The sequence below is a fragment of the Lissotriton helveticus genome, chromosome 2_2 (genome assembly GCF_964261635.1).
Source record: "Lissotriton helveticus chromosome 2_2, aLisHel1.1, whole genome shotgun sequence".
Taxonomy (NCBI): domain Eukaryota; kingdom Metazoa; phylum Chordata; class Amphibia; order Caudata; family Salamandridae; genus Lissotriton; species Lissotriton helveticus.
The window spans coordinates 9624576-9696664 of NC_136060.1; positions in this window are offsets into that span (position 1 = coordinate 9624576).

A 72089-nucleotide genomic window follows, 5' to 3' on the forward strand; every position below is an offset into this window, starting at 1 on the left:
AGCGCTCTGATACCATCGGGTCTAGCCAGCGCAATAGAAAACTCTTTAAATAAATACAAATAAATAAATTGAGGTAGGCCCAAGATGGTGTTCTTGTGTTCTGAGGTGAATGGCAGTAGGCCGATTCTCAGGATTCTCCCAGTGAGGAATGAGGTGATCCATTTTGTGGTATCTCCTTGGATTCCGATTTGATGATGTATTTTGATGAAGGTGAGGTGGGATACTGCATTGAATGCTGCGGAGAGGTCAAGAAGGATCAGCGCCGCCATTTCTCCCCATTTGAGGAGGCTTCTGATGCCATTGGTGGCAGGGATCAAGGCATTTCAGTGCTGTGGTTCATGCTGCGGCCACGTGCTGTGTTCGCGCCGAAGGTGCGCCAAAGGTAAGCCCGTCTACGCCCGTCCGCGCCTGGACCGCGCCCAGCGCCAGACCCCCTGGTCCCTGCATTACATACGACGCCTCCACCCTCCTAGCACTTAACCCCGGCCGACTCCCTTACTGCGCCCAAGCAGCACCAGGACACACCCATGGACCCTTCACCTGCCACTCCTGCAAATTCACCTGCATCAAGACCCACACCAAAACCACAAACACCAAACAGAGATCCAACACCAACCACCTTAAATGCATCCTTCTCAACACCCGCTCGGTTCACAAACACGCCATCGACCTTTGGAATCTACTCGACACCATTTCTCCGGACATCGCCTTCCTAACAGAAACCTGGATGAATGCCTCTTCAGCCCCAGACGTCACCATAGCCATCCCGGACGGCTACAAGATCATCCGTAAGGACCGCGCCATCCAAACAGGAGGAGGCATTGCCATCGTCCACAAGAACACCATCCGCGTCTCAACCAGCTCAGAAGACAACCTCGCTATCGCCGAACACCTTCACTTCCAGATCCACACCGACCCCAAGACCACACTCAGAGGCACCCTCCTCTACAGGCCACCAGGACCCCGTACAAAATTCACCGAAGACATCACTGACTTCATCACCCCACACGCCCTCCCCTCGGATTAATACATTCTACTGGGAGACCTCAATTTCCATCTAGAAAAAAGCAACGACAGTAACACTACCACCCTTCTGGACAATCTCGACAATCTCGGACTCAAACAACTTGTCAACACCCCCACACACTATGCAGGACACACACTCAACCCTATCTTCACTTCCAGCAAGCATATCTCCTTCACTCACACCACACCCCTCCACTGGACGGACCACAGTTGCATCCACTTCATTTACAATAAGACCACGATCAACAACCACCCTCAACCAACTCTGCGAAGAAATTGGAACAAAATCACCATCGACCAGATCTCCACATCGCTTCTTCAAAAACCCCCTGCCTATTCAATGAACCCTAACCAAGCCGCCATCAACCTCACACAATGGCTAACCCAAACCGCCGACAAACTAGCACCATTGAAAAAACACCAAATCAAGCAAGGAAGCAAGAAGGCCCCCTGGTTCAACGATGACCTTAAGAAATCCAAGAAGCTCTGTCGCTCCCTTGAGAAAACTTGGAAAAAAGACCCAAACACTATCACCCAAGCCACCTTCAAAAACACCACCCGCAAACACCACCAACTAATCCGGACAGCCAAGACATCATCACTCAAAGACCGACTAGACAACAACGCACGCAACAGCAAGGAACTTTTCAACATCATCAAAGAATTCACCAACCCCACAGCCAGCTCAAACGACATCACCCCCTCTCAAGTCCTCTGCGACTCCCTCGCATCATTCTTCCATGACAAAATCGCCGACATTCATAACAGCTTTGACAGCAACCCGTAGACCAGTCCACCCCACTCACCTCCGAACCGGTACCTCCTCCGAATAACCTTTTCAAGTGGAACCCAATCACCACAGAAGACACCATTCGCCTGATGAACTCCATCCACTCAGGATCCCCTACAGACCCATGCCCCCATCACATCTTTAACAAAGCAAACTCCATTATCGCACCCCATCTCCGAGACGTCATCAACTGCTCCCTCAACTCCGCCACATTCCCAGAAAGCTGGAAACACGCCGAACTCAGCGCCCTTCTGAAGAAACCCACAGCCGACCCCACCGAGCTCAAAAACTACCGCCCCATCTCGCTCCTCCCATTCCCTGCCAAAGTCATTGAGAAAGCCATCAACAATCAGCTCGCCGCCTTCCTCGAAACCAACAAATCACTCGACTCCTCACAGTCTGGCTTCCGAGCCAAACACAGCACCGAGACCGCCCTCATCGCAGCAACAGACGACATTCGAACACTACTGGACAACGGAGACACAGTCGCCCTCATCCTCCTGGACCTCTCTGCAGCCTTCGACACAGTCTGCCATAGCACCCTGATACAACGCCTCAGAAACATCGGAATTCAAGGAAAAGCATTGGACTGGATCATCTCGTTCCTCACTGGAAGAACTCAGAGAGTCCGCCTCCCCCCTTTTAAGTCAGAGGCCACCGAAGTCATCTGCGGCGTCCCGCAAGGATCTTCACTCAGCCCCACCCTCTTCAACGTCTACATGAGCCCCCTCGCAACCATCGCACGCCAACACAACCTAAACATCATCTCCTACGCTGATGACACTCAGCTGATCCTCTCACTCACCAAAGACCCAATCACCGCCAAAACCAACCTACATGAAGGGATGAAAGAAGTAGCCGAGTGGATGAAGCACAGCCGTCTGAAACTGAACTCAGACAAAACGGAAGTCCTCATCTTAGGTACATCCCCCTCCGCCTGGGACGACTCTTGGTGGCCAACGGCCCTAGGAAAAGCACCCATACCAACGAACCACCCACGAAACCTGGGCATCATCCTGGACTCCTCACTCTCGATGACCAGACAAGTCAACGCCGTCTCATCATCATGCTTCAACATCCTACGTATGCTCAAAAAAACATTTCGCTGGATCCCCACCGTAACAAGAAAAACGGTCACCCACGCACTGATTACAAGCCGTCTGGACTACGGAAACACCCTTTACGCCGGCACCACCGCAAAACTGCAGAAAAAACTCCAACGCATCCAAAATGCTTCAGCCAGACTCATACTAGACATCCCCCGCACAGACCACATCTCCGTTCACCTGAAAGACCTTCACTGGCTCCCCGTCAACAAGAGGATAACGTCCGTCTCCTCACCCACGCACACAAAGCCCTATACGAACTTGGACCTGATTGTCTCAACACGCGCCTTTCCTTTTACACCCCCACCCGCCAGCTGCGTTCGTCCAACCAAGCCCTCGCCGCTGTTCAGCGCATCCACAAACCACCATGGGGGGAAGATCCTTCTCCTACTTAGCAGCCAAAACCTGGAATTCCCTTCCCATCCACCTCCGCCTTACTCAAAACCACCTAGCCTTCAGAAAACAGCTTAAAACCTGGATATTCGATAAGTAAACCTCCCCCCCCTTCCTCAAGCGCCTTGAGACCCTCTGGGTATGTAGTGCGCTATATAAATTCTGACTTGACTTGACTTGACTTGCTGAATCCAGATTGGGAAGTGCCCAAAAGTCTGTTGTTCTCCATGTGTTCTGTGAGTTGGCAGTTGGTGGCTTTTTCAAGAACTTTAGCAAGGAAGGGAAGCAGAGAGATGGGATGGTAGTTCTTGAGTTTGCTGGGCTCAACGGGCAGTTTCTTGAGATGGGCTTTGACTTCTGTGTGCTTTTATTCTCCAGGGAAGTTGGACGTGGTGATGTATGCATTGAAAATAATTGTGAGTTCGCTGCTGATGTTCTTGCTTACAAGGTTGAAGAGAAGGTGGGGACAGGGGTTTTGTGGGGGCTCCAGAGTGTATGGAGTTCACGATGGCTGTGGTGTCCTGTGTGGTAAGCTGGTCCCAGGAGGTGAGTAGGTGGTTGGGGCTCACACCTGCTAGAGCAAGGTGACTGAAAAGGCCAGAGTGAGTGGGTTGGGGTTGTGAGTGGGGCTGGTGACAGTGTACTGTTTTAAAGGTAAATCGTGTGGTGTAGTGGCGTACAGTGCACTGGTATACAGTGTGATGCCATACAGTGTGGTAAAGTGGAGTTGTGTCCTGTAATTATTGTACAGTATATCCACGAACGCTGTACTGACATACAATGGAGTGCTATACACTGGAGTGTGTACAGTGTAGAGGCGTATATTGGAATATCGTATGCTGAAATAGTGTACAGTCATGTGGCGTACAGTGGCGTATGGTACAGTAGAGTGCTGCAAAGAGGAATAGTATACATTGGAGTGGGATACAATAGATGGCTGTACTGTGGAGCAGAGTTGAATAGCGTGCACTACAGCGGGGTATGGTGTAGTAGAGTGTAATAGCATATACTGGAGTACCATAAATGGTAGTGCCATACAGTTGTGTAGTATAGAACTGGGTAGTGTTCAGTGTAATAATGTAGAGTTTAGTGGCATTAAGTATGCAGAAATCCATTGGTGTGGTATATAGTGGAGTAGCATAGATTACAGTTTACTGTATTGTGGATTTTTGTCGTTTGGGTCTTGTCTTAAGACTCGGTAGTGTCCATCTGTAGTGTTTTCACTGTATTACTGTTTGTGTTCACAAATGCTTTACACACTGCCTCTGAGATAAGCCTTCCTGCTTGTGTCAAGCAACCACAGGGTTGAGCAGGGGTTATTTTAGAAGTGTAGCCCCTTACCCTGACTAGAGGCAAGAGTCCCTATTTGGACAAAGGTGCAAACCATTGCCAACTAGAGACCCCCAGTTCTAACACTGCAGAATCATCAACTGGAGTGACCTACTCTAAATATCCTACAGTGAAGTGGTGTAAAGTCAACTGTTATCCAGTGGAGTGGAGTGTGTAAATTAAAGGAAACGTACAGTTAAAGTGTGTGAAAAGATGTCAATGCTATATCACTGAAATGTATATTATATTACGTGAATGTTCATTTTCTGGTTTTATATGTAAATTGTGTAAGTAATGTTAAAGTTATAATTTGTATAAAACATATATATTTTGTGATATGGTATACCTAGGAGAGCCTACCATGCAGACTGCTGCTCTCAGAGTGTCGCCTGCACCTACACTACATGTGCCCCCCTCATTCACTCGTTGGACCCTGAGGTGCAAGGTGGCCCATTAGGCCCCTTTAGCTGCCTCACTGCCATCCTTTTCAAGACAGGCTCACCGCCATGAAAAGAGTTGTGGTGAGGCAGGTGAGGCAACTCGAAATATGCTCAAAAGTGCCGCTGCGGCATTGTCAGGATATTAGGTCCACTGACTGCTGCGCGAACGTCGTGGGAACCTGGATCCCTTATTGTCAAGGCGGTCGTGTGGCTGTCCGACCGCTGCAGTCACTATACTGTGGGCGGTCCTGCAATGTGGCGGTTGTCAGACGGCCACCATGGGTTCGGCAGGCCTATGGACCACTGAACTCATAATCAGGCCCTTAGTCTTGTAGTACTCTTGAATTCCAAGAGTAAACCAGAAGTAATCCTGTCTTACTCCTGAGGGTTAGGAGTCAGCCATGAATACGACATGAACTCCTACTCCTACATCGATTTTTGTGAATCTAGCCTATTGTCTTTATCCTGCGGTGTCCACATTAGGCTGTCATTTTGTACTGGAAGCCAGGTAACGTGGCATTAAACACGTGGGACTCTACGTGCAACATTTTACATTTTGCACTGATAATTTGAGGCATTTAAACGTTCAGAGAGTACCCTTCACATTGCAATCCTTTTCAAAGTATTCAACTATTAATTCTTTTGGACTGCGCATTGTGAAGTATGTTTCCATGGGATTGGGTATTTCAATAAAAAAGACAGAGAAGGCATTTATTTAACATCCATAGAGAATATTGAATTATTCCATCCGTTTGCTCCAATACTTCATTTTGTCACTGGGTTGCTTTGTACGACTTTTTTGGCAATCTCCAGCGAATTACATCGAACACTGTTTGGCAAAGCTCCTTACATTAATCTTAACATTCAACAAATCTGAGCTAGCTAAAGTTCATCAAGATGACCTGGCACATGTTTCAGCTTTTACATTTTCTATTCAGTGAACACTGTTCGCCATTAATTCCCTGTTATCTAATTTCCATCTGAAATGTTCTTTGTTGCTAATGAATAAACGTCAGTGCACCCACACAATTTACCCTGGTCATCTTCCTATGTTTTATAGTTGTATAAAAAACAAACCCAGTACATTCCTCTGTTTCATACTGGCGCCCTAAGTGAAACATTTCTCAATGTTTATTAGTAAACTCTTCATAATATGTGGCTAAATAGGAAATTGTATGTTAAATTGGGCTCTCACGATTATGTTGCTCTAAACTCATTCTGTTAACTCGTGCTAATTGACCTGATTCCCAAGAAGGTGCGATTCTTTGGTTAATTCCTCTGATTTTTTTCATAAATTTGCTGAGGCTTTGATTACAAAAGTCCCAAGATGTATAGTCCTGCATATCACTCACTCCCGAACATTTTAGCCTTCTTGTGAAACGAATCAGTCTCACTCTGAGGAACATTTTTTTTTTTTAGAGTTCATCAGTTTAAAGTGATAATATTATTGACTTGACAGCTGCTGCGCAAATGTACAGTACTTATATGATGGACGTGCGAAAAAGTTCAACGGATTACTTGTTTCCGTATGTCAGTCGGCTCTTGTGAGACTCAAGAGCACACAGAATGCTTTCAAGCCAGTTTATCAGAAAACGTAACTTAGTAATTATATTAAAAATATCCATACTACGGTTAGCAGCAGATAACCAAGAAGTGTGAAAGACAAGCGTACAACTGGTGAAAATGAATGGAGCCGAGCACTGATATTGATACTTCATTGTGAACGTATGTGATCAATCCCTTTACAGAAGGGAGGCTCGTATCAGCGTCATCTGGCTTGGCTATCTCAGACAAGTCTTTATCACCTACAATTTTTGCGAATGTCATGAAATACATTCGAAGTTTGAAGCAGAGAACTTGGCATAGACAGGTGTGCTATAAATATTTATAGATGTATGTATTTACTAGCCTTGTTGAAAGCCGAAGTGAGGACGCTGTAGGAAGCTGGTAGGGAAACCCTTTCTAGGGCACTCATAAGCATCAGTGCTTATGAGTGCAAGGGAATATTCATCTATCAATCAGTCAGGGGAATTGTAAGCGCGCTACTCACCCATGAAGTTCTCAAGTCCCTGGGGGGTGGGGGGCAAGCAACTCCGTTCAGTCGAAAAGCCAGGTCTTGAGTGTCTTCCTGAAGATGTTCAGGGAGGGGGCGAGTCTGATGTCGATCAGGAGCTTCTTCCAGGTGATGCCCGCAATGTAGGAAAAGCCTCTTCCACCTGGTCTCTCTGCGGATGCACGGGGTTTTGGTGGAATCGAGGTTGGTGAATCGGAGGTTTTTCTTGGGTAAGTGGAAGGAGATTCTTTTGTTGAGGTGTTGGGTCCGGTGTTGTGGCAGCATTTGTGGGCGCGGGTGAGTATCTTGAAAGTGACTCACTTCTCAACGGGGAGCCAGTGGAGGTTCCAATCAATCAATCAATCAATCAAACATTTGTAAAGCGCGCTACCCACCCATGAGAGTCTCAAGGCACTGGGGGTGGAGGGGTGCTGCTACTGCTTGAACAGCCAGGTCTTGAGCAGCCTCCTGAAGGTTAGTAGGTCCTGGGTCTGCCGCAGGTGTATGGGGGGGTGTTCCAGGTCTTGGCGGCGAGGTGGGAGAAAGATCTGCCACCAGAGAATGCTCTTTGGATGGTGGGGATGGTGGCGAGGGCGTGGTTGGCGAAACCGGAGCTGGCGGTTCGGGGCGTAGAGGGTGAGTCCTCTATTGAGGTATGCTTGTCCGGTGTTGTGCAGTGCCTTGTGAGCATGGGTGAGGAGCTTGAAGGTGATACTCCTGTTAATGGGGAGCCAGTGCAGGTCTTTCAGGGGGGGTATGATGTGGCTTTGTCGAGGGATGTCGCGGATGAGGCGTGCAGAGGCATTCTGTATACGTTGTAGTCGTTTCAGTAGTTTGGCTGACGCTCCAGCGCAGAGGGCGTTTCCGTAGTACAACCTGCTGCTGACGAGGGCCTGGGTAACCGTTCTTCTGGTTTCAGTGGGGATCCATCTGTAGATCTTGCGGAGCATGCGGAGGGTGTTGAAGTAGGAGGATGAGATGACGTTGACTTGCTTGGTCGCGGCAGTGTCGGTGTCGATGGGGTCGGAAGGTGGGCTTCGGGCAAGGGTGGTGTTTAGTTGGTCTTCAGTGACTTTGCTCTAGCTGCGGCGGGGGTTCCGTTGAAGGCGGTGGTGCGTGGTGGGTTTCAGGAAGGTAAAGTAGATGCAGCGATGGTCGGTCCAGTGAACTTCGGTGGTGTGGCCGAAGGTGACATGGGGCTTGCGGAGAAGATTGGGTCGAGCGAGTGACCGGAGGAGTGGGTGGGTGTTGTGACGAACTGTCTGAGTCCGAGGTTGGGGAGGTTGTCGATCAGGGTGGTTGAGTTGCTGTTATTGTTGTTTTGAAGGTGGAAGTTCAGGTCTCCGAGGAGTATTTAGTCTGTGGAGGCCAGGGCGTGTGTGCTGACGAAGTCTGCGATGGAGTCGCTGAACTGAGGCTGTGGTCTGGGGGGTCTGTAGACAGGAGTTCCTCTGAGGGTGGTTTTAGGGTCGGTGTCATTCTGGAAGTGTAGGTGTTCAGCGGTGCTGAGGGTGTCGTCGATGCTGGTCAATACCTTGAGGGTGTTCCTGTAGATGATGGTGATTCCTCCTCCTACTCCGTTGGTGCGGTCCCTACGGGTGATCTTGTAGCCATCCGGGATGGCTATGGTGATGTCAGGTGCCGAGGAAGAGTTCATCCAGGTCTCTGTCAGGAGGGCGACGTCCGAAGAGGAAGTGTTAAGCAGGTCCCAGAGTTTGATGGCGTGTTTGCATGCGGAGCACGTGTTGAGAAGTATGCATCTGAGGTGGTTGTGCTCTGTCTTGGTGGGCGGGTTGGCGGCTTGGAGGCTGGTGAAGCTGCAGCTCTGGCAGGAGAAGGGTCCTTAGGTGCGCTTCGGGGTGGCCAGGTGTGTGATCGATATATCAATATAAACCTCGACAGAGCAGAACTGAAGAATGCTCACATGCAGATAGTGTTGAAATATGTTTCTTTCTTTAGAGGGTAATGTTTATAACATATACAGAACTAACTATGCATGACTGCTTTGGTCAGACCAGTGTGAGGCCAGAATAGGCAAGGGAGACACCATCAGTTCAGAACTTGGGGTAAATAAAGAAAGAACACAGTGGGTGGTATAGTGGATGCTGCTACTCCATTACTTTCTAACTTCAAAGTGATGCAGTTAAGGTGGAACAATTTGTGGTCTCATATTTTCTAATATGAGACAACGACATTAATTGATCATTACTATAGAGCATTGTATAGAAATGTTTATTTTGGGCAGGGGACTTATTTTGAAAAATCTGCAGATACAAAATAAAGTTGTTCTTCTTTGCAGTTCTGGTTCAAGTGATACTAACAGAGTGCAGATGTTGGGATATCATTATGAAAGCATCTGGTAATAAAACCACATGCGTCTGCATCGAAGCCTTCTAAGCCATCTTGAATTTAAGAACATTACATACCTTAACAGTAGAGACATAAATTCATCTCACTATTTCAAAAGATGTTAATACTGCACCCTTTCTTATAACCTTCACATTGAGGGGCACATTATGATGGCGGACGGACCTGAGTTCGTCCGCCACCATAGAGTAGGAGGGAACCTCCGCATGGGCTGCGGAGTTCCCTCTTGTGCAATTAGGATGTGACCGCCACCCTGGCGGTCACATCCTCTATTTTTAACATTGCGGCGGGTGCGGTTTCAAGCTGCACCCGCAGCAATGTTAAAAATGCACGCATTGCATTTGTATGTAGAAAGTGGCAGGCACCTGCCGCTTTCTGCATACAAATGCAGTGGGGTACCATAGGTACCCCCCATGTGCACCCCCCATGCCCCCTTCACCTAGGGGGCCCGCAACGGGCCCCCGCAGTGAAGTTACACATGCTTTTCCACGGCGGAAAAGCCGCCACGGAAAAGCATGTTTCCAAGTCCATCCTAATCTGGCTGACGGTGTCTGAGAGACACCGTCAACATATTAGTGCTTTTCCGCCGCGCTTGTAAGCCAACCGCGGCGGAAAAGCTGCGGACGGAAACCAGGACCCACCAGCCATCCTAATGTGGCGGTGGGTCTTTGGTGGGTCCGCAGAGGATTTTCCGCATCCTCCGGGCCGGCGGTGGGTTCCGCCGGCCCGGAGGATGCGGAAAATCCTCCATCGTAATAGGCCCCTTAGTGTGCTGGCCAATCTCCCTTATCATTCCCAGTTACTGACCAGCATCGAATGGTCAGAAGCACCTTCTTAAATATTGGTTGCCAGACCAAATTGAAGTGGTTTGAACTTGTTTTAACAGTCCATTTAACAGCTGCACCTTGGCATAGAAGGTTGAGTCCAGGGCAACTGGGGTCTAAGTGCCTGTTAGACCTGGGATCTTTGGAGCAGTTTCCCCCTGTCTTTTTTGCTTCTGACCTTCTGACCTCCTGTTTTTGACTGTGTGCTGCATTTAGTTTTTGCTGGTTTTAAAACTCTGGGCACTTTACCGCTGCTGATCAGTGCTACAGTGCAAGTGCTCACTGCGTAAATTGATTATGATTGGTTATCAATAATTGGCATATTTGATTTACTGGTAAGACCCTAGTAAAGTGCACTGTGTGTACCCAGGGTCTGTTTTCCAATGCTACCAGTGTGCCTTCATCACTGATTGTGGAACTTACATGATGAGCCCTGCAAAAACGTCTCAGGCCTGCCGCTGCAGTGTCTGTGAGTGCAATTTTAAACTGCCACGTTGTCCTGGCAAATGCTCCCTCTTCCCTTTTAACATGTAAGACATCCCTAAGGTAGGCCTAAGGTATCCCCATGTGCAGGGTGCAGTGTATTTAGAAGGAAGGACATGTACTGGTGTGCTAATTTCGCTTTTCACTATGGCAAGGAATATCTCTCCCACAGGTTATCAGTGGAGAAATCATGTAGCCTCTTACAAGTGTAATTTCCAATTGACAAGAGATAGAAATTTGGAGTTTGGGCTCCCTGAACTCACAGTTTAAGTATATACATTTAGGGAAGTTGTTTTTTAACATGCTTGATTTATAAATTCCACTTTTAGAAAGTGGACATTTTCTTGTTTCACCATTCTGTGTCTCTGCCTGCCTGTGGAATTCACTTCTGGTTTAGACTGACAGTTCGGCTGGTTGTGCATTCACTTAGACAGTCACACAAAGGGAGCTGAGGTGTGCCCTGCATATCCTGATGGCCCATCACCAGTCCTTTGGTGGAATCTGGAACACAGCATGTGTGATTCAGATTCCACAGAAGGACAGATGGCTCAGGCTTGTTCACACAACTTTATCGTGTTCCCCGAAGTTTATTAAAACAAGGGAACTTACTTTGGCATTCTGTATTCATTTAAAAGAGGATTCTTCACTGGCTACGATGGAAACTGAACCCTGAAGAGTTCAAGCCTGAAGCCCTGCATTGTATGCAGATCGGGAGGCGGTTGACATCGAAGAGTCATAAATCTGCTTGGTATTACTTTATCTTGCTGGCCTCGTGATTTCAAGAGGTAATGCTGAAAACCCCACCATCGTATCCGCTTGTGGTGAGACTTTAAACAATTTTAACTAAAATTGTATTTTCGTCTGTTTCCGCGCGTTGTGACTCGCGCTCCAGACGTAATCTGCCATTTCATGCACGCGCTGTGACTCGCGCTCTGGAACTCTGCTGCAGGTTAATCTCGTGCTGACTCACGAGCGTTCCTAGGCAACCAAACCTTTATGACGCTACACACTGGAAAGTAGTACATTTGCATATTGCTTAGCGCTAACGTCACAGTCAGTGTTGCCTAGCATCCGGCTTCCTGTCTGCTGCAGCTCCAATTTTCGCGGACACACTCAACTTAATGAAGTTAAAACGTATGTCTCCACGTATTCATTTCTACGCTGATACACACAGCTAAATCTTTCTAGCTGAATTGAATTTCCAAACATCATTGATACACACAACAAAAGTATTTAATTATTTGTGTGTCAAGATTATATAATGCTGACACACACAACACAAATATTTCATTTTATTCTGTTACATTTTCAAAATAGCATTTATCCTCAAGTCACAGTGCACACATGGAAGGCTTCCATGCTCCTCCTCCATTTTTAGCTTCGCCAGGAGAACCTCCATTGGAGTGGAAACAATGGAAAGAAGGATTAGAAGCTTAAGTAGAAGCAATTGGAGGAGATGATAACACTGGCAAACATAAATTCACCATTTTCAAAAATTGTTTAGGGGTTGAAGGGAGACAAGTAGTGGAGTTGACTGATGGTAATGTTTGGAGCTTTTCAAAAGTTGTGAAAGTTTCAAAAGGGTTTTCTTCTAATGATGTTAACAATGGAGTACGTCCATTGCGAGATCAAAAAGACTTCTGTGAAAATATGAACTGGCGGAAAGGTTATCAATATTCTTCCAACCATGGGAGAAGCCATTTTAATGTGAGACAGAGACATGCACCAGTATGGTGCAAAGACTATGATATGAGTCCATAAGTTTCATGTTACAATGTTTTCTTTTATGCTTTTTGCTCATATCTTTTGCTTTAATGTTATGTAATTTTAGCTACATGTGTAAGATCCTATTACATTATTCTGCATTTGTATTGATGAATCTCTTTTAATGTTTTGCAAAGATGGGAGATGTGTGGTAATCTATGGTTTTTTGGTGGAATATGGAACACAGCATGTGTGATCCAGATTCCACAGAAGGACAGTTGGCTCAGGCTTGTTCACACAACTTTATCTTGTTCCCCGAAGTTTAATAAAACAAGGGAACTTACTTCAGCATACTGTATTTATTTAAAAGAGGATTCTTCATCCTTCTTGAGCTGGAGAGGTAGGAGGAGTTGTCACTGAATAGGGCTGTGCCTGTCCTCACACAAAGCTGTCTCCACCCCCTGTAGTTTGTCTAGAGCAGGGTCAGGGAAAAGCAGGGTCTTGTGCACTTCAAAGACTTTTTTTTGAAGTGTTTCTGCTTCAAAGGCAGAAGCTGGTATAAGTACTGGAGCTGTGACACCATAACCTTCGTCACTTCTGGACTAAGAGTAGATTCTGCCAAAAAGGAGAGCTGGAGAAGCTGTAGGAAAGGGACTGCCACTCTGCTTGTTGCTGTGCTGGCCTGCTGCTTGCTGCTTCTGTTTTGGATAGTAAAAGGTTCTGCAGGGGCTTGTGTGTGCTTCCCTCCTGTTAAGAAGTCTCAGCTCTGCTGGGAGTTCTGAACTGCCAAGTGATGGCTATTCCAGTTCTGGGCCCGTGAAGCTTGCTATGCTGTGAAGAGAGAAGAAAATCAATGCATCAACTTTCAGCGTCTGTTTCCTGCTGCACCAATATGCAGTTGAAAAATGAAGTCATGGCCGTGGTGTGGCCGAAGATTCTATGCAGCGTCTGCCCTGTGGCTGAAACATCCCTACAGCCCAAGTCCTGAGCACCGGGTCTCCGATGTGCAAGGCACCAACACCGACTCCGATGCGGGCCCTGCTATGCGGCTGAAGAAATCGACGCACCACCTGCCACGCAGCTGCAAAATTGATGCAGCCCCTGTTTTGCTGCCGCATTGACACATTGCATCCAGATTTTTGACTAAAAGTGGAGATTTTGTGTTTGTTGGTGATATAATGATACACAACATTTCTTAAGGAAGGTACTGTATTACAGGTATGCACTGAAGCAGTGTACCTATTCTTTCCAGGAAGGAATGTTGAATACAAACTGTGTTATACAGTCCTAGCACCTTGTAGAGAGAACAAAGAGTGATTAAACATTAAGCCTATTTTACAAACAATAGAAACCTGATAAAAACAAAATTCTAAAATGCAATTATAAAAAAATCTACAACAATTATAAAAAAGATAAATTGACAACAAAAAAGGGAATACAAAATTGAATTCTACATCTCAGGTAATAAACATTAAAATGTGAATTAGATACAAACATGTACAATTCATTAAAATAAACTTTAAACCAACAACTTGAATAAAACAACAATAGGATTCCAGATTCACAAGAAATGCCAGAAAAATATTAAACTTTAGCCTAAGAGACAGTGGGGAAAGTTTAACGTGGTCAGATTTATTAGTATGATTCTAATTTAAGCAATAGTAGTGAAATCCTGGTCTTTGAAGGGGTGAGGCTTACTATTCCAAATCCAACCTAAGCAACAGTAGTGAAAGTGTTGGTCATTAGCTGGGTCAGATTTGCTATTCCCATTCCAATCTAAGCAAAATTGTTACATGTTTTGTATTTAGTGGGGTCAGATTTACTATTCCCCCTACCTCTAAGCATGAGTAGGGAAGGCGTTACACTTTGGAAGTGTTAGATTTAAAATTCCCCCACAAAACTATAGGGATAATGTTGAAAAAAGACTTGTAATAATTTTTATAACATATGTTAAAAAGAAAAGATTAACATAACATATTAAATAGAATATTAACAACAAGTACTCTAAAAACAATTTCTATAAGCAACAAAAAATAGTTTTCATTTATACACAACTAATAATCTAATTAAACAATTAATATGATCACACAACTATTTTGAATATTACATAAATATTACAATGTACATAATTAATAATCCAAATTAACAATTAAAATAAAAAATATGAAAATGTATGAGTATAGACAATAAATACATATTAAATATCTTCCTATCTGACTCCTTTACAAACCCAATCACTTGTCAATAACTAAACAAATAAAATCAAATAAAAAACAATACGTCAAACATATAGACAACTAGCAATAATATAATTTAAACCAACAAAATCATTAAAGCAATACAAAATTATAGTTAAGTATTTCAAATAGGAGACAGAACATCGCGAGGGACAATCTACTAGGAACATGCACATATTGATGAAAATTAAATTAAATATGATGTCTTACATAAAGGTTTTTTATCTGTGTAGACCATTGCTAAATCTCAGGCTTCGGACACCATTTCCAACATCATTGTCTATTAATATATAACGCTTTAACAATGTAATTGAGAAGGATGTTTTGTGAGCAGCATGTGCAATAATACTAATATACAGGTTTTATATCTTTTTTGTCAAATGTAATTGTTACTTGATGTCCATATTTTAGCTTAGTAGGGTAGAAAGTGTTTCAATTGAAAATATGTTTGCATTTTGTGAAATAGTTTTGTTACTTGTTTTAAAATGTATTTGTGTATGTTAATATTTAGTCAGTGTTTATCATTATAAAAATATTTACTTATTGTATTTGTTGGTCTGTACTTAAATGTTTTATTTAACACAATAAGGAGTGGAAAAAATAAATCTAACCCCTCCAAAGTCTAGCACTTTCATAATGTTGTGTAGATTGGAGTGGGAATACTAAATCTGAACTCTCCAAAGTCCATCATGTTTCCTACTTCTGCTTATATTTGAGTGGAATTGTAATTCTGACCCATCCAGTACCAAAACGTTTTCTACTATTGTTCACATTGAAATGGAAATAGTAAATCTGACCCCTCCAAAGTCCAACAATGTCTCTACTGTTGCTCAGATTGGAATCGGAATATTAAACCTGCCCCATGCAACATCTAAAACCTTTTCTGCTATTGCTTAGTTAAGAGTGAACTTATTTATTTATTATTTACTATTGTTTATATAATAATTTTAAACTATTTCTAACATTAAAGTTTGTTTTATATTAGATGTTCTTTGATTTAGTTTATTCTTCTATTTTTATTGTATTTTTCATATAATTTACTGTTTTTGCTACTTGTAGTATTTGTTTACTTTTTTATATTTTAAACTATATATTTTTATTCTAAAATGTTATTTTTTATATTGTTTTAATATCACATTTATTTTAATGATATTATCATTGTAAACCTTAATATCTAAATACAAATAAATATAATGCTATTTATATTAAATCATCATACTTACCTATTTTTTGATGATCTTTCCTTCCACAATGTTTTTGTATTGATATGTTTGTTGTGTACATATCATGAAAAAACAAAAAATATTTTTTTCATACATTGTATTTGTGTATCATAGTATTTTCCTAGGCAATATTATGTCATACAACCAAAGTGGAGATGCAATGAGGCGTTCCTTATAGTTGTGGGGATGTTGTTTCAGAACCTGGACAAATGAATGGAAAAAACCTGCTGCTTGTAATTTTTTCTTTTTTTGTCTGTTTATATCAGGTGTAAAAAACCACCAGAAGGGTTGAGCTTGTATTCAATATAAGAAGGGTGCTGGTCGTGGTGGCTTTGTAAATTATGCAGCTGGTTTTTAAGTTGTTGCGTGCCTGCAACGTGAGCCAAGGAAGTTCAATCAGAATGGTAGTGAAGTGAACATATTTCTTCAGGCCCGGATGAAATGCACTGCAACATGTTGGATACCCTTTAGAGGTGCTAGTTTGGAGTTCGAAGGCCATAGAGCACAGTGTTACCATCACCCAGATGCAAGAGTATGAGGGCTTAAACAAGAGTTCTGAAGTTGCTTTATTGAAGAAACAGTAGACTTTCTTTAGAAGAGAGGCCATCTTTACGTTTTGGTATTGTGTTCCTTGAGGATGAGATTGGTGTCCAGGGTAAATACTTGGGCCAGATGTACATAGACTTCCGTTTACGATTTCCTTAACGGGGAATTTTTGTGATTTGCTATTAGGAAAACGCAAACAGCTATGTACAACACTGTTTGCAAATCCCAATGGGTCGCAAGAGACCTGCCTCATTAATATTCATGAAGCACATTGCAATTTGCAATCCATTTGGAATGGTCAGCACTTACAGAGATGGTGGCCTGATGGGGTCATCAGACCACAATGTCTGTGACTGCTTATAAAATAAAGAAGATTATTTTATTTTGAAATGCAGCCCGTTTTCCTTAATGGAAAATGGGATGGATTTAAAAAGGAAAAATTAAAAGTTTCCTTTTAATTTTTAAGAGCAGACAGTGGTCTTTGGGACCACTGTCAGCTCTTAAAAAATCTTGGCGCCCACATTCACAAAAGAAAATAGGTCCCTTGGAAACCCCTGCCCATTTGTGAATGGGTAACCACCTCCTTCACATAGTCAGTAAAGTATGAATGTTTTGCGACTGCATTCTGATCTTAACACATTCATACATGACCGTGTGGCTCATTATTGGGAAGGGGCACCCTTGGCACGCCCCTTCCTAATAGCGACTCGCAAACCTAATTTGTGATTCAGTAAAAGCTTACTAAATCGCAAATATGGCTTTGTATATTTAAAAATGCTTTTTTTCAGGTCACGAGTTGCAGGATTTTGTGAATCTGTGAAGATGATAACAGCTTTGCATAGCTGGCCCCAAGTGACTTAACACTCAGTGAAAGTTAGAGCTTGAAGCCATCAAGGTTCATGTCATCGAGCCATGTTCGAACTGTTTTGCATTTGTTGTACTTAGCAAATAATAGTAATAATGTCATGGTTGAGTTCAGCTTTAGGGAGGAACTGAACATCCAGGTCTGGAGATGTTCAGGAAGTGTTTGAGGCATTTGATTTGTGAAGCAGAAGAGACTTTCAAATAGAGTTGTGGATCATCTGCATACTGGGGATTATTGAAGCTGTTGTCTGTGAGCAGAGCACCATGAGGCTCCATGTAGAGGTTGATGATTTCAAGGGTCAGTATGGAACACAGGGGAACATTTTTGCACACAATAGGAATCTTTTGTGACCTGAGGGTGCCCATGTGAGCAGACTGGTGCCAGGTCATACCTACAGACGACATTCAGGGCTGCGAAACCTTGGGTTTTTCGCTTGCCCTGACACCCAATCAATCATGCATAGGGCTTCTGGTATATAGACCCCCTGGTCCCTTGGGTACCTTCCTTGAAGAACTCCATGCGGTTATCTCCACGCTCTGTCTGAGGTCCAATCACTGTTTAGTACTAGGAGACTTCAATATCCATATGGATATAGAAGACGCTACAGATAGCATTAAATTGTCGGAAATTACCTCCTCCCTAGGCCTTTTCCCCTATCTCTCGGCTGCCACACACTGTAAAGGTCACACACTGGACCAGGTATTTTCCACAATCCCTATTGAGCTATCCTCCCTCTCCCCAGTCCTTTGGTCCGACCACTATCTAGTAGACTTCCAGATTCCACACTCCAGGAAAGCATTGCCCAGCGGATCCACCCGCCATGCGCAGGCTACCAGGGCTTTTCATAGGGTGTCTTCCGAAATGCTGGCGCAGGCCTTATGCACTCATCCTTGCCAGATGACTGGAATCCTCGAGATCGATCTGGAGCTTCTGCAGTCCTGGCTCACCCGACAACTAGATTAACTTGCTCCTATTCGAGCCCTTTCGGCCAATCAGTCCAGAGCGTCTGCTCCATGGTTTTCCTCTGTGTTGGCGGAGAAACTGCGGCTATGCAAAAAAGCCGAAAGAGCATGGCGAAAACACTACGACGCCAAATCTAGAGAAACCTACAGAGCTCTGTTGAGGGTCTATCACCAGGACATTAACGCTGGTAAGAAGTCCTATTATGCCTCAAGAATTGAAACTGCCTCCAACTCTTGTAAAGAGATTTTTAGAATAGTCAAGGATTTCACCTCTCCCTCCTGGTGTACCCCTAGGAACACCCACTCCGAGTCTTGGATTACTGAGCTAGCCAATTTTTTTGCCAACAATATTCAGCTCGTTCAAGCCTCTTTCACTGCAGCGACTGCTCCGGCGATTAGCAATTTGCCTGTGTCTCCTTTCTCTCTCAACCAGCTGAACCCCTCACTTTGGGTCTTTCCACCTATTACTTCCCAAGCCTCTCTTAACTTACTGTCCAATCTAAAATCTGGTTCCCCCTATGATCCCTGCCCCGCTAAACTGATTGCACAGGTGGCACATGTGCTCAACCCCCTAATCAACCCCGTACTTAATCTTTCTTTGAGCACTGGACTGGTCCCTAAGCGGTGGAAACAAGCCCTGATACTACCTCTTCTAAAAAAAACTAATCTCGACCCTAAAGTACACGCAAATTATAGACCTATCTCGCTTTTGCCTGCCCTAGCGAAAGTAGCTGAGAAGCATGTGCATATCACTCTTGCTAATTTTCTGGAATCTAATAATATTCTGCATCCATCACAATCTGGGTTTCGCTCCAATATGAGCACTGAGACCGCACTGCTCGAAGTCATTGAGGTCTTAAGAGAAACTTTGTACACTGGCGGAAGAGCCATGTTGGTGATGCTCGACCTGTCGGCGGCATTTGACACCGTCCCCCATGACCGTCTCCTTTTTAGACTCTGGGAGATCGGTCTAAGGGGGTCGGTGTTCAGCTGGTTTACATCTTTCCTTGCTGATCGCCAACAAACGGTCTGGGCGCCCCCTTTTTCTGCCATGATGCCGCCTTTGGAAGTGGGAGTGCCTCAGGGCTCTATATTAAGCCCCACGCTTTTTAACATCTACATGTCCCCACTGGCGGCTCTGGCAGAGGCTTTCAGAGCTCAGATCGTGTCGTACGCTGATGATACTCAGCTTCTTTTCACGTGCAACAAAGGCTCCGACTTTAATGGCAAGAACATCAGAGACTGCCTTGAGGCAGTTTTCGGCTGGTTTCAGCTGAACTGCCTCAAGTGCACCTCTGCTAAGTCGGAAATTCTTTTTTTGGGCGGCCCTCCTGATCCTCGCTGGAAGGACTGGTGGCCTCCCGCCATGTCTCCCCCAGCAAGTGACTCAGTTGTCGCCAAAAATCTCGGGATTCACTTTGATAATGGCCTCTCTTTTAAACCCCAGATATCGGGCCTGGTGGGCAAATGTTTCGCCATCTTAAAGATGATTCGGAAATTTCTGCCCCTCCTCTCAGTTGATCATAGAAGAGTTACAGTACAGGCACTGGTCGGTGCTCGCTTAGACTATGCCAATGTTCTTTACTTGGTCTCCCTGATTTCCTCCTTTCTCGCCTTCAAGTCGTCCAAAACTCGACAGCACGCGCCATTTTTGGTCTGACTAGAAGGGCCAGTGCTAGTGCCCTTCTTACCACCCTTCACTGGCTTCCGATAAAAAAACGGATCATTTTCAAAACAATGACGTTGGCTTTCAAGGCACTCCACGGCCTGAGAGCCTCCTATCTCCAGAGACGGGTGAATTTTTATCAGCCGTCCAGACCACTCAGATCGACCTCCCTTGCTTTGGCCACGGTTCCTGTCATAAGGCGGGCTAGATGTGGTGGGCGCTCGTTCAAACGTCCCGCCCCCCAGTTATGGAACACCCTTCCCGTGTCCCTCAGAACCACAGACAATCTGCTCGCTTTCAGGAAGTGCCTAAAGACCCTGCTGTTCACTCGATAAAGGTACTTGGCTCTCCCACCCTCCGGTCTAGTGAAGGATCTTAAGCGCCGGGACACTCTTCGGAGTAGCCGAGCGCTATAGAAAACCCCCATATAACATAACATAACATAACAGGTGGATTGACCATGAAGAAAACATTCAACAGAAATTCCATAATGTTTGACTTAATCCTAAGAGAATGAAATCTAATGCCCTCAGTAATAATCATGTTTGGGCAATCTGATAATTATTGACTTAGGAATATGATATGAATTAAGGCCATCAGAACATCTTCTTGTCCCCATTAGTATACTAACTACAGTGTGTGTTTCAATAGATCAGGCTGTATGAATACAATTTCAAGTACTTCTCTCCTTGAACTTACAAAGTTACCCTTAAAACCCACATTATGGAAGGATAAATGTATCTTGATGTAACATGGTCCTCCCATTCAATGCAGACAAACATGTATGCTGGCCTGTCGTCCTCTGGCTATGTACAGAGATTCACTGCCACTTCTCTAGAAATACAACAAATGAAATAGCAAAGGACAAACCAATTTAAATCACATTCCCTACAAAATAGCATAAAACTGGCCAGCTGGAGAATTTGATATGAACGAATTTAGTGATCTTGTAAATTGAATTGAATTGGATGGATGTATTATCCTGCCCAGCTGGAGGATTTGAGATAAAATACTTTGGTGAACATTTAAATTGGATAGGATGAATGTTTGCTTATCAACTATCGAGGGTGTCAGACATGCATTCAGCAGCGGTCCATGCAGGTAAGAGCGTTGGAGCGGTGGGGCTGAGTAAGGAGGAATTTCGAGGGACAATGCCAAGGGAAAATTAAATAAATAATTAATTTTCCCTCTGCAACGTCCCTTGAAATCCCCCTTAACGTGGATTCACCACCCCACCGCTGTTACAACATGGACCGTGGATGCATGCATTCAGGATGATGGGATGCAAGTGCACATCTTTACACTGAGATCACACCTAGACAACACTTTTTAGTTGACCACCTGGGGAGAATTCCTGTGACAATCATAGGAATTTTTCCCAAACAATGTATTGAAAACAATAATAAAAACAGGGCACATTGCCTTTGATAAGCCTGACTGCTCGTGCCAAGCTACCAAGGGGGTGAGCAGGGTTTATCTAAACAGTGTATCCTCCATACCCTGACTAGAAGCAAGGGTCCCTATTTGGACAATGGTACCTATCTCTGCCAACTAGAGACCCCCAGATCTAACAATACTTATCTTGCCTAGTCATTAGTATACCGTGTGGAAAATGCACACAGTGCCTGGAAGTTAAATGCCACCTGCTAACTGCGGCACCTATTGTGCCATCCATAGGTCTACTCATAACCTTCCTTGTAGAGCAATCGCTGGTTCAAGAATGGCAATTACTAACCCACTCGCACTGACAGGGATGCGTTCCGCAAACGAGCGATGCGTGAAACTTTGCAGAAAGTCTTTAGTAACTTCTTTTCCAGCTTCCCAAACACAGGTACAACTTCTAGAGGCACCATAGCTGGCCCAAGCACTCTAGTAAGGGCAGAACTCTCTCAGTAGAGTTGAGGGAAGCTGGGGGTGAAGCCTTTTTGTTCCTGGGACTTCTTAACAGGGAGCCAGCTCAACTCAGACCCTTGGAGAAATCTTCAAGCAAGGGGACACACTACAAAGCAAAGTCCTTCCTCTCTCCTTGGCAGCAAAGCAACTGCAGGTCAGCCCATAAACACACAGCAGGACAGTCCTTCCTCTTCAGTCTTCCAGCTTTCTCCTTGGCAGAGGTTCCTTCTTGATTCCAGGATGATCTAATTTTCTGTAGTCTGGGGTCCTATACTTATACCCCTAAAAGTATTTGTTCCCTTTGTGCAGGAGGGCTCTGAGCCCAGTCTGAACCAGTTCTGGATGTTCCTTGAGCACTTTGTTTTCCTGGCCTCTCCTTTCCTTTCAGAGAGAGGGGCGAGGGTTGTCAGCCACCCAGCAGGAGGTGGAGTCAGCATTATTGAAGGAAGGCAGAGCCCTATTCAGGCCCATGTGCTACCCCCTCCAACCACTCTAGATGCAGATGGAGCTATTCAGCCCAGGGATGGCCCACGCAGCCTCTGGAAGCCACCCAGCCCCTGCCACTCACAAACCAGACAGTCAATTCACAAACAGGCCAATTCACACAGAAAGGTCAGACAAGAGAACAGCAACTTTCTAAAAGTGCTGTTCTCAAACACAGTATTTAAAAAACAACTTACCTAAAAGATGTGTTATTAAATTCTGAGTTCAGGGATACTAGACTTTTGTGTCCTATCGTGCTCCTATGGGAAGATATGCAGGTAGCTACTGTAGCCAGCATTCCCCATTATAGCCTATGGGCAAGATAGCCTTAAAATAGTGAAAAACGGAAATGGCTGTAATTCACTACCAGAGCATGTCACCTGCTCTACCTTTCACATACACTGCACCCTGCCCAAGGGGGTACCTTGGGCCTTCCATAGGGGTGACCAATGTGTACAGAAAGGGAAGGGTTAGGCCTGGTCAGTGGGGACACTGACCAGGTTGATATGGCAGTTCACAGACTGCACACAGGCACTGCGGTGGCAGGCCTGAGACACCATTTTAGGGCTACTCATGTGGGTGGCACAATCAGTGCTGCAGGCCCACTAGTAGCATTTGTATCACCAGCCCTGGCACACTTAGTGCACTTTACTAGGGACTTCTTGGTGATAGAAATATGCCAATCATGGATAACAAATTACAGTAACAATTTACTCAGGGAGCACTTGCACTTTGACACTGATCAGCAGTGGCAAAGTGCCCAAAGCATCTAAACCAGCAAAAACGAAATCCAGCACAGCATCAAAAATACAGGAGGTAGAGACAAAAAGACAGGGTAAACCACACCAAAGATGCCAGGTCTAACAAGTGTCCCCTCCAGCTGAAAGTTGGGAGAACTGCCCACCCTCTTGGGAGTTCTCTTCACTAAGGCGAAAGAATCTGGACAGACCATCAGCGTTGGCGTGTTCTGTACCAGGGTGGTCTTCTGACGTAAAGTCCATTCCCTGTAGGGAGATGGACCACCTCAACAGTTTTGGGTTCTCACCCCTCATCTGCATTAACCATCTGAGGGGCCAGTGGTCTGTCTGAACATGGAATTGAGTCCCAAACAGGTAGGGCCTCAGCTTCTTCAGAGCCCAGACCACCGCAAAAGTTTCCCTTTCAATTGCACTCCAACTCTGTTTCCTGGGTAATAGCCTTCTACTAATAAAAGCTACAGGTTGGTCCCAGCCCTAGTTGTTGATCTGTGAGAGTACTGCTCCCACACCATGCTCTGAAGCGTCTGTCTGCACTACAAACTCACTGGAGAAATCAGGTGCCTTGAGCACCGGTGCTGTACACATGGCAGTTTTCAGGGCATCAAAGGCAGTTTGACAGGCATCGGTCCAATTCACTCTCCTGGGCTGCTTCCTTGAAGTCAGCTCTGTCAAGGGGGCAATGATGGTGCCATATCCCTTGACAAACCGTCGGTAATACCCGTTGAGACCTAAAAAGGCTCTCACCTCTGTCTGGGTCTTGGAGGGCACCCAAGCCAGAATGGTTTCAATCTTCGCCTGCAGGGGCGCCACCTGCGCGCTCCCCACCTGGTGTCCCAAACACACCACAGATCCCTGCCCTAATTGGCACTTACTAGCCTTGATAGTGAGGCCTGCCCTTTGCAGAGCTTTCAACACTTCACAGAGGTGTTGCAAGTGTTCCGCCCACGTGGAGCTGAACACAGCAATGGCATCCAGGTATGCGGTGCTGAATTCCTCCACCCTGGTCAGTACCTGGTTGACCAGTTTCTGGAATGCGGCAGGGGCGTTCTTCAACCCAAAGGGCATGACTCACAACTGGAAGTGCCCCTCTGGCGTTGAGAACGCAGACCTCTCTTTGGCCCCTTCAGTTAAGGCAATCTGCCAGTACCCAGAAGTTAAATCAAACGTACTGAGGTACTGGGCAGCTCCCAACCGATCCACAAGCTCATCAGCTCTGGGGATAGTGTGTGCGTCAGTCTTGGTGACCGCATTGAGCCCACGGTAGTCCACACGAAACCGTTCTGGAGTGGCACCGGGCGCAGCAGCTTTTGGCACTAAGACCCCTGGGCTAGCCCAGGGGCTGCTGGAGGGCTCAGTTACCCCTAGCGCCATCATCTTGGAAACCTCTTCCTTGATGCTGGCCCTGACTTTGTCAGCTACCCTGTAAAATTTCTGTTTCACAGGTAAACTATCTCCATCATGGATGCACCAATTGTTCACACCTGGGGTCAGGGAGAACAGGGAGGCATACTGACCCAATACTTGGCGACAGTCCCTCTGCTGCTCTGGGGTCAGGGTGGGCAAGAGGACCACACCATCCACTGATCCGTCTTGCTCCTTGACTGCCAGGAGGTCAGGAAGAGGGTCACTTGCCACTTCCATTCCAGCATCTGTAGCCAGGAGCATTGTCACTTCAGACCTCTCAAAGTGGGGTTTGAGGCGGTTCACATACAAGACTCTCAGGTGCTGCATGGGAGTCTTCAAGTTAACCAGGCAGGTTACTTCGCTCTTGCGCTCCACCACCTCATAGGGCCCAGTCCACTTGTCTTGGAGCGCACAAGGCTCCACTGGCTCAGTCACCCACACTTTCTGCCCAGGTTGAAATTCGGCCAGAGTCGTAATCTGGTTGTACCATCTTTTCATTTTTTCCTGGCTAGCTTTTAGGTTCTCCTGAGCGAGCTTCCTGAAGCGTTGTCTGGTTGCGGAAGGCCAGCACATAGCTGAACACATCCTCTGGGGTTTTCCCACGTGATTTCTCCCATCCCTCCTTCACCAGTGTGAGATGTCCTCTAACAGGGTGACCATACAGAAGTTCAAAGGGACTGAACCCTAAGGACTTCTGAGGCACCTCCATGTAGGCAAACAGGCATGGTAGAAAGATGTCCCACTTCCGTCTCATGGGCTCCGCTAGGCCCATAATCCTACCTTTCAGGGTGCGGTTGAACCTTTCAACCAACCCATTTCCTTGAGGGTGGTAAGGAGTGGTGAACTTATAAGTTACCCACTCCTCCCACAGAGACTTCATGTACATAGAGATGAGTTGGTACCCTGGTCGAAGACCACCTCTCTGGGAAACACAACACGGTAAAAGATCCCCATCAATGCATGGCCCACCACGGGGGCTGTGATTGTCCTGAGAGGGACAGCTTCTGGGTACTGGGTGGCATGGTCCACCAAGACCAGGATGAACCTGTTGCCTAAGGCTGTCTTGGGGTCCAGTGGCCCCACAATGTCGATACCACCCGCTTTAAAGGGGTGGTCACCACAGGAAAGGGTTGGAGGGGTGCCTTGCACTTCCCTCCTCTCTTGCCACCTGCCTGACATGTCTGGCAAGACCTACAGAATGTCCCGAGGTGCTTCTTCATCTGGGGCCAGAAGAAGTGGGTGACAAGCCTTTGGAAGGTCTTGTCTTGCCCCAGATGTCCTGAGAGAGGCACGTCATGAGCCAGACCCATTAGGAAGTTCCTGAAGTGCTCGGGTACCACCAGCACACGGGCGGCACTGGGCTCAGCGAACTTAGGCTCACTATATAGCTACTCATCCTCCCAGTAAAGGAGATGATCCTTGGACTCTCCACCTGCTTCCTGGTCTGCAGCCTGCTGCTATACACCAATGAGGGAAGGGCACTCCTTCTGTGCCTTGCAGAATACCTCCCTGGAGGGGCCACCTTCTTGCTGCCAATGGGTCAGCTCAGGTAGGTCCCCCAGTTCGGCCACCTGTTCCCCGATAGGCTCCAGAGCATCCCCCTCAGGTTCTGCTCTTTCCTGGGCCATGGGAACAGCTAGGGTGGGTTTCCCGTGCCCCCTGCCTCTTCCTCTCCTGGCAGGTTGCTGGGCCACTGTTTCAGGCTCCAGTTCTGCTGAATCACCCCAACTGGCTGCCGTAGCCCGCATGGTCACACAGATCCACACAGGCAAACCCAACAACTCCAGATGAGCCTGGTGTTCCACCTCCTTCCATGGAGAACTCTCTAGGTCATTACCTAGCAGACAGTCTACAGGCAGGGCCTGACTTACAACAACCTCCAAGAGACCTGAGACCCCCCTCCACTGAAAGGGAACCGGCACCACTTTGCAGAGGCACAGTGAGCTGTCAGCTGCAACTACTGGGTGGAGTACATTGGGAATGATCTGCTCTTCAGACACCCTCTGACACCTCATGGATGTCACGCTGGCTCCTGTGTCTCTCAGGGACTCCATCTCCCCCCCATTGATGGTCACCTTCTGCCCGTATTTCTTAGTTTTAGGGGGGAAGGTAGGTATCCTGGACCATCTCTTGTTCTCCTAGAGAGACAGGGGTCATGCCTGCTAGTCCTTCATCCCCACTGGAGATTAACTCCCCTCCCAAAGCTACACTTGCTAACCCTGGAGCGGGAGCACCAGTGGGCGCTGGTTGTTTCTTAGGGCACCAATTGATAACATGTCCCCCCTCATTGCAGTGATAGCAGGTGGGGAGACCTCTGTTATCCCTTCTGCCCCTAGGGAGCCATGGTTGCTTGGGTTTGGGGAGTTGGGACTCCTTTCCATGGGAACTGTTTTGGGGCCTTGAGAGACCTCCTTTTGGTCACCCTTGTCCCCCCCACTCTTCTGCTGGGGACCCTGTCCAACTTTGGCTGTGGTACCCACAATTCCTCTGTGGACCCTGGTACTGGTCCAGTGGTCCGCCTCCTTAGCAAGCTCAATGGAGTCTGTCAGCTTGCTGTCTAAAAGATGCTGGCGCAGCTCTGGAACACAAAGACTACTCAAGCGCTCAAGGCTATTTAAATGCAACAACCTGTTATATAAGGTTACTTTGCTGCCCTTCATCCAACCTTCCAGTGCATGCGAGTATAAATTCACACATTCCATCCAAGTCTCAGATTTTTCTTCTTAGAGTTCCTAAACTGCAGTCTATACTGCTCTGGAGTAAGTCCTTACCTGAGACATAGGACCTACTTCATATTGGGGTAGGTCATGGTACCTGCTAACTCTAAGGGCTTCAGAGCACTTCTCCCAGAAGCCTCAAAATGTTTCCACAGGCCCGCCCCCCAATGCTGTTCAGGCACACCATTCATTCTCAATGCAATTTCATAAGAAGTAAACCAGGCATAGATATCCTCACTCCTATTATAATTCTGTACTAAATCCTTGGGAATATATACTTTACTCCCTGGCACTGGCTGTGTGTTGCCACCATTTGAACTGGAATCCACCTTCTTGGCCTTGATATCCAGTTCCCTCATGCTCAACTCATAAGTCAAAAGCAATCTCCTTTCTTCCAAGGCACGGGTACTATTGCTCTCCTCTACCCCTTTCTCTACTTCCAATTGCTTCATTTTCATAAGCTCTAACTCATTATTTCTCACTCTTTGGTTCTCTTCTAACTCTTCTGGGGTAATACCCCAGCTGGAATGGTTGATGCCAGGCCTTGAGCCTGGATTGCCCACTGGCAATTCATGGGGTTGAAACCCCTCCCTTCCACTGGCATCATTTCCATCTTGTGCCTCCCACCAGGCCTTCAAGATTCTGTGCAACTCATCCTTCCTGAAGTTGCTTTTATGGGGCACTCAAACTTTTTGCAGAATTGCTTAAGCTCCTGAACTTTGTATGAATACAAATCCTAAATGACAATCTCCAATTCTGCCTCCACACTTGGTGTCTTTCCATTCACAGACATGATGCTTTTACGGGTTACTCAAAAATAGAACCCACAAAAACTCAACCGTATTATGCGGTGGCGTAGTGCTCTGCACTCACTAGTGATGTACACCAATCATTGTGTGTCAAGTACAAATACAAGTTCAAAATCCCACCGCTGACCAACAATGTTAGATCTGGGGTCTCTAGTTGGCAGAGGTAGGTACCACTGTCCAAATAGGGACCCTTACTTCTAGTTAGGGTAAGGATGATACACTCTTTAGATTACCCTTGATCACCCCTTTGGTAGCTTGGCACGAGCAGTCAGGCTTATCAAAGGCAATGTGTAAAGTATTTGTACCAACACTCACAGTAACACAGTGAAAACACCACAAATGGACTCCACAGCAGTTTAAAAAAATTGAAGAATATAATTTAAACTAAACAAGATCAAAACAACAAAAATCCAACATACACAGTTCAAGAATATGGTTTCAAAAGAGTTCTTACGGTTGCGTTAAAATAATCCACAGTTGCGTCACGTTTTAGCCAACAGTACCTTTAGATGCGACAAAAGTTCCAAGTGAAAGCTGCAGCGTTGAAAAACAAGCGATGCGTCACTCCTGAGACCCTGGGGAGGCGATGTGACAACCCCGCTGGATGCAGCGGGCGTGTTGCGATGAGTCCAGTCTGTATGGGGAGGGATGGGATGCCTTGTATGGATTCCGGTGCGCAGGTTTCTTAGGAAGCGTCTCCCAAAAGGTATGACGCCATGATCTTCGGGACGGCGACGATCTCTCGTGCGGCGGCTATGCGCGGCCAGCGTCGATCTTCTCCTTTTGCAGCCCCTCAATGCGACGACTCTGCAGCGACGTGATGCGGTCCGCAAGCAAGCGGTGCGACGATCTCACCCAGTGACAACAGGCTCTGCGACAATACTCGCAGCAATGGTACTTTTCCTGTACTGGGGCGATGCGTTCCGCAAGCGAAGGATGCATCCCTTCTTGCAGCGGCAAGAGGCGCTGCGACGATCTCACTGTTCGCGGTGGCAGGAATTTCCTCGCACTGACGGGAATGCGCTCCACGAGCGATGCGTGAAACTTTGCTGAAAGTCTTTAGTATCTTCTTTTCCAGCTACCCAAACACAGGTACAAATTCCAGAGGCACCACAACTGGCCCAAGCACTTTAGGAAGGACAGTACTCTCTCAGAAGAGTTCAGGGAAGCTGGGGGTGAAGTCCTTTTGTTCCAGGGACTTCTTAACAGGGAGCCAGCTCAACTCAGGCCCCTGTAGATCTCTTCAAGCAAGGGGACACAGCACAAAGCAAAGTCCTTGCCCTCTCCTTGGCAGCAACAAAACTGCAGGTTAGCCCACAAACACACAGCAGGACAGTACTTCCTCTTTAGTCTTCCAGCTTTCTCCTTGGCAGAGGTACCTTCTTGATTCCAGGATGATCTAATTTTGGGATCACTGACATAATATCAATAACACAAATATATATGTAGCAAAATATTGAGTAAAAAATATAGAATACAAAAATATCGAACTCCTATCCCCAAACAGGTAAGTTCAAAAATATCAAATCAGAAATATCGTTGTAAAAAATATAGATAGTCAAAATATCGAATTTTTTAAATGTCTTAAAAGTAATTGAAAAATAATAAAATATTAAATATAATTAACTTAAACATACTTAAAATACTTAAATAACTTTAAAATTAATTAATAATTAATTTAAGTTAAAAATAAATAAACATACAATTTAATTTTTAAATACATATATATATATATATATATATATATATATATATATGTAACTGGAGTCTCTCACAGAAGTGAATTGCATGCGCTCTCGGACAAAAAGGCAAGGGCTTGCCTTTTTGTCCGAGAGCGCATGCAATTCACTTCTGCGAGAGACTCCAGTTACATTAATTTGACCGGACTGCTTCGCCGGTATTTGCGCCAACTTCCACGGGTTCCAAGTGCTCCAGAAGAAGCTTTTTGACTTTCTCATATATATATATATATATATATATATATATACATAATAATAATCAAAAATATACAATATTTCTACCGTAGGTTAGCGGGACAGTAAAATTTACTATTACCACTCCACTGAGTGCAACAGTAGAGAAAGCGTTGAATAGCGTAGGGGTAAAAATTACTATTCCCACTCCAGTGAGTGCAACAGTAGGGAAAGCGTTGGATAGCGGGAAGGTAAAAATTACTATTACCACTCCAAAGAGTGCAATAGTAGGGAAAGCAATGGATAGCGTAGGGATAAAAACTACTTTTCCCACTCCAGTGAATGCAACAGTAGAGAAAGCGTTGGATAGCGGGAAGGTAAAAATTACTATTCCCACTCCAGGGAGTGCAAGAGTAGGGAAAGCGTTGGATAGCGTAAGGGTAAAAATTACTATTCCCACTCCAGGGAGGGCAACAGCAACAGTAGGGAAAGCGTTGGATAACGGTATTGTAAAAAATAATATTCCCACTCCAAAGAGTGCAACAGTAGGGAAAGCGTTGGATAGCGTAGGGGTAAAAATTACTATTCCCACTCCAGTGAGTGCAACAGTAGGGAAAGCGTTGGATAGCAGGAGGGTAAAAATTACTATTCTCACTCCAGAGAGTGCAACAGTAGAGAAAGCGTTGGATAGCGTAGGGGTAAAAATTACTATTCCCACTCCAGAGAGTGCAACAGTAGAGAAAGCGTTGGATAGCGTAGGGGTAAAAATTACTATTCCCACTCCAGAGAGTGCAACAGTAGGGAAAGCGTTGGATAGCGGGAAGGTAAAAATTACTATTCCCACTCCAGGGAGTGCAACAGTAGGGAAATCGCTGGATAGCGTAGGGGTAAAAATTACTATTCCCACTCCAGTGAATGCAACAGTAGGGAAAGCATTGGATGGCGTAGGGGTAAAAATTACTATTCCCACTCCAGGGAGGGCAACAGTAGGGAAAGCGTTGGATAGCGTAGGGGTAAAAATGACTATTCCCACTCCAGTGAGTGCAACAGTAGGGAAAGCGTTTCACAGCGTAGGGGTAAAAATTATTATTCCCACTCCAGGGAGGGCAACAGTAGGGAAAGCATTGGATAGTGGGAGGGTAAAAATTACTATTCCCACTCCAAAGAGTGCAACAGTAGGGTAAGCTTTGGATAGCGTAGGGGTAAAAATTACTATTCCCACTCCAGTGAGTGCAACAGTAGGGAAAGCATTGCATAGTGGGAGAGTAAAAATTACTATTCCCACTCCAAGGAGAGCAACAATAGGGAAAGTAAATACTTCATATATAATTAAAAATAAATTAAATATTAATACCAATTACAAATTAATTAAAATTAATTACCAATTTAATATATCATAATAATTAATCAATTAAAAATAATAAACAACAATAATTACAAAAAAATAATTACCTATTAATACAAATGAATTACCAATAACAATTAATTAATTACCAATTGAAAAATAATTAACAATGAATTAAAAAAATACCAATTATTAAATTAAAAAATGTAATTAATTACAATCAAATTACTTCTCACCCAATTCCCCTATAAACCCACAACCTGCTACAGAAAATAAATTAATAAAATGAATATAATTATCAATTAATTAGTTAATAAAAAATAATTACCAATTATATTTTAATTAATTACAATTAAAAATGAATTAACAATTCATTCAAAATAAATACCAATAAATAAATTAAAATATTTAATTAATTATAATTAAATTACTTCCCACCTTATTCCCCTATAAACCCACAACCCGCTACAGAAAATAAATAAATACAATTAACATAATTATCAAATAATCAATTAATAACAATGAATTACGAATTATATTTTAATTAATTACCAATTAAAAATGAATTAACAATTCAAAATAAATACCAATAAATAAATTAAAATATTTAATTAATTATATTTAAAAAACTTCCCACCCTATTCCCCTGTAAACCCACAACCCGCTCCAGAATTATACTACGCAAAAATTAAATACCATAAAATTAATTAATTAAAATAAATTATAAAATAAAAATACACATTTAACACATATACTAACTTAAAAAACACTTACATATTATGAAACATGTAAATATTAACTTACCTAAAATTCGATTTTTTTGTTGTCTATATTCTGTACATCGATATTTTTGTTGTCTATATTCTGTCCATTCGATATTTTGTCCATTCTATGTTTTGGATTCGATATTACTGCTATTCTATTCGATATTTTTGTAGTCTATATTCTGTCCATTCGATATTTTGCCCATTCTATATTTTTAACTCGATATTTTGCCCATTCTATATTTTTTACTCGTTATTATGACTGTATACCCTAATTTTGTGTAGTCTGGGGTCCTATACTTGTACCCCTAAAAGTCTTTGTTCCCTTTGTGCAGGAGGGCTCTGAGCCCGGTCTGAACCAGTTCTGGGTGTTCCTTGAGCACTTCGTTTTCCCGGCCTCTCCTTTCCTTTCAGAGAGAGGGGCAAGGTCGTCAGCCGCCCAGCAGGAGGTGGAGCGAGCATTGTGGAAGGCAGGCACAGCCCTATTCAGGCCCAGGTGCTACCCCTCCCACCACTCTAGATGCAGATGGAGCTATTCAGCCCAGGGATGGCCCACTCAGAGCATGTCACCTGCACTGGTACATGCTCTATCTTTCACATAGACTGCACCCTGCCCAAAGGGGTACCTTGGGCCTTCCATAGGGGTGACCAATGTGTACAGAAAGGGAAGGGTTAGGCCTGGTCAGTGGGGACACTGACGAGGTTGACATGGCAGTTCACAGACTGCACACAGGCACTGTGATGGCAGGCCTGAGACACCATTTTAGGGCTACACATGTGGGTGGCACAACCAGTGCTGCAAGCCCACTAGTAGCATTTGTATCACCAGCCCTGGCACACTTAGTGCACTTTACTAGGGACTTCTTGGTGATACAAAATATGCCAATCATGGATAACAAATTACAATAACAATTTACTCAGGGAGCACTTGTACTTTGACACTGATCAGCAGTGGCAAAGTGCCTAAAGCATCTAAACCAGGAAAAACGAAATCCAGCACAGCATGAAAAATACAGGAGGTAGAGGCAAAAAGACAGGGGAAACCACGCCAAAAATGCCAGGTCTAACAAGTATGTTAATCGGGTAAGCTAATTTAACCCTGTTTTAGGATGATGCACTGACAGGCTAAAGCATATGATTTTCTGTATTCACAAATGGCTTTTAGGAGCAGTAAAGTTAGGATTCCTAACTTTACTACTCCTAAATTCCATTTGTGAATACCGAAAGTCGTAAAGTTAGGATTTTGTCTCAGATTACTTTTGTGAATCCAGCCCACAGAGTTCTACAGCCAACATAACAGATAAGCTAAAATTAGAGTACATGACACTGAAGATGATCATTTGCTACAAAAAGTGTCTATAACCTTGGGTCACCTTTGGTAAATGTCTAATACTCACTCACGACTCTGCAGCTGAATATTACTGACTGTTTCCGGACATGGAGAAGGGGCCTGATAGCCCCTATTCGCGGCCACACAGGAAGTGATGCAGCTGCTAATCTTGACATATTGTCTAAGTTGAACATTACAAGAAAGACAGTACGGATGAAAACTGATTACTATCAATAGGCAACGCTCAACATGCTATTTTTGTTGTGTCTGCATCTATGAATTTAGCAGTCAGTTCACCTTTGTTTATGATGTTGAAAAACATATTGCTTTCCTTTCTCAATCCAAATAGTTTTATCTAAAGAGAACGAAATATTTGCAGCTAACTAGCAGTTTTCTGAGACGACTAAGTCTATATTTTAAGGGATACATTGATCCAGGAATGACATTCTGAATGTCAGACTGTGATTACGTGCTGGAGATGGGATTCTGCAATAGTTTTGTATTCTCCAGTCTGGTATAAGAGGCTGCTTTTCTATCAGCAAATACATCATGCATCTTATTATTATTATTTGTGTTTGCTTCTGGGCACCACTCCAGAACTGCAAATCTGAGTTGATGGCTGTGGCACATTCATGTTGCCAGTGGAAGTGTTTGATTTGTCACTCGATGACATGTTCATTCAAGCATGTGTCGCTTCTGCATCCCAGTCATAGAAGCACGTGCTGCAGTGCTTGGGACATGGCATAAATTAAAGGAAAAGAGCAAATGCAGTCACTCCTATATCTAGGATCTAAAATCTACAGCAGTGTGCAGTGTGGTTTCTCAAAGTATGAACACTTCTTTCTGTTGAAAATGTTTAATGTCATATCCCTTAAGTCATGCTAAGGGCATTTCTAGAACACGCAAACGTCCTTTGTAAAGCCTCTTGTTCCAGCTTGTAAATACTGCTGCAGGTAGGCAAACTAGTTGAGTTTCTTGCAGGAACAACCAAGAATGACGTAAGTATGTTTCAGAACAGTCTGCGATTTCACATTGCTCTTGTTCATGTAACTATGGCGTTCTGCAGACATTTTGCCAGTATGGCGAATGCCGCGCCACCTGCTGCAAATATTGCAGTGGAGTAGGTAGATAATATTCAGGATCAACTCGTTGGAGTTTCGGTGATCTTAGTGGGAGAGTTATGAATCCACCTGACTGTCGAGATTTGGTGCCCCCGAAGGCCTGGTGATTACTTTGAAATTAACCCTGTTTGGAAATAGAACACATTGAGGACATTGAGATTCTGGCGTGAAATGTTTTTAAACGCTTTAAAATAAAAAAGTATGTGCGTTGCAACATATTTAAGTCCCCCTTTTTGTATTGTTTTTGCAAATTAGAAACAGAGATTGTTGCGGTATTCTCCGCAAGGCAAAATAAATGGTTTTGGCAAGCAAAATTTTGCAAAGTTCACAATTTTCGCCCTTCACAAAGGATGCACATTGGGCCAGTTTACCTTCATGTGAGCAAACTTTATTTAATGCACTGAGATGTAACTTAATATCAATTATCACAATAGGCAGAGCCAGCCATATTGAACATCGTATACAGAGTATTTCTCTGCAAAGTTATATTTTGCAAAGGGTTCAGTTGCATGCAAATTTCTTTTTGCAAATTTACTTTTTGCGTGAGAAGCTTGACAATTGTCTATTACAAATCTTGCAGCTATGTTTTGTCCATAAAACAACAGGATGACAAATGCCATAGCCTAGTATAGATCCTCCTTGTCCTCTGAGGCTCATGTGACTGAAAACCAATATCAGTTGCAAGCCCATAAAAAATTGCACTTGTCTATTTTCTTGCAAATCGGAGCGACTTTTTCAAAGTGCATTGATAATTTTCCCCATGTCTCAGGTCAAGGAAGTATCTACAATATAACACTATCCCGCACTTTGAACCGCACATCTACTAGTAAGCAAGCTAGCAAACTGAACCCTCCCTCCCTCCCCTCGAAGAGGAAAATTCATCCTTCCTCCCTTCTCTCTAGCCAACAATTCTTTCACCATCCATTCTATCTATCTATCTATCTATCTATCTATCTATCTATCTATCTATCTATCTATCTATCTATCTATCTATCTATCTATCTATCTATCTATCTAACTATTCAGACGTTCATCGACAAGCTATCCACCCTTTTAAAACATTCCTCTATCCATCCCTCAGTTCTTTCACTCATACATCATCCTTTCAACTACTTATCATGCATCCTCCATTTACTATTCCTCTAATATTTCGTCCATCCATCCATCCTTTCACTCTCTCCTGCAGTCCCCCCTTCACTCTTCCACCTTCCTTTTTATATTTTTCCATGTTTTTACCTTTCTTTTATTTTCTTTTACCTGTCCTCATTTTCTTTGCTGATTCCTTTTTTTTCATTTCTAATGTTCTTCCTTTAAACCTTCCATCCATTCAATCTTCTGTCATTTTGCCCCTTTTTTCTCCCACCTTTTTATCGATCCATCTTTATTTTTTCTTTCGTACTTTTTCTTTCTAATTGTTTTTCATCCTGCTTTCTCTCGATTTCCACGCTTTCCAACCTTCTCCTACTCCGCTCTCTCTTTTTCTCATTGTGCCCTTCTACCACATTTGTATAATTTCTCCTTCTCTGCTTGTTTCGCTGTCCATAGCCCATTTGTCAACCCACACCTCTTATTCTTTTACAGTGTTATTTATGAGACATTTTAGTGGCTGAATGGCGACTCTGCTGTAGTTGTTAAAGTGGGGGGTTCATGACGCCACTGGCTCGGGAGACAATTTTTATAGCCAAAGCTGACCGAACAGAATGTTCCTTCAAAGCTAGTAAGACCCTCCTTTGGCTCTTTTAAGCATTTTCTGTTCACGTTGCACAGACGTATATTTGGCCATCACATAAGCTTTCTTATAAATAGCGAATTTGCAAATATATGCAACTTAGGGCCATATGTATGAAGACAACGATTTGCGATTCTGAAATAGCGATTATTACCGAATCTTAAAATCAGAATCGCAAATCGGGATGTAACAACGCAATCGCAAATATTCAGCGATTTGCCCAAAATCGCTAAATATTTGCGCGTTGGGTATTAGCGATTCCTTAAACCTCTAAAATCGCAAAATAGCGAGTTCGCACCCCGAAAATCGCTAAATTGCGCGACCGCACCCCTGAAAATCGCTAAATTGCGATGTTCCCACGCGGAAAATCGCAATTTAGCGAATTTCTGGAAACATCCAATTGCAATCCTGATGCTTTATGATGATATCACCATCCAGGAAGTGAGTGATTTCCCATGGTGCTTCTGGATTGAGACAGAGAGTGTGAGAGTGTTGTTTGGTACGGAGGAGCCATGGCAGAAGATGGAAACCAGGATGTCCCAGCAGGCCAGCAGGAGCAGCAAGAAGGGGAAGCAGGCAGGAAGAAGAAGCTCAAGTTCTCTGAGGCTGAACTAGAGACCCTCATTACCAAAATGGTGCCACACCATGAGGCATTATTTGGGAAGAGTTCCCACAAGGTGCCAGAAGCCAGCAAGAGAAGGATTTGGGAGGGCATCCAAGCCAAAGTGAATGCCCTAGGAGTGACCCACAGGACAGTTGAAGTGTTGCGGAAGCGCTGGTACGACCTGCGCCAGCGCTCCAAGGAGAAGTTGGCTGCCAGCATGGAGCAGTCCCAGCTCACCGGTGGGGGAACCTCCACCATCCCGGACTCTACACCACTGGAGGAGCTGGTAGAGGGCACACTGCCTCCACAGAGTGTTGCGGGCGTGTCCGTGCTCGACAGCTCAGCACAACCAGCTGCAAGACCAGGTAAGAAGCATGCCTCCCCACCCTAAACCACCCCCAGCACCCCCTGCAGCGACCTAGGGATTAGGGGAACCACATGTCAGGCGAGAGCAAGTACACAGGCAGGCACAGCAATGCATTATGGGAGATGTAGTCACAATAGTCTGTAATGTAGAATGTAGCATCAGAATTTCACAATGTACACATGTGCAGGTCAGGAAACGTGAATGACACAAGTAAAGTCAGGGAACACTGTGAATACATTTATTTGATTATCACATGTAATGAAAAAATAGGTAATGTGTGCTGTTCTATCCACAGCACCTGCAAGTGGGAAGGATACAGCCAGTGCAACTGAGACAGGAACCCAGGCCTCAGGAGAAGGCAGCCATGGCCATGATACAGATGGGGAGGACAGTCCTTTCATCCGACCACAGGGACACAGTAGGAGGAACGTCAGGCCATTCAGAATTATGGATGATGAGGATGAGGAAAATGAAAATGTGCAGTCTGATGCACCAGTACCCCAGCAGCAGGAGTCCAGACAACAGTCCAGAGGCAGGCGTAGACCCCGCACGGCCATCAGCTCCAATGTGCAACAAGATGAATCTGTGTTTGCCGGCCTAGAAATGGCTCATGCTGCAGGTTCACCGCCTGCAAGCAAAAAACATGAAGGCCATTCAGAGAGAGATCAGGGCAGGGAACAGAGGAATACGCGAAGAAAACAAGGGGGCTGTGCAGGAGCTGACTGCAGAGTTGAGAGCTGAACGCACAGCCAGGCTCAAAGAAATGGCCCGCATGGACCACTACACGCGTGCTATTAATCGCCTGGCCTTCTCCACCAACATGCTGGCAAGGCGTGCCATAGAGACCCAGCGAGAGTTCTCGCATGGTATCCAGGACATAGCCACTGTGGTAGTGCAGTCAACTGCCACCCTGGATGAGCTGCGTGCGCTGCGTACTGCTGGACCCGGAGTGCTTACCCCCAGTGAGGAGGACTCACAGTCGGTGCGGAGCTCAAATACACCACCACCCACTGTTGAGAGGCGCCATAGTGGCCGGAGCGGTAAACATCGTTTACCACGAAGTTTTTACAACGCGGTACCTTTAGCAGGCATCCCTTACAACGCAAGTCGTTACCACGACTTGCGCTGGAGGGCACTAAAGGATTAAAAATAGTAAATTTACTATCCCAACACCTTCCCTAGAGTCCACGGGGACTGGTGTTAGAATAGTAAATTATACTATTCGAAATCTGCACCCCCAACGCAAGTCGTGGTAACGACTTGCGTTGTAAGGGATGCGTGGTAAAGGGATGCGTTGTGACGGTACGCGTTGTACCGTCATACATCCGGCCGGAGCACCAGGCCTGCCACACAACCATAGGGACTGCAGCACAATGACTATTCCACACAGGGGGGATATGGGGCCAGCAACATTGTAGCACTTGCTGTACCAATGACTGATTTTGTTGCACTGTGATTGAAACATGTGCTTTGGTTTAGGAGAGTTCATCCATGTTTTTTTAGATGGGTGACATTGTTGCTATTGGGAATTGAACACGTTTGCAGAGCAAGAAGTTGTCATTGTATCATTTTCACTCACCTAGAAGTAGTTCCGCATGATCTCATCACGCCTCTGTCGCCCAGCTGCAGCAGCAGCTATGCCAGCTTCCATGTGTATGGGTCCAGGTCCCTCCACGTCAGAGGATTCTGAGTCACTCAACTCCAAAGGTGTCCCTTTCCTGGTTGCAATGTTGTGGAGCATGGCACAAGCTACAACAATTTTGCAGCACGTCTCAGGGCTGTATTGGAGGGCTCCTCCACTTTTGTGGATGCATCTGAATCTGCTCTTTAAAATCCCAAATGTTCTCTCGATGGTGCCTCTTGTTGAAATGTGTGCCCGGTTGTAGCGCTGCTCCCCAGCAGTGGCAGGATTCAGGTAGGGTGTCAGGATGAAATCCCGGACTGCATAGGCACTGTCCCCTGTGGGTGGAAATGTTTAAAGGTCAGTCACTGTGATGCACATGCTGGCCATGAGAAATATGGGCTGACAGTGTGTGCTGTTACCTAGTAGGTATCCCTCTCCAAATTCCCCTCTTGAGAGTCTACGGTATAGCCCACTGTGACAGAATATGAAGGCGTCATGTGTGCTTCCTGGGTACTTTGCCACTATGTCGGTGATTATGTTTTTGGCATCACACACCATCTGTATGTTCAGTGAGTGGTAGCATTTCCTGTTCCGAAATACATGCTCTATGTCTGAGGGGGGTGAAATGGCAACATGTGTTCCATCTATACATCCTATGACGGGGGGGAATTGGGCTATGTTGTAAAATTCCTGCTTGGTCTGTGCTAGTTCCTGTGGGGTGCTGGGGAAGTGTATGTGATGTTGCATCCTATGTGTCATGGCGTCGAGGAACGCATGGAAAAAGCGCGACAGGGCACTTTGTGACACCCCTCCTGCAGAGACTATGACCCCCTGGAAACTACCTGAGGCCAGCAGGTGTAGTGAACAGAGGACCTGGATGTGTGTGGGTATGGCTTGTGTCCTGCGGGTGGGGTGTTCTAGGTGGGGCCTGAGTTCCTCAATCAAATCAAGTATGCTCTCTTCCTCCAGTCTGTAATGGGTGTAGATACCCTCCTCAGTGCGTTGGAAGATGGTGGTGCGCAACCGGAATATCCTCTCCTGCCGTCTCCTCCTCTGCGCCAGAGCTCTCACTCTTCGCCTCCTCACTATCATGTACAGCCCGGACATTGTGGTAGGGAGTGTGTTGCATTCTGGGTTTCAATTTATACTTTGCACCTGGTTACCACCTGCTCCCTCTTGATGGTAATTGTGATTCCTTATTTTGCGATTTTGCTTAATTCGCTATTTGCGATTGGTTGATACATTCCATTGCGATTTCTAAATAGCGATTTCCACTTTTGCGAATTTCGCTAACGGGTTTCATCGCAAATTTGGAAATCGCTATTGTATTCGCTATTTACCACTTTCGCAACGTTTGGGAATCGCTATTTTGCGATTCCTTATTTAGCATGCGTTTTTTGCTTCATACATTGCGATTAGAGATTTTTTAGTCGCAAACGCTATTTTTAACAATTCGCAGCGTTTGCGACTGATTTTTGGCTTCATACATATGGCCCTTAGACTCGACTTATATTCGCTCCATTAGGCTCTGTCAGTTCGCCTGGCTAAGACTTTTTAGTGTGCTTGTTCATAACACTGCACTGGTTTATGCTATGTCAATTTCGTCCATAAAATTGGTTATCAAGGTCAGGTCTTTATTATATGGTGGGATAGGATTAAAGGAAATACTACGGATCAGTGGGGCATATTATCAAGGATGGGCGATACATTATCGCCGCTTTTATCGGCAGGAAACTGCAGATAAAGCAGCGATAATGGGCTTGATAATATGCTCTATGGAATTCCTATCGAAGCCCATGATAGATGTCTTCACATCTAACATGGGCTTCGATAGGAATTCATATAGTATATTATCAAGCCAATTTTCGCCGCTTTATCGGCAGTTTCCTGCCGATAAAAGCGGCGATAATGTATCGCCCGTCCTTGATAATATGCCCCAGTGCTCCCAGTATGTCTTCCGCGTTGATCATACACTAACCTCTACAAGTATGTTGCAGCTGGTGTACAAGAGGAGTAAATTACAACTGAAAGAATTTAACTCCTGGCCAAGATCATATTTGACAAGTCAGGTAAATTGTTATTTCTGATAATTCTGGAAGAAAAGTAGCATCATAACCCAGTAGGTGGTTTTACATTACGATTGTCACTCTATAATCGGCAGATAATATGTACTGCTCCTTTAAATTTTCTATTGCGTTTTTAAATGTTAGACCCTGATCTGATTGTGTGCGTGGACATGACCTTCTGAAAGGAGGTAAGACTGATTTGTATATAATTGGCCTCTAACAGTAATTGCGCAGAAAGCTGAAAAACAATGGCCTGGGGTGTGGTCCACAATGATAACATGTGGATAAGATTAATTTAGCCATTGCTTCTATCTCTTTTTACGCTGTCTAGTTGACCATGTCATTTCACTGGTCTTCATTGGAGTAGCTTCATGTTTATTGACAGATCAAGCATAATATTTCACTATCAACACTTAGCAACAAGCATATAAAATGTGTCATAAAAGAAAATCAGTGGAGAAATATAGAAAAATTGTTAAAACCAGAAATTGCAATAAATAAGTACAAAACACTAAAAGCATCAATAAAAAATACTAAATTTACAAAGAGAATTTCTGCTTGCACTCGATTTACGGACCAATAACCCAAACTGGCCAATAGAGTCATTTCATCAAGAAGAGCGCATAAGTACTCCCAGAGTAGGGCTGGTCTTAGGTAACCGAGTCGACAGTTTACTTCTAATGGACCAAGGTACAAAGAGAAATTTGGATATTGCAATCACAATCACACTTGTGAAATCGCTTTTACAAATTCTGAGAGCATTTATACGATTCGTCATTCCCAGAATACAACATAAGGATGCAATCCTCCTAGCTCTAGGTCTAGAGTATTTTGGGAAGAAAATAGCAAATGTTCCTCTGTCTCATCAACGCAGTCATGACTGAGACAAGGTAGACCCTTACTTGACAGAATCCTATGTCGATATATACACAGCAGTTGGCAAGGTCCCAAATCTAACCTGCAGAAAAAGTGAGCATACAGGCACCAGTTACTACAGTGGATTAGATAGAGGAGGCCTCAACCCAAAATCTGTCTAGGTACAGGCCAAACAGTGCTTTTTTAACATGGGCCAAAAGCTTGATCTTGTTAGAGCTATGTAAATTGAGAATATTAGCAAGATCCATATGCGAGCACAGTAGAGTAGAGGCCTTATGGTGACCAGCACGGAGACACATTTAAGATCAAGGTCCAATCTGAGGGGAGATAGGGGGGGTTCCTCTCCTCAGTCCTTTTATGTCCCTCATGAAATTATTGTCACTAGTTCCCAATAAACGCATATGTCACTGGCCCCATAGTTCTGCTCCATATAATGCAGCACCAGCTGGTAGTGCCTTATAAATCTCCAATTTTGCCTTTTAGGCAAATCTAAGAAGGGCCCCAGCTCCATGGGCTAGTAAATGTGACCATTTAAAAATCTGTGGGGCCCATGATCCCGAGTCATGGCCCCCAGACAAATTCCCAAATAGTCAGATTTCTTAACTCTTTTTAATAACTAACTTCCCAAGCTTATGGTACCCTTGGTTCTCTTCCCCCTAATATAAGTCATCTGCTTGGTTTTGGAGGCATTAATTTCAAGGCTATATAAAGAAGAAAACAGATTAAATCTGTCCACAAGCCAGTCCTGGTTTTAGCAAGCAGAAGAGAATCATAGGCAAATAAAAGGGACTGGACTTTCTGGCCAGCCTGCACGGGAGAGACATTAACACAATTAGTCAAAAACTCAACACAGTTGTTATATATAGAAGAAAAAGCGTGAGATCAAAAAAAACAACCCTGGTAAACACCTTTATCAATAACTATTTCTTGAGTTAGTTCGACATTCACGCCACAGCCTAAGCAAGCACAATTACTCGGTATACAGCCTTTACAACGAAACTTTTACAACAAACTACCATTACAACACAACTTTTACAACGCAAACTATTACAACGCATAGCGCTGGGGGGCGCTCTAGGATAGGGAATAGGTTTAATGTACTATCCAACACCTTCCCTACTATCCACGGGGACTGGAGTTGGAATAGTAAATTAAACTATTCACTATCCAGCGCCCAAAAGCATTATGTGTTGTAATGGTATGCGTTGTAAAACTTGCGATGTAAAGGTAGGCGTTGTAAAAGTATGCGTTTTAACGTCATACATCCCAATTACTCCCTTGAAGACGCACAATGATGTTTAAAAATGTATAGGGAATTCCCATCTCAAGTGGTACCTCCCAAAGTTTCATCCTGTAGACCATATCAAAAGCAGCACACAGATCAATGAACGCAGCGAAAAGAGCTCCCCTTGCAACATTCAAGGTCTTCCACTTTGCCATCAGAAAGCAGAAGACCTGGTAGATGGAAGTGGCTTTGGATCTAAATCCTGCCTGGAAGTTAGAGAGAATACTGTTTTTGTCAATCATTCTAATGATCTCTCCAGGATTTGCATGGAAAAGACCTTTTGCAAATTGTCGAGAAAACTTTTTGATAAGTATTTAGATGGGATATTAGGGTTTCCTTTTTTTAGCACAGGGACACTCTCTACCCCTTTCAAAGTGATGGGTATCATGCACCAGCTGAGACTGCATTTGAAACAAACAGTTTTAATATAAGCGATCCAGCTATTCGGATCAGATATAATAAGATCAGCTGTAACCTTATCTATTCCTGGGGCCTTTCCAGGTCTCAGGGAGGATACCACAGATGCTTTCTGTACCTAGATAATTACAACAGGTGGAGAGGGCAGGTCCAGAATACGGGTGATTCCTCCTTCGCTACTACTAGGAGGGATTGAATCAGATTTTCATGGATAACAGTAAAGGTTTCTACCTACTCACATGGGAAAATGAATGTCTCCACAGGTTTCCCTAGATTCCCACTACCTTGGCTTATAAACAACCAAAATGTCTTCCAGTCATTATTAGTGGAGGCTTCCAAAAAGGTTATCCATTTATTACTCTCCAAACCAGCCTTGGCTTGCCTTATTTCAAAGACAAAATTGGATTCTACATTCCCTAATCTCATGTCTTACTCTTTTTTTGACTATTTTAAGAAGGTTTCCCTTAGCCTCTCTACAATGTTGGAAAAAACACCCATTCTGGCTGACCCTCTCATGATCCTTCTTGAAGTGCTTCCGATTTAATTTCCAGCCCAGTAAATAACCTGAAATGCTCAGCAACAATCAAATCAAGTCAAGTCAAGTCAATAAGTCTTTATTTCGAATAAAAAAATTCATAAAAGACACAGATAAAAACATTTCCAGTAAACAACATTGTACAAAAAAAAAACCCATTACATTAAAATTGGTGTGTAACATTAAGATTAAAAAAACGGTTTACAGATTCTTTCCTCGGATGAGCCACATCCAACCCAAAAATGTTGCTACACAAATCACAGATTTAGCAGTGCGTAGGTCTCTTAATTTGAGAAGGGCTGTATGGCTACCCCCACAATTTAAAGATTTACAAATTGGTCTCAACCATTTAAGTCTGGGTTGTCGATATACAGGACATGCAAAAAACACATGGCCCAGACTTTCTGTGTGATCAGGACAAAAGGGGCATTTATCGCTAGAATTCAATGCCCACTTAGCAGTAAATGACTTGATCGGTAAGGTTCCCACTCGGAACTGATGATATAGCTTACGATCAAGCGTCTTACAGATCAGGTCCCAGTATGGTTCCAGAAAAGGGGATAATTTATGCATGAGAAACTGACCAGTTAAGTTGTTGGCAGCTGAGAGGGAGACCAGAGCGGCAACAATCAAATCATTATTCCCCAATTATCGAACATTACTGCCATGTGTAAAGTAACGGATGCATACGTTTGAAACCACCTTGGGCAAAGAACACACAACTTTCCACTTGATGTTCCTGTGGTTGTTAGTAACCCTAAACTTTTGGCCACAAGACTGGGAGGGAAAAGATGAATCCCAAGGGACTAGGGGGGCTATGATCACCCTCCTCCCTCTTGATCACTTTCTAATGTTCTATCAACTGCCATATTCTTATGTCTAGAATAGGGTAGTGAGACTAGCTTCTGAAGGCTGATAATAGAGTAACATCAGACGGCGAGTGGCCATTGCGGGCCTGCAGGCCATAAGCAAGAGTAAGATCTACCATTTTGGGGGTGGCTTTTGTATTGGGGCTTCACTGGAGATGTTAATAGAGGAATTCTCAACATTGTGTCTTCATCATGGCGCAGGTCCTGAATTTAACCATTCATTTCATAAGTTAACTTAAGTTAAGTTCAGGTCACCTGTCACAATGATATAAGTGTGACTTAGAATGCAGGGCTAGGGTCTCATCCAATAAGGGAAAGGAGGGACGTTTCTTTGGTTTCCAAGACTCCGATTATATATATATTGATCAGTAAAAGGGGAGTTTTCTTAATAAAGGTGAAAATTAGCCCTTGAATGCAGAGTGACCCAATGGGGAGCTCCGCTATAGAGCAAGACAATGTGGTATTCATCTAAGTGAATGGTCAACCTGATGGGATGCTTGCTAGAGACGTAATAGCAGGAACATAGTAGCTCTTGAAGCCACTTCAAAATCATTTTCAGTCGGCCATGTTTCCTAAAAAAGGCAGATCTCATGATTGTCAGTAAATTAGCCCCACTCAGTCTTCTAATTTTGAGTTTATCCCAGAGATCTTCCAGCTGATGACAGCTGTGATGTTTGATGGCAGATTTGAGGGAAAGAAAAATTGGGAGATATGTCTATTGTCCAACTTCAGACAACATGGCCTCCCTCAAGACAGCCACCCGCAAACACCACCAATTGATCCGATCCGCCAAGAAATCAGCACTTAAGAACCGTCTCGACAAAAATTCTCATAACAGCAAGGAACTCTTCAATATCGTCAAAGAATTCACCAACCCTCCCGCAGCATCCAACGACATCACTAACTCCCAAGACCTCTGCGATGCGCTATCCTCCTTCTTCTACAACAAAATTGCCGACATCCACAACAGCTTCAAGAATACTCCCAATGACCAACTCACCCCACCCACTTCAGACCCCACCCCTCCAACTAACTACCTCAACTCCTGGAACCCAATCACCATTGAAGACACCATTCGCCTCATGAACTCAATCCACTCTGGCTCACCTTCTGACCCCTGCCCCCACTTCATCTTCAACAAAGCTGACTCCATCATCGCTCCCCAACTCCGCGATGTCATCAACTGCTCCTTCGACTCCGCCACCTTTCCAGAAATATGGAAACACGCCGAACTCAGCGCCCTTCTGAAAAAACCAACAGCAGACCCCTCAGATCTGAAAAACTACCGACCCATTTCCCTACTCCCTTTCCCGGCCAAAGTCATTGAGAAAGCCGTCAATAGCCAACTAGCAGCCTTCCTTGAATCCAACAACTCCCTGGATCCCTCACAGAACGGCTTTCGAGCCAAACACAGCACCGAAACCGCCCTCATTGCGGCGACCGACGACATCCGAGCACTCCTGGACAATGGTGAAACAGTGGCCCTCATTCTACTCGACCTCTCCGCCGCCTTCGACACTGTCTGTCACAACACCCTCATACAACGCCTCAACAACATCGGCATACAAGGAAAAGCCTTGGACTGGATCCTCTCATTCCTAGCCGGGAGAACACAGAGAGTCCGACTCCCCCCATTCTACTCAGAGCCCACCGAAGTCATCTGCGGCGTACCTCAAGGCTCCTCACTCAGTCCCACCCTCTTCAACGTCTACATGAGTCCCCTCGCTTCCATCGCACGTCAACACAACCTCAACATCATCTCCTACGCCGACGACACCCAGCTAATCCTTTCCCTCACCAAAGACCCCAACACAGCCAAAAACAACCTTCACGAAGGTATGAAAGAAGTAGCCGAATGGATGAAACAGAGCCGCTTAAAACTCAACTCAGACAAGACGGAGGTGCTCATCCTAGGATCCTCCCCCTCAGCTTGGGACGACTCCTGGTGGCCTCCCACCTTGGGATCTGCGCCCACACCCACAGACCATGCACGTAACCTTGGCTTCATTCTAGACTCCTCCCTCTCAATGTCCAGACAAGTCAACGCCGTATCATCCTCCTACTTCAACGTCCTTCGCATTCTCAAAAAGATCTTCCGCTGGATCCCCCTCGAAACAAGAAAAACTGTCACCCATGCACTGGTCACGAGTCGACTGGACTATGGCAACACACTCTACGCCGGAATTACAACAAAATTGCAGAAAAAACTCCAGCGCATCCAAAACGCATCAGCGAGACTCATATTAGACATCCCGCGCCAAGAGCACATCACCGGTCACTTAAAAAACCTCCACTGGCTTCCCGTCAACAAAAGAATTACTTTCCGCCTTCTTACCCACGCACACAAGGCACTTTATAATCTAGGACCCGAATGCCTCAACACCCGACTGTCCTTCTACTATCCCACCCGCCAACTAAGATCATCCAATCAAGCCCTCGCCGCAGTCCCGCGCATCCGAAAAACCACCATGGGTGGCAGATCCTTCTCCTTCCTGGCTGCCAAGACCTGGAACTCACTCCCACCCACCTCCGCCTTACTCAGAATCACATCTCCTTCAGAAAAGAACTGAAAACATGGCTATTCGATAATAAATAAACCCCTCCCTCCAGCGCCTTGAGACCCTCTGGGTGAGTAGTGCGCTTTATAAATACCTGAACTTGAACTTGAACTGGGTAGAAGGCAGAATGAAAGTCTGATCTACAATGGATAGCTATGTATCTGGAAAAGATCATTGTGAAGTGCCAGCATGGGTCTTGGTGGGGGTTCTAGGACCAGTTCAAGAGATGGCAAGCCTGAACGCTGATGGAATGCACAAGGTCATACCGAGATGCCACCCTAGAGGACCCAGGAATCCAGATATTAGAGCCACGCCAGAAACAGGAGAAAATAAAGAGACCCTAATGATATTTTCTGTCTGCAATCAATCAACTTCAGTGAAAATAAAAGGCACCAAATGGTGGGTGGGGGTAGCACTACTTAAAGATGTTGACATTACTTGGTGTGTAGAATACACAATTATTGGCTGTAATCTTATTTTTAAGTGGGGCAAAGGATTTAACAGTATTAGGTGCCAGGCATGGAACATTTGATAATGGTGCCACATACTTGCAAGTCTCAGGAGGAAGACTGATGATGGGGGGAATAAGATCCCTGGAGTGGTGGAAAACCCGTTATCCTAGTTGTTTCTCCCTCATCTCCAACCCTCTACCAAAGAGACTAGCCCGGTCAACTCTCAAAGGATCGGAAATGACCGAAGCCTTTGGTTTCAGTGCCACCCTGTCATTTGTGCAATTTGGCATCTGACCAGTATTTCGATTATCAATGTCCGGGTGATTAGTGGAAAGGGTTTCACCTGGTCCAAGAGTAACAGGAAGAGTGGGTTGGAACTCTGGGTCAACATAGCTGAGTTCAAATGTAAAAGTTCCATCCATATAGTGCCCAACAATTGATACACTGGCTTTAACCTGCCCACCAGAATATCAGATATTTTGCTACACAAAACCCCCACTACCTCGGCGGGGAATGACCTTGCCACAATCAACACAATCACCTTTGGAGTTGACATGTATTAAGCCGGTTTGCTTAGATTCAGCACAAGATTCTGCCCCCTTTCTTTTTGTTGGCTAGCCATTGATTGTAGAGCTCGGTGACTTAGGTGAAGGCTCTGAGGGCACAGCGGAAAGAGAACAAGAAGTTCCCAGGTTGGTTGTAGTATGGCCCCCAAAACAAAGGCTACTGTGATTTGAAAAGGAGAGTACACTGGTGGAGCAGGTATAAAAGATAGACAGCACTCAAGTTCAATTTCCTTGCTAATAACGCCTACTGCCTGCTGAAGAAAATTATCCAGAGAGCTACCAGTCTGTGGTTTAGGCAAAGTAGCTGCAGTCTTGCACTTTCCTATTCTAGCAGAGCTAAACAAAATCAATGGATAGATGCTTCTCAGAGAGGCAACAGATATAACAAGATAGAAAAGGCAGTAGCTGGGTGTACTGTGAGTGCTGAGTGCTTATGATAAAGCCAAACAAAAAGGGGGTGGCCCAGCTTATTATGGGCAATGATGGGCTTGCTCTTGTTGCAGTCTTTGCCCAGGCACATGCCCAGACATGCCCTGTGCCCTTCAGACGCTGCAGGAAAAATCTAGTGCTTTAGTAGTGCTAGCGTGGGAGCCCCTCCTCCTCCTCAAAGAGTTCAGGTGTATTGTGGGCGATGGAGTCCCAACACCGCCCTCGCAGCAAGTGAGGCGTCCCGAGCTGTAAGCAAAACCATGTGCTTTATTAGTACAAATTCATGGGAGTCCCTCCTCCTCCTCAAAATATTCAGGTATATAGTGGGCGATGAAGTCCCCGCATGGCCCCCACAGCAAGTCAGGCACCCCTGCCCCAGGCAAAATACAGCGCTTTGGTGGCGCAAACTCATGAGAGTTCCTCCTTCTTCTCAGAGGGCTCGGTTGTATTCGAGGCGATGGAGTCCCCACATGGCCCCCACCGCAAGCCAGGCGCCTCACACTTCCGGCGAAATACAGTGTTTTAGTAGCACAAACTCGTGAGTGCCTCCTCAATTGCGTTTACTTAGTCCAAGCATGGTAATAAATCCAGTACTCACTGTGTTATTGGTGCAATCTAAGTGTAAATACATTATTCTCCTTTAATAGCCACAATAGCTAGGCCGTCAAGCTGCAGGCAGCAGGGGGATACAACGTTATGGAAAGTCACTCCCACCCAACCCAGAATATAATTGCACATTGGAAAGGGCGGCAGTCGGAGACACAAGTCAACAGCACTACACCCTCAGCATCAATTAGTTCTCTGCAATTAAGCCAGTGCTAATGGTCATACCTACTATATATATATAGATACAGCCATCACTAAAGCCAATACTGGACATTTTAGTATGAAACATACAAATGGGGAAGTATTTTGTAGCCTACATAGACTGGCACTGCACTTACAGAATTAGAGGCTCCATTATGTCCATTGTCCATCATGTCTAAATTAACTTACAAATAAAGATAATATTATGCGTTAAAATGTAATGCAGCTACATTAGGCTGAAATGCAATCACTGTGCTCTATTTCAATAGAAATTGTGGCATTTAGTGAAAGAATTTCACAGTTTTCTGTAGCAAACTAAAATGTCTAATGTTATCAGTGGAAAGCCTAATATTTTAATTATTAATTAATTAATTAAGTGTCTTTTGAGACCCTCTCAAATGATACATCTTTGGTATGGGTAAATATTCTATTGGTACTTTCATTCGTGCTATACCTTTGTGCTGATTGTGGATGGACATCCAAAAATGGGTAACCTATTCAGGATGTTACAGATGACCCAACTATAAAAACGGACTCTCAACACAGCTCCAAAAAGGAAAAATAAACAGTTTTTTCAGCTACAAGCAACATCCTGGATTAAGTTGATTGAGGTTTTAGCCTACAGCAGCCAATTAAAACAAGCCCAAATCTCATCGGACATTTAGAAATTGTTACCCAATGTTGCTACTGATCCTGGAGTTTTGGGCTATAAAAAAGACTGAAGTTTCGGGGTGAATGTTTGGGTTAGCTGGACAATCCCATTCATCAACTACAAGCAGAAGTTATAAACTGACAAAGGCACACACACCAATTCCCAACTTAGGGCCATATATATCAAGCTAATATTTACTCGCAAACGCTGCGAATCGCAAAAAACAGCGTTTGCGATTAAAAATTCGCTATTCGGAAAGTATGTAGCAAACTTTTAAGGCAAATTAAGAAATCGCTAAAATAGCGATTCCTTGCGTTGCGAGAGGCAGAATTCTGCGATTTTCCATGCGATTCTTTATTTTGCGATTATCTAAGTTTGCGAAATTCGCAATGAAATGTATCAAAAAATCGCAATTTGCTAATTCTCAAAAATCGCAATTTAGAGAATCGCAATTACCACCAAGTGGGAGCAGGTGGTAACCAGGTGCAAAGTATAAAAGGAGGCCCACAATGCAACAGACTTTTCCCACAATGTCTGGGCTTTACGTGATAGCGAGGAGGCTGCGACTGAGAGCTGCTGCACAGAGGAGGAGACGCCAGGAGAGGATATTCCGTGCGCGCATTTCCATCTTCCAGCGCACAGAGGAGGACATCTACACACACTACAGACTGGATGAAGAGAGTATCCTTGACTTAATTGAGGAACTCACACCCTTCCTTGAATACCCTACATGTAGGACACAATCCATCCCCACCCACATCCAGGGCCTGTGCTCCCTGCACCTCTTGGCATCAGGCCGTTTCCAGGGGGTGATAGCCACAGCAGGGGGGTTTTACAAAGTGCTCTTTTGCACTTTTTCCATGCATTTCTTGATGCCATGGTACAGAGGATGCCCCACCACATTTACTTCCCTAGCACCCCACAGGCAGTGCACCAGACCAAACAGGACTTTTATCAAATTGCCCAATCTCCCCATGTCATCGGATGCATTGATAGGACGCATGTTGCAATATCCCCCATCCCACAATGATTACGTGTTTAGGAATCGTAAATCTTACCATTCCTTGAACATACAGGTGGTGTGTGATGCTAAACACATCATCACAGACATTGTAGCGAAATACACTGGCCGCACGCACAACTCATACATTTTCCGCCACAGTGGGATACACCGTAGACTCACTAATGGGGAGTTTGGCGAGGGCTATCTACTAGCTAAATGCATTTGAACAGTGGACACACTTGCTAAGGATAGCATGTGCAGGATAGTGTCTAACTATATACCTTCCTCCCCTCAAGTGACAGTGCGTATGCAGTTCGTGACTTTATACTGATGCCCTACCTCAATCCAGCCAATGCAGCAGAGCGGCGGTACAACAGCGCACACATTGCAACAAGAGGCACCATTGAGAGGACATTTGGGATTCTCAAAAGCAGATTTAGGTGCATACACAAGAGTGGAGGGGCACTGCAATACAGCCCAGAAAGCTGCTGCAAAATAGTGGTCGCACGTGCCATCTTGCACAACATCACCACCAGGAAAGGCACACCGGTGGAGGTCAGTGAATCTGACATATCAGATGTGGAGGGCCCAGTTCCAGGACGCATGCCGGCGGGATGAGATTACGCGCAACTATTTTTAAGTAAGAGAAAATGACACAATGCTAAATTACAATTATCAGACAGTGTTTTTATTCCTTAACATCAGGATTATTAACGTCACACAGGCTGAGTGAAAAACAATGTCCTTCATAATGTCCAGCACATGTTAATGCACAGTGCAAGTATCCCTTTATGGGCAAGTGTCCATGCGCAGTGGTTAGCTGCACCCATCCTGTGGTCCCATGTATGTGTCCATACAAGCGGCGCTGGCGGGAGGAAGCTCCTGTTTGGGGATGCACAGTGCCTCCTTCACTTGTTTCAGTAGCCCTACTGTTACGTCCACTACGGCGCCTATCCATGTTTGGTGGGGGTGGCGCTGCTCCATACTGATAGGGCATCATCATCAGTTGGAGTTTGGACTCCTGGCCCGGTAGTGCGGATTGTGCGCAGCTCATCTACAGCTGTAGAGATTTGGAGCAGGGCCCTTGCCACGTCCTGGTTGTTATGCGCCACCTCGCGCTGCATGCAGATGCTGCATCTAGCTAGAATGTTGTTGGAAGAGGCCAGGCGGTTCACCGCACGTGTGTATAGGTCCAGCCGCTGCATCTCCCTACGCCTGGCTGAACGGTCAGCCCTGAGTTCGCCACAGAGTGCTTTCATGGCACATGTCATGCTCCTGTAGCCTGCCCTGACTTCCCTTTGTAGTGATTTAATATTTTTTGCTTGCAGGCGCTGTACCTGCAACATGTTCAATTCAAGCCCGGCAAACACAGACCCATCCCCTGGATCTACACCACTTGTGGCAGCGTGGGACCTGAGCCTGTTTGGGACTTCTGGCATTGGCTCTGCACGTTGGTGCTGTTGTGGTTCTGGCTGTGTGTTATCGGTTTGGGCAGCGTCATCAGTGTCCTGGCCCTCGTCCTCCAAAGGGGGTAGTGGTCTCAAAACAATCCTCCTGCGGCGCTTGGGGGGGTTCACTGGACTAGCCTCATCCTCACTTTCATCCTCCTGCGCAGCTGCTGGTCTGGTAGGGGAATTGCCCTGTCTCCCACTGCCTGTTGCCTGATTTGCAGTAGATGCTGTAGACGTAAAAGCACACATTTAATTTCTGTTCTGACTAGCACTTAACAATAATTAAATTTCACTTTTTGGGATTACATGGATCTTGTTTTTCACTTTCCTGATGCGCACATGCATTTGGGTACTGGCTGGGTGCAAATGTACAAATTTGATGTGCATGTGACTACATCTCCCAGAATGCATTGCAGTGTGTGTTTGTGTACCTGCACTGGATTACTACTTTCATCCTGCCCCAGGCTTGCAGTTGGGTGCGTGGAGGTAGTTGGGGAGGGGTCAGGGGTGTGATGGCATGCCTCTTACCTTGTCCTGGTCCTGGGGGGTCAGAGCTGTCCAGGTCAACCACACCCATGATGCTCTCAGGAAGTAGTGTTGCCTCCACAAGTTCCTCCAAAGGTGTTGAGTCTTTGGCAGTGAATGTCCCTGCACCAGTCTTCCTTGCTTGCTCCAACCTGGTAGCCACCTTCTCTTTGGAGCGCTGGTGCATGTCGTATCAGCGCTTGCGCAGGTCCTCCACACTCCTATGGGTCACCCCAACAGCATTCTCCTTTTGTTGGATGTCTGCCCATATGCGCCTATTCCTTGTCTCAGGCACCCTCAGAGATATATTTCCAAACAGCAGCTCATGGCTTGTAATCATTTCCTGTATGAGGACTTCCAGCTCTGCTTCTGAAAACGTTTGTTTTCTCTTCCTCTGATTTTCAGCCTGCTGCTGCTGGGGGGTGTCCTGGCTGGTCATGTCACCTGTGTACTGCATTTTCCAAATCCACTACAGTGTTCCCTCTCCAAGACAACTTCACACTGTGAATCAGAAACTCAGGTGCAGCATGGGTAGTCGCACTTCCTGGTTGTGATGTCATCAAGCTGCACCTGAGTTTCAGATTAGCAGATTCGCAAAATTTGCAAAATTGCGATTTTTTTTAACTTAAAAAATCGCTTTTGGGGGAATCGCACTACAATTAGTGTTTTTTTTTCGATTTCCTAAATACATACCAGTTAGCGATTCTGAAATAGCGATTACTTACAAATCGCTATTACACATTCGCTAACTGGTACCTTGATACATATGGCCCTTAGATATCCAGTCAAATAAATTAATCTTGTCCATCAGCCAAAGTAGAAATGCTGCTGTGAGCACAGACAACACAACCCCTCATTATATCTATGGAAAAATATTACCTGATTGCTGATATTGTTCCTGATTCTTAGAATTCCATGAGAATTATGATATTAACAAAGCGGTAACATTCATGTGCAAAACATATTCTAACATCATTCTACCTCTCTCAAACAGTTTCACAGTCTATGTGGTCTAAATTGGAGAGCAGGGCCAGAGCACTGTTCACAGTACAGTTTATGGATTATGCAACAGAGGCTCATGAACATCATTTAGGTGTCACCAGGGGTCCCAGTTGCAACCACTAGCTTTCCCTTGTTACCTCTGGCACTGCCTTTGTGACCCCTGGCCTCAGAGGTGGCAAATCAGTGCCAAGATCACAGGGGTGTCCCACATTATCAGCGTCAGGCTCTCGCCTTATTTTCTGCTAATTTTTTATAACATTAATAGTGAATAATAGTTTATTATTCACTTTTAGTTTAATAAAAAAAAGTGGAGCAGCAAGATCTGGACCCTCATTTGCGTCTTAAAAAAGACAAATTAGATGGTTTTAATGTATGTTGTATGCCTGCAATTGGGTGGGAGTGAGTTTGGTTGAAAGAGAGTGTATATGTGTGAGCATGCATGTTGTATACGGGATCGTGGATGTGTGTGTGTCAAAATGAGTAAGTATTAGTGAGTCAGAGTAAGAGTGAGTGAGAGAGTGTGATGAGTAAATCAGTGTGAGAGTTAGTGCACAAGAGTAGGAGAAAATGAATGAGTGCAAGTCAGTGCTAATGATAGAATCAGTGTGAATAAGTGAATGTAAGTGAGCATATGTTGTTATGCTTTCAGATCCTCTGTTAGATCTGGCATGCTTCTTGGCTTATAGAAGCACCCTTGACAAAATGATGGCACTGCAATCCTGGAGGCAATACTTGCATTTGGGATACGCTCTTCAAAATGCTACTGCTGGCACTCTGTAGGTAAATGGTGGCATGGAGCAACTATGAAAAAATGCCAGCGCTGGCCTACTGGAGGAAATTCCTGGCATAGTTGACACCTGTGGCAAATTGCTGGTGATGGCACATTGAAGAAAATTCTTGGCATATGGGAAGACAACTGTGGCAAGGTCATGGGGTCATCCATGACAAAATGTGGTCCTTGACATATTACACATAAACCTTGACATTAGGGACCTTCATAATGCAAGAGAAGTAGTATTAGGGAACTTCTGGCACTGGCATATTGAATGTAATGTTTAGGCAAAAGGGGCAACCATGGCAAAATGCTGGTTCTAGCAAAGGAGGTCATTTTTTATATAAGGGGCACCCATAGGACATTTTAAAAACATAATTGGGTGTACTTAAAGGGACTGTCAGATTTCAATAGCTTGGGACACCATGTAAGGACTTGAATATTTATTGCGTGTTTTTCAGAGCTTATGGCCTTTTAGCAAATGTATGTGAAAAGTTGTGCATTAAAATGCACCAGTAAAGCCCATTTTTTCAAACTTTTCTCAGGGAAGAGAACCCCCCACTCTTTGTTCTCCCCTAGAAGAATATTTAATATTAATTATGCAATTATGTAACTTCAGCAATGTTAATTATTGTGACGTCATCAGGACTAAGGTTCTGGGACATCATTTCGTCAGACGATGCAGGGTCAAAGGTCATATGATGTCACTTCCTGTGACATTATTAAGGTTAAGGTGTATATGAAGTCACTTGCGCTACTCCTGGCATTTTGAAGAATCGACGTCCATGCAGTGGCTGTGCGCAGTCTGATTCCCATGCGCATGCAACTGAGGTTAACAGAACTGGCCTCCTTCCAATACCGGCGCATAGTACAGGAAGGGCATTGTGACTTTTGCCCATGCTTATAGTCCTATTCTGCACAGATGCCCCCTTGACAGCCTTCTTCCGTGATTGACATATACGTTCACAAATTTGAATGCCTGGGCCACATTATCAACATGGTACAGAAAACAATGGTCCTAAACCTTTCTTTGAATAGTGTTACTCAAAACTCCAGTAAACTATTTAAATAATTTTAGAGCATGCGTAATGTCAGCTCACAGTAGCCAAAACATTCAATTTAATAATGTGCAACAACCAATAGATTCCAAAATAACATACGTTTTATTCAATCATACTTAAACTAGCAGTACGTATCTTACTGCGTTCTAGAAACAATGAAGGATACAAAAAGAGGTTGCTCCAGGGGAACGTGCAAAAGAGGGTGCTCTAGTGAAGGGGTGGGAAAAGATTCCCAGTGGTGTTCAGAGAGAGAAAATAATAAAAAACAATTCATTTGTTGGATTGATAGGAGAATAATAATCTTGGCAAGCCTAGCCACAATGGATCAATGAGATCACAAAGGTCTATTTACATATATATTGAAATACAGAGATTTATCATCATTTAGCACGATAAGGATGGGGGCTTAATTGTTGGGGGCATCGACGTTTCGACCCAACTTGGGGCACAGAGGGTATTTTAGGGCCTCGGCCTGCGGGTCTTCCTCAGGACAGGGATGGGCAACCAAAATCAATGGTGTGGTATCCGTGTTCCACACACTGAATAATTAAGAAATAGGATGTCAAGGTTGTGCACAAGAATAATTTAACAAGGTACCCGTAATGACTGAGTCAATAAAGCTTACCCGCAAGTGTTGTGGAGTGAGGGAGTGAGTCCTCCTACTGGTCCATGGTTAACCTGGAGGCTAGCGTCCTCATCTGAAAGCAAGGGGCTTATCAGTATATGTAACTCGGAATTATCAGTAAAACTGTTCACGAAACATCAACACTTACCTGTCAAGTAAGGGTAGTGTAATCGATTGAATCTATTCAGGGCAATCAATGCAGTAATTAAAATAAAATAAAACAAACAGAAAGAACCGGGGATCAGGAGTGTGTCTAACACCAGAATAACTACAAACTTAACTATGCTGCCACAGCAGGTAGAGGGCCCATGGAGTGAGAAATTACATTCAGTGTCAGTCTCCTTGAACAGGCGATCCGTACAAGATTTAGTTACAGGATGGCTGGGAGCTTATAAGTAGTACCGGCCGCAAGGACGTTTGAAGGAACGTTCCACTTGCGTGAGTCTCACGCTGGTTGAGCGGTTGCAAGTCATGCCACTAACAATAGAGGAAAGACTATAGCTCATGTGTGTGTTTCGGGCGGGACCAATTTAATTGTACATAGGTAAACCTCAATAATTAAAGGACAACATAATAAATGTACAGCGCGTATGGTGATTATGTACAATTATGAAGAAACGTGCAGAGTCAGTAATATAAATATTTACAGTAGTGACTGACGAGTGGGATAATAATAATACAGTTCAACATTAAAATGATCATGCATAGTCAGCATAGTTGAACAATGTTACATGGAGCACATGGAATATTACGGTGCAATATTTACAATAGTGTTTATACGGCGCATCAAGGGATTGTTTACAATTGAACATGCAAGCGATACAAGGTCAGCGGTTGCTGTTCTATTCCCCTAATACATATGCGTATCCTGGGGAAAAGTTCAGTGATCAGACAATATTTCATGGTGATAGAACTTGACGATTATATGAGCAAATGGTATTTCATAGGGTATCCTGGTGTGTGATGTGAGTGTCAAATCTCAACATCTATGCTATAATGTGGCCGCCTGATTTGAGGTTCTTTAATTTTGACTCCATCTTACATTTGTCGTCATTTTGCGTTGCCTTTACACAGGCTGCTCTATTCATGAAGTGTCTCTGCCCTTTGGACTGCAACGTGTTGAAAACCCCCTCTGTCCTTGTTTTGAAAACCAATCTCAGACACAAGCTGGCCTAACTGCATACAGACATGTCCTGCCATTACTGATTGACCTATAGGTGCTGTAATTGATTGACTTATGGGTTGGGCAGAAACACACTTAAGGGGGACGTTCTGGTTACATGATGCCTTGTTTTGAATGTTTTCCTATTGGCTAATATTTTGCAGATCTTGTATGTCCATATTAGGTATTTTGCATGCTTGCAAAAGCTAGGACTGCCCCTTACTTTTGTGCTGAGTTTGTAACCCTAAGCATATAAAAGGCCTCTGTGTTCTGTACTCTTTAGACTGCCTCATTCAGTTGCTAAGGCTCCTGTGTGACGTAGTCTCACTTAATTAAGTTTAATAAAGAAGTCTTTTCATATTTCAGCTTCTGTGCCAAGTTCTTGATATTAGTGAGACCCCTGAGAATGAAGATTACAGTTCTTCAGATTGGTCTCAATATCCAGGGGACAAGGATAAACATTAGCCAATATTGAGTATTGCCACCTGTTTCCCAATTTCCTCATACGTTGAGGCCCCTTGCTATTGTGTCATAGAGGTGTATCCACCTACACTCACGGGTACTTAAGATAATAGAGAAGTCTCCTCCTCTGTGATTGGGCTTGACTCTTTCTATGAACCACCATTTTAGGCTTTCTGGTATGTGTCCAAGTGTGGTGATGTGGTCCACTATTGGGACACCCTGTACTTGGCATCGTATGCAACTACAGTGTTGTAAAATACGGCTTTTAACTTTTTGGATGGGGTGGCCGATGTACATGAAGTCGCAAGGGCATCTTATAGCATAAATCACTCCAGAAGAGTTGCATTTACTGTGATCTTGCAGTATGTGGGTATGGTTGTTGTGAGTGAATTGTTTGACCTCACTCACCATAGGGCAAGCTTTACATTGGCCACATTTATGGTGACCTTTAACTGGTGGAATACCACAAAGTGACAATAACTGTGGGGTCTTGTCTGCGGTGGGTAACAATGATTTCACTACATGCTCCCTCACATTTTTGCCTTTTTTGAAGGCGTGCAGAGGTGGTGGTATGCCACCTAATTCATCTAAAATCAAATGCCAATGTTGATTAATGATCTTTTTGATGGCGTTACTTTTGGTTGAGAAAGTCGTGACACATACTATGCATTCTTGCTCTTCATTATTCCTCTGTTTGGGTACCAGGAGGAGCACTGTGTGGTTAAACCACACACGTTTGTGTGCTTTCTTGAGAAGTCTAATGGGATATCCCCTCTCAATTAAGCGAGAAATGATTTGCAACCTTTCGACCAGCGTGAGACTCGCGCAAGCGGAACGTTCTATCGAACATCCTCATGCCCGGTACTACTTATAAGCTCCCAGCCATCCCATAACTAACTCTTGTATGGATTGCCTGTTCAAGGAGACTGACACTGAAGGTACTTTCACGCACCACGGGCCCTCCACCTGCTGTGGCCACGTATTTAAGTTCGTAGTTATTCCGGTGTCAGACACACTCCAGACCCCCCGGTTCTTTCAGTTTGTTTTCTTTTAGTTACTGCATTGATTGTCCTGAATCGATTCAATCGATTACACTACCCTTACTTGACGGGTAAGCGTTGATGTTTCGCGAACAGTTTTACTGATAATTACGAGTTACATGTACTGATAAGCTCCTTGCTTTAAGATGAGGATGCTACCCAGCAGGTTAACCATGGACCAGTAGGAGGACTCACTCCCTCGCTCCGCAACACTTGTGGGTAAGCTTGATTGACTCAGTCATTACGGTTACCTTGTTAAATTATTCTTGTGCACAACCTTGACATCCTATTCTTTAATTATTCAGGTGTGGAACACGGGTAGCACACCATTGATTTTGGTTGCCCATCCCTGTGCTGAGGAAGACCCGCAGGCCGAGGCCCTAAAATACCCTCGGTGCCCCAAGTCGGGTCAAAACATCGACGCCCACACCAATTAAGCCTGGATCACAAACCCCCATCCTTACCGTGCTAAATGATGATACATCTCTGTATTTCAATATATATGTAAAAAGACCTTTGTGAAATCATTGAATTAACCAGTGTGGCTAGTCTTACCAAGATTAATATTCTCCTATCAATCCAACAAATGAATTGTTTTTTAATATTTTCTCGCTGAACACCACTGGGAATCTTTTCCCACCCATTTCACTAGAGCACCCTCTTTTGCACGTTCCCCTGGAGCAACCTCTTTCTGTCTCCTTCATTGTTTCTAGAACCAGTAAGATACATACTGCTAGTCTAAATTGATGGAATAAAACTTATGTTATTTTGGAATCTATTGGTTGTTGCACATTATTAAATTGAATGTTTTGAATACTGTGAGCTGACATTACGCATGCTCTAAAATTGTTTAAATAGTTTACTGGAGTTTTGAGTAATACTATTCAAAGAAATGTTTAGGACCATAGTTTTCTGTACCACTTTGAGCCCAGGTCTGAGACTATAATTGGGTCACCCCATTTTCATAATGACATTATCAACATAACATCTGTCCTGATTTCTGGCTGCAGACACCTATCAACAGTAGATGATTATTCATGTCCAGATCTTTCTATGTCCATTTAAGTATCCGTGTTTCGAAGAGTCTTTAGAAGGAATGTTCCAGCCCTAAATAAAAAACCTTTTTCTAAATGTCATTAATTCAAACCGGCAAACTGTATTTGATATGACTGGTAACACTTCATTTATTTTTTAAATTAATCCCTTGAAAACCGAAATCACGTTGTATTCTGTGAATTTTTTTTTATTGTTAGCTCTGCAAAAATATATATTGAATTCTAATGTGAGCCAATCCAACTACACCATCTTCACTTGCATTTTTTTCTCTGCCCTAATGTATTTATATTGAGTTGCTGTAGTCTTTCTGTCCCATATTCACACTTGGGAGTCTGTGTAGCAGTGGTGGGGCTGTCTTATTTATCATTTATTTGTGGATCCCACCTGTCAAAAAGAACTGCAATAGGTGCATGCTCTTTTTTAAAGCTCCTTAGAATTCTAAGAGTTCACCAGATTAGATATAAATGTTCACCAAGTGCCTGAGACACAGCAGTGTGTGAGGGCAGTATGAAAGTATTGCTGGCTATTTTGCAGTTCTTGTAATTTGTTCCTCAGAGACTTTTTTGTGCAGAAGACCTGTGATCAATAGCAAAGGTTGTTAAATGCTAGCACGGTCCCTTGACTGGTGACAGTAAACATGTGGTCACAACCATCCCCCTGTCACAGATGTGTATACAACAAACACTAGCTGCATTGTGATGTGAACCTGCATGATTTGTTCAAACCAGAATTCCTGCTGTGTTGGTAGATAAAATATGCCAACAATAATACACATTTTAACGTAGTTAGAAATATTACCTTTTATGAGAAATAATATTTCAGCTAAAATTGTCCAGCCATGTCTCTGCCAGCTCTTACTCTACTGTGGTTATGGTCTCCAGTATTATCACTGGCCATTTAACTGTCCACTTATTGAAAAGTATTTAATACATGTCTGCAAAACACACATAAAGAAAGTGAAAAGCATCTTTGGATAATCATCGCCTAACCATGTAATAATCACCAATCTGCGATGGAGCGAGTGCAAGGTAAGTGGTTTTATTTATTCTTTTTGTTAATTTTACCTATCCCGTCTACTGTCAACATCCCGAGTCGATGATGCAGCGAGCGCAAGGTAAGTGGTTTTATTTCTTTTTTTATTTAATTTTACCTATCCTGTTGTCTGTCGACTCCCTCCCCATCACCCAGCCGCTATTACCTGTGCCAGTTGTGCCTGGATTCCTCATCTCCTCTCAGGAATAAAGAATAATCTTCAGTATACTTGACTACTATAACTGAACAAACCATTGCAATGCACCTGGTGATCCTTTGGCTAGAAACGAGAAGACTATGCCTGAGGTGTTTGGCTCATGGAAAAGTCACTCCCGAGCCCCAGACAGAAGAGGTGAACTCCAAGAGTCAGTTGGCTGACTTCCTGATACAGCACCAGGGCCACAAATCAGTAGTCCCAATCGCCTCATCACCATTGACCACCACTGACTGCTGACATTCAGCCAGGGAGACCAAGTCCTGATGCTCAAAAGTTGCACCTGAGCTTGCTGTAGCTGGGAGAGTGGTCAGAGTGCAGTTTGGTTGTCCAAGAAGGACATTGGCCTTCACCAAAGGGACCCCCTGGTTTCATTGTGACAAGAGACCAGTAGATCAGTGGCAACTGGACTTTTGCTGGAACCAAAAGGACTTTGAGGGAGGGACACCAACCCCTGTGGCCAAAATCACCCCACCGGGACAATGGATCAAGGAGTAGTGCCAGGTAGCCTATCCACACCCATCAACCTCACAGCATTTTCTGCATCTAACAGCATCTCGAGCAGCCTGTATCCGTTGCATCAGGTACACTTTGCTAAAGTCTATAGATGTTCATTATAGATCTTGGAACTGGACTTGAAACTGCTTTGGTGACAAGGTAACTGTCCTATAAATCCTTATTGGCACTCTTGACCTCCTCCCTGCTGACAACCAAACACGACTTAATATACATTTTACAAACTTTCCTCAACATTCTGCTTACCAGTGCTTGTTTTAATTTTGTGTACAAAACAGCAATTTCTGGTTTACTTAAAAATATTTGACTCTGGAACCCTCCAGTTGATTTTGTTTGCTATGGTGTCTAAAAATTCATAAAAATGTGATCTAATTTTAACATGTTGCATGACTTTCTTATTTCATTGCTTGGCGCGTTTAAATGCTTTACTCTTGTTCCTTTGTTTAAGCCTGACTCTTCAAACCCACGGCTACCTAGAGTTAAGCTAAGGTTTAACAAGCGAGTCTGACTAGACCCAAGTCTGTACCATGTGTGTATTTCACATTGAGTTCACATAACCAAGCCATATAATACACCACTTTCCTCACATAACCCCTTCAAAAAGAATGAAGTCACAGCAGAAAGATGCTTGCATTCTGGCTCACAACAGGTTTGATAATTAACTATTATTTTATACCGTCTTAGAAAATAAAGATCTATGGCGAAAAGCAAGGACGGTCAAAAATATACATGAAGACTAAAACATAGGTTTTGAAAAAATGTGTGATTTTCCTGGAATTCACGAAATACTTCAGGAGTACATCTTTGAAGCTCTGGTTGAACGGCTTCCCAGAAGGATTCAAACGTGTAACCATTTAAGAACAGAGAAAAGTACAAGTGTCCTTTTCCCAGTATGCGAATGTCACACTAAAGTGCTTCTGTGCTTTGTAATTTAGATTTTTTACATTTCTCCATCAGGAAAACAATTTTCCCTCTAGAGATTACCCTTCCCCTTAACCTCTAAAAATAATGTGGGGTTGCCTCTCTGAAAAAGGGTTTAATCCACTTTTGCTCTAAACTATTTTCAGAGTTTCATGTGCCAAATGGTGGCTACCGATTAACCTGTCAGTTACTCTCTGTTGAGCAACTATTGCACATCAAACCATCCTTAAATACTCATGAACGTACTTCTAAGGTAATAGTTAAATTCACATCGTGCCTGAAACCGTGTTGCAATAATGGAATTTAATTTTTGCAACTTAAGGCAGTTCAGCACGAAACTGGAGATTTAGGTTTGTTGTTCCTGGTGTAGGTTCTAAAGGACACATGCTACCATGGGTTCTTCTTTCTCTCTCCTTCTAGATGGATCATGTCTGTTCCCATTTAGTATTGTTTCTATTGTTGTTGGGTGCAATTTCCCAGTGTTTTTGTTTCAGTTTTTTAGATTCCTGTGTTGTTCTGTTGGGAGAGTCCCTCTGTCTTTTTTCATCTGTACCTGTGACTTCTGATCCTTTGTTTTTCCAGTTCATGCTTTAATATTCTGTTTTCCACCACATTTTTTTCTGAAGTTCCACAAGGCCACCTTTTCCCTGCTTCTTTGTTGTCTGGTTCCAGGGGCAGATCAATAATTCAAACAGGTTAGCATCTACTATGGGAAAGCCCAGTGGTGCAAGACACAGCTCTGTTTTCTATAGCCCATGGTGGATAGCTCTGCTGTCTGATGCAAGCGAGGGTTAGCGTTTCTATATGCACTATAGGTGCTGGCTTAGCAGTACATTAGACTGCTGCATTCCAAAAAAATTGACCTGTACTAAGCGTACAAAATCCCATGCGTGGTATAATGAGTCTTTAAGCCATGAAAAACAACACGACAAATCCTTGGAACGCTCCTGGAGACGCTCGTATGACCCCTCAGCAAAACAACTCTATAGAGGGGCGATCAAAGCCTATCATAAGTTTGTTCAAAAGGCCAAAGCCGCATATTATACCAATCTAATCACTTCAAGCGCCAATCCCTCTAAAACCATATTTTCTCTCGTCAATGATATGACGAAACCCATAATAGCCACCAATAATATCATCTCCTCCTACCAGCACTGCGAAGCTCTAGCCCAGCACTTTATTAATAAAATTGAGCACATCTACACTACACTTAATGTGCGTAGGGCGGCACCGGATTCTTTGCCTCATATTACTATCTTAGACTCCTCTCCCCATCTTCAAGCCTTACCCCCCGGTCCTGTAAAGATATGGACATCATCTCCAATAAGGTGAAATCCGGCTCTTCTGCGACCCTGTCAAACCTGACATTTTCAGGAAGTTCCAAGACTGCCTCCTGACTGAGGGGAGGGTACTGATTAATAGATCACTCCAGTCAGTGGTGCTCCCCAAATCATGGAAGCACGCTAAGGTCGTTCCAATCCTAAAAATGTCCACATTGGATGCATCTGCCCCTAAGAACTTCCAGTCCATCTCATTGCTCCCTTACCTGGCGAAGGTCATGGAATCCCATGTAAACACCATCGTTACCAAGTATTTAGAGGAGAATGAGATTCTGCATAAGTCACAAAATGGGTTTTGGTCAAATCATAACACGGAATCCGCCTTGTTGGCAGTCACAGAGCAGCTGAGGGCGGTACTGGATGAGGGCGGCACCACAGCTCTGGTGCGGCTTGATCTGAGTGCGGCCTTTGACACGGTCTCCCATGTGATCCTGCTCCATCGACTCAGGGAGATTGGGGTCTGTGGAATGGCCTGGGCCTGGTTTGCATCTTTTTTATCTGAACGTTCCTTCCAGATACATGCCCCCCCTCATCAGTCCAATATCCATCCTCTCAACTGCGGTATCCCACAGGGCTCTGCGCTGAGCCCTACACTCTTTAACATGTACATCCGCCCTCTGGCTCTTCTGGCCAAGACTCGGGGGATTAAGATGCTATCCTACGCAGACGACACGCAGTTGCTGTTTACTGTGGAGTAGTGTGGCGTAGTGTGGCTCACTGGTTAGAGGCGGCAGACCCGAGAGCAGACCCGAGAGCAGAAGTCGGCCTGGGACCAGGGTTCAATTCCTGACGCGGCAGGGTTGTGGACCTTGGTCAGTGGCCTCGATAATTCTCGCTTCGGTGCTTACTCTAATCAGGGGTTCCACTCGGCAACTCTGGGCATTAGCTTGCCTAATCTCCACAACGGCCCCACCAATTCCGGGGATGCCTGGCTCCACCTTGGGGACTCCCAGCAATGGACCATCCCACAGGGAAAGCCAGGACGGGTTCCCCAGAGTTATACAGCGCCAGGAGACCTATGGACGGGTAGCAGTGTGCTTTACAAGCTCAAAAACATTTACATTTACATTTACTTTCTCCAAAGACCCCGGCCTAGACAAACTTAGGTTCCAGGAAGACATCCTTGCAATCTCTGATTGGCTGGCGGACAATTACATCCAACTTAATTCTTCTAAAACGGAGGTGCTTCTTTTTGGGAGAGACTCGCACAATTGGGACCACCAATGGTGGCTCGCTGAGTTGGGTCCTCCCCCCCAACCAAAGAACTCAGTAAAAAATGTAGGGGTCCTAATGGAAAATTCCCTGTCTTTTGAACTGCATGCCAAAAAAGTGGCAGGCACCTGCTTTGGCCACCTACGTGGGTTGAAGCCCATCCTAGGATTCTTTGCTGCCCCCATCCGTCAGATGATCATTCAATCAGTAGTCTAGTCTCGTCTCGATTACTGTAACGGACTTCTACTGGGTACCTCTAAAATGGTCACAAAGAGATTACAAGGGGCCCAGAAAGTTGCTGCCCGTACTCTGTTTGCCCTCCCTAAATACTGTCACACTTCCCATCTCTTGCGACGCTTACACTGGCTCCCGATTGAACGGAGAATCCATTTTAAAACTCTCTGCATCCTTCACAAGATCTTGTTTAGCCAAGGCCCCCAGTTTCTGCGGGGCCTATGCTTATTGTATGTCCCCACACGGGCTCTGCGCTCTGCTGATCTGCACCTCCCAGTGTGTGCAGGAGCAGAGCAGGAGGACGCTCTTTTAGGTCTCTAGCCCCTCTCCTTTGGAACTCTATCCCAATCGCGGCCCGATGCACCCAAGACCACCTGGCCTTCAGAAAACAGATTAAAACCTGTCTGTTCACTTCCATCTAGCTGGGGCGTTTTCTTGCCCCGCTACGCCCGTACTGGTCTCTCTGGGTTGTCCGTCTTCCTAGCTTCCACTTTACCTTTGCCGCTCGATCTGCCAGCACTGGGACGCCCCGGTGCTGGGGTAGCCATGTGCTTTATACATTTTTCTAACATAACATAACATAACTGAGCAGACTATTAGCCAGCAAAGGAATGGACTGATCTGGCAACATTTAATGGTAGCTCACACTTTGGCAAGTGAGTTATAGATATACTAACTGTGGCAATTGATGAGAACTTCTGGTTTCTTATACCAGTGAACAATAGCTGCACTGAGTGATGAATAAGTTAGTGGAATGGGCAATAGTTCGATTTGCAAGCAAACATGTGGGCTAATGCACTTGTCTCTGCACAATTGATAATCTATCCCCAAGGGAGGCTCTTCCGCAATGGCGCAGTAGCGACGTCTCACTGGCTCAGAGCCAAAAGCAAAAAAAGAAAACAATATTTCAGGCATGAGAGGGGGGAGGAGGAGTGTTGTGCGCTCCCTAAGTGCTCATGTGTGTTTGGCCTTCCTTCTCAGGTCGACCAAAACACACATGCTTACTTAGGTTTCTCTAACCCGGCTATATTGAAAAGTGGAGTTAGAGAAACCCCACAGACTCCCTGGTCTGAGCAGGGCTTCTTTCTAGCCTGCTCAGGCCAGTCCCTGCATTGTTCTGCAGCTCAGTGATTGGACAGGGAGTCTGTGATGAGTATGCGGTGTCTGCTGGGACAAGGTGGGAGGCGGATGGCAGCAGGTAAGTTTACGATTTTTTAATGCTTTATTCTTATATTTTCCCCCGCCCCCACGCTCCCTCCCATGGTCCTTCCTGCGCTCCCTCCCGCGCTCCATCCTGCGCTCCTCTCCCCGCCTCTCCACTTTGTGAATGTGGCGGCCGCCCCTGTGTATCCCCTAACCCGCTGATTGTGTGTCTTAGAACCTTTCTCAGGCAGACTGCAGTAGCTGACCAGCCTAGCTACTCACTCTAAGGGGATACATATGCCTGTGATTGCACCTCACTGCTTCCTCTTCCTAAGGGATACATTCATCAGCACATCTCAGAGAGATGTGAAATGCATCCGAGTCAGAAAAGGGGCAGTTGTTCATTCCCCTAAAGAGTTTACATGTGCAAATACTTTCATCAATCAAACCCTTTAAATGTTATTCTGCTAAATAAAAATCAGAAATACATTTCAGAATTGTTAGTTTTACAATTTACAGAGACCTTTCACATCTGATTATTCTAGCTGTTAAGTTAACCACGTGACATCTTGAAATGCTGACCCTTTTATTGAATTGCAAAACACAATGTATGAAAGAGGAGAGTGAAAGAGGCGAACTGTTCTCTCATGTTCATGTTTAACTAAATCGGTTGTGAAAGAGCAGATCATTCACAATATAGGTTGCTTTAAATATGTGACATTTTAATAAAAGTCGATAAACAGACACCACAAGGCTCAATCGGTGTCAGGCCTCATTCTTGTTATCAGCGTGCTGAGCATTTAGGAAAGGCTAGTCATTTAAACAGATGAACATGAGGGACGAGACCTCTCGGGGATTCAAAATCAGATTATAAAAAGCTACAATGTAAAAAGCTACAATATAGAGCATGGGTACTCGCAAACATTTGCACAGGGGCCACAAAGTATGGTCTGTGATGTGTCCGAGGGCCGCACTGGTGGCAGCAGGGTGGCGTTAGGGGGTTTGCGTGGGTCAGGGATTGTGTAAGGAGGTATAAATACATTTTAAATAAATAGGCAACCATTGAATTTAAGGTTAATAAATACTTGCCAGTTTATTTAAAAAACAATCTGCGTGTGCTGCAGTTCACCAGAGGGGCCGCATGTAAAGGTGAAGAGGGCCACAAGTGGCCCCCGGGCCGTACTTTGAGTATCACTGATATAGAGGGACCTTGCTTGAGGTGGATGAATACCGACCCTTTTCATTCCAGCAAAGACTCATTCCAGACAGACAGGAGAGTCTGATAAACTTCTAAAACTGATTTTTTAGGTATTGTGAATTCTTCCAGAGTCAACAGATAGCCCTTCATACAGCTGCACGATAAAAGACATCTCTAAAAGTTCACAAAGAAGTATTTTAGAAATCTGCATGTCTATAAGAGGTACATTTTGGGGTTAGCCTACCACCACCCTGTGAATTCCGGAAAAGAAAGACGAGAAAATGTATTTCAACTGTGTGAGTTTAGATTAAACTCAAATATGTGGATAAACTGAATGAGCCGCTGCATCTTCACCGAACTGAAGTTACGATAAACTTCTTCGCAGTAAACACCCGATAATGTATCACTGTTAATATTCGGTGTACCTCTCACGAGGTTACAATAGTGAAATCCTTCACAATATCAAATGTTTGTTGCAAAGCCTTAAAACGCCAAAAGCCATGTTGTTGATTTCCTGAACACCATCTGTGATACTTGCTAAATAGTTTCTAGTTTTCTGACTAAATTATGTTTTCCTTTGCTTGTGATCAGTAGCAGCCAGCCACGGCTCGTGCAGGGCGTTACACCGGGCGGTGACGTCAGGCAGAGGAGGGGCAGGGTGGGGGGTTGTAAAATGCGGGATATGGACGATGTCAGGTAAGTACCGAAAAAGAAAAAAATAACGAATTTCGTTACCCGCGCTGCATCGCCAAATGTGATGCAGCGCGGGTAACGAAATTCTTTTTATTTATTTTTTTTGGTACTTACCTGACATCGTCTATATCCCGCATTTTACAACCCCCCACCCTGCCCCTCCTTTGCCTGACGTCACCGCCCGGTGTAACGCCCTGCACGAGCTGTGGCTGGTAGCAGCCTGTGGTGGGAGTGCTGCTGGGAGTTGACGTGGGGAGGGGGAGGGTCAGGGTGAGGGGTAGGAAACTACGGATTAGGGCCGATTAGAAGTATGTAATCATATAAATAAATAAAATGAACTTTGTTGCGCGCACTGCATCACATTTGGCTATGCAGCGCGCTCAACGAAATTCGTTTTATTTATTTATAAGTTTACTTACCACAAATCGGCCATAATCCGTAGTTTACTACCCCTCAACCTGCCTGTCCCACGTCAGCGCCCAGCAGCACTCCCACCACGGGCCGCTACTGCTTGTGATAGTACTCCAGAATGGCAGCAATCATAGGTCCCCTTTAAAGCTAACCTTTATACAGTAGAAAAACACTGCATTTCTAAAGGTTGTCCTTAAATTCATATTTGTCCTATTCACAGACTCCTGGAAGACGGTAATCAAGCTCTCTTGTTGTTTTGAATGACTGAATGATAGGATTTGTTGAGTGCACTGCTTACTCAGAAAGTGTGTCCTGGCGCTATGTGGAAAGTAAGATAGGGAAGGAGTGCAAAGAGACTAGAGTGTGAAGAACCAAGTCTTGAATTTATTTCTAAAAGGTCCCTCGCCTTCAGTTTTATGCAATTCTAGTGGGAGCCTATTCCTGGCTTGCATTCCAAGACAGGAAAAGGATATGCCTCCTGTTTTTGATTGGCGGACTCTAGGAGTAATGGCCAAATGGCCGAAGGAAGCGTGCATGTTCCTCTTGGGTATGTAATACCGTATCCTGGATGACTGAGAACCCGGGGCAGAGTGGTTCATTGCTCTATACATTAGGAGAAGGGCTTTAAATACGATCCACGTATTCATAGGGAGCAAGTGCAGGTTTCTCAAATGCAGCGAGACATGGGCACAGCTTGGTAGATTGAGCACCAGGCTCTCTCTTTGTTCCTTTCCCTCTTTCTGTTTCTTTTTACCTCTACTCGGTCTTTCACTCTCCCTCAATCTTTTTCTCTCTGTTTCACTCACATTCTCCTGTTTCTTTTTATCTCTACTCACTCTCTGTAGGAAAGTGCCCCATTTTGCATTGTTGCCCCTCCCACTTTTTGCATGATTTTGATGCTTTTTAGACTGAGTGTGCACTTGGTTTCTGCTAACCAGGTATACAGGACTTATGTTCTTTCCCTAAAACGGTACTGCAGCACACCCAATTGGCAACTCTCTAGCCACATGTAAGTCCCTTGTAAAAGGTACCATGGGTACCAAGGGCCCTGTGACTAGGGAAGGCCACCAATAGCTGCAGCACACATTGGGCAACCCTTAGAGAGCCTGTACCCTGATATACACACACTGCCATTGCAGGCTGTGTGTTGAGATTCAGAATACAGTGAAGAGTCGACATGGCACACATCTGTGCCATGCCCACAACCCACTGCCTATGGCATAGTTCAGCCACCCATTTAGTCGGGTGCACTATGCCACTGGTGAGGGTACAGGTGCATGAGTCCTGCTCCCCACAGTGTCAAAGTCCATTCTTAGACATAATAAGTGCAGTAAAACCATAAAGAGTATATGGTCTGAGAGATTGTCATTATGAACTCCACAGCACCATAAAGGTTTTACTGAAGACTGGGAAGTTATAGATATCAAACTTCTCAGCACATTAAACCAACACTGAGCCTCATCCTCTGGGAGCTTCGCACAGAGCTGTCAGGCTAAACTACAGAGGCAATGTATAAAGCATTTGTATACAACCTACAGTAACATAGTGAAAACACCACAAATAGACACCCAACCAGTTTTGGAAAACAAAGTATCTTTTTCTAAACCACATAAGACCAACATGACAAAAATCCAACACACACCACTCAAAATATGACTTATAAAAGGTTTATTGTAAACATGTAGCTCTGAGAAGACAATAAGTCCAACTGGGGCTATCTCAACGTCGGGAACGGTACCAATCCAAAATGCGGTGCTGACCGTGAGGTACATTGGCCAGCCACAGTCACACAGACCCCCCAGAGAAACAGTACATTTTGTGATGATTCAAACAATGGTGTTGCACACCGTCTGGGAGGTGATGCAGTGCCTGTGCTTGGTGGTGTCAGTTCCTTACTGCCACAGAGGAGGTGAGGAGTCTGCTCCTTACTGTTGCAGGGGAGGTGAGGCTTCGTTTTTTTACTGTGCAGGGAAGGTGACGTGGCATTGGCAGTGGTGTGTCAGTTCCTAACGTCAGTGCGTTGTCAGGCAGTCACCCAAGGTGGTTATCGACTCTGCGATGGTGTGCGGGAGGCGCTGGTGCCGGACGGCACTTCGTGAGCTCTGTGAACGTTGCCCTTGACCCATGTGTAGGCAGCGTCCTCGATGATGGGGCCGGAGTTGATGCAGGGATGATGTTGGCAGGCTTCGAGGTTGTGGTGTCGTAGCGGTTGGTGCTGCACTCGCCCAGCGAGCGATGACCACAGTGTTAATGCAGGCAGCGACATTGTAGACGGCATTGGGAATTTTCTTCTTGGGGTTTGCAGCTTAGCAAATACCTCAGTGGTCCAGAACTACGAATGACACCATTAGGCAGGTGAGAACTCCCAGCAGTGGAGTTCAGGGATGCTGCAAGTGAAGCCTTTGTGTCCTTTCAGAACAAGAGGCAAGCTCTACTACAAGCCTGTGGAGATCTTTTCAAGCAGGATTCACAGCAAAGTTCAGTCTTTGTCCTCTCCTTGGCAAATGCTGCAACTGCAGGCCAACCCAGCAAGGCAACACACAGCAAAGGGGCAGTACTCCTCCTCGCAGCTTTTCAGCTCTTCTCCTTGGCAGAGGTTCCTTTTGATTCCAGAAGTAATCTAAAGTTC